Source organism: Elaeis guineensis, chromosome 5, assembly GCF_000442705.2.
Source record: "Elaeis guineensis isolate ETL-2024a chromosome 5, EG11, whole genome shotgun sequence".
Lineage (NCBI taxonomy): Eukaryota > Viridiplantae > Streptophyta > Magnoliopsida > Arecales > Arecaceae > Elaeis > Elaeis guineensis.
Window position 1 is genome coordinate 14,496,488 of NC_025997.2, and position 72,089 is coordinate 14,568,576.

The window sequence follows — 72,089 nt, forward strand, 5'->3', positions numbered from 1 at the left end:
AAGGATATTTATATCTAAAATATTCTACATCCGAGCTCAATCAAAGAATATTAATATACTAATCTTAAACTTAAGATGCTCAAAATTTTCAGACCATTACTATAACAAAATAATAAATCATCGAAGTTGTATTACAATATTTAATGAGCCTAAGGATCAACAACTTTATCCTTTCATTTGTTAATGACGGTCTCTTTTACGAAAGATAAATCTCCATTCATATCACTTATTGCATTAGTATTTTTAATTAGTTTTAATATAATTCAACTACTATACTTCTGCTCCCTACTCTGATATGAACCCATCAACTCCTTCAAGGCTACCAAATGAATTCTAACAAAAGATCCAACTTTCAATTTTTTTTTATAGATAGAACCAAAGCAAAGCTTTAAGTTTCTTTGTCTTTACTATTCTTTTAGCATATTACATCAAAATTAAATCTTGATCCACTTTCTATATTTGAAACTATTGCATAAGCTTTCACCACTCATTGAGAATTCAATATATCTAGAATTAATTTGGAGTAAGTTAACTCTAGATTTTCTGACAATTGGGACAATTCCAAACTATCCTTTCCTTATAAAATGACTAACCCAAACCTCCAACAAATTAGAAGGTCTCAAGTCAATACTATTGTAAGTAGAATCAATTTGGTTATCTCTTATGGATAGCTTCTTTCATCATGACTCTTGCATTAATAAATAAATCGATATGAAATATTATCACTTATTTATTAAAACTCATATAAGTCTTTCAAAAATTTGATAATAGCAAGATACCTTAGATCAACTCCAAAATCTAAACTTTGTCTTGAAATAATCAATGTACACCACTATCTACAACAGACTTAAGAAAGATTAAGTAATCCAATATAAAAGATGGTAATACAAATTATAAAGATTCTACTAATATGTGCATGTTATCCAATACAACAATAAACCAAATATATATATATATATATATTATATATATATATATATATATATATCTATAAATTTTATACATGATCCTCTTATAGGTTCAATGCTCGAAAAATATTTGTTTCTTGTATGATGTAATTCTTTCTTAAGCCATATCCTAAACAAATTTATTCTAATAAATAAAATTTTAATGATCAAATAATTATCATCAAAATTTGAAAAGCCATCATGATCTTCATCTATATCAAGTTTAGAACTTCGAAATCATCTAAATAATAATTGAACAAGTATACTCAATACAACAGATCAATATATCCTATTTTATTCTAAAGTCAACATCTCTCGTACTTAGGTCAAGTCTTATTTATTGAAATCCAAGACATAATTCATCCAATTCTTTAATACACATCGTATACCATTTCATGTAAAAATTTCATTATAATACCTGTGGATCTGAAATCCAGACTTTGAATTCTTTCTGCTACTTCTATCATGTTTCTTGTGATCATAACCTTTATACTTAGATCTTACTTAAGTCATAGTCTTTATTGATCATAATCTAAGCTCTGATATTATTTAGCCCCAGTCACTTATACTACGGTCTCAAGTAATCATAACTTAAGCTCTGATATCATTTCTATCACGTTTCAAATTCAAGGCATAATACGGTCATACTATTAAGGGGTGCAGCCCTCGATAATATGAAGCCTATCTATCATGATCAACTGAAATTATCATAAATAAAATATAATAAAAGATTCAATTCCATATCATCAAATAATTAAATCAAAATTAGTTCAAAACATTTAAATCTATAATCAAATGCAAAACCCTTATCTCATAATCCGTAAATAATTACTACAAGTCCATAATCTCCAACAAACTAGACTTCAGCTATAAAATCTTCAATTCGCTAGCGTAGATCCTCAAGTCTAAATCATCCTTCATTTTTAACCTAATTCATCTGTATAGAAAAAAAAAAAAATATAAGCTACACTAGCTCAGTAAGTAGAACCTACGCTTTCTTATCGGATCAAGCATAAATTTTTTCATAATAATATAATATTTAAAAAATAACAGATATTATAAAAATTAAGTATTTCATAAAGCATATAATAAAATAAGTCATAAATCAATCATGCATGCATAAATCATGAACATTTCATAAACATGATTCGTAATTCATTCTTATTAGATATTCATATCATATTTCAAAATATTGCCCGCTGACATTCGTGTTAAGATCACTATTATACCCATAATAGACCATATTTCTTAAGTGATAAAATTTTTATTTCGTGCACCAACTATATACCTGTTGGTAGGGCTATGTTTCATATGGATGCTAGTTCTGGATGTCAATCTTCCCATAAAGATTTCTTCATAGCTATCTAAGAGCCTTTGAAATTTTTATTTCTTTTTCTTAAAACATACATATACATGAGTGAAAAAATCATAAAATTTATGTTTCATAAACACACTATTTTCATAAAATATATTCATAAAATTAATAGTCATAATAAAATATATTTTTTATATCACATATGCTGATCCTTATTTTATGAAAAATATAATTTCATCAATAAAAGGCATACGTATGAAAAATATAAAAATTTAAAAATAAATAAGGAGCGTAAGATCTACTTACCTCGTTCGTCTTAGATCTTTAGACTTTATTAGAAGAATCGACTAATCCTATTAAAATATTAAAAATATAATTAATTTTTATTTGATAAATTTAATAGAATTAAATCATAAGAGAAAGAACTGTTGATCAGATGGTTGGTCCAATAGGCTGTCTGAGCATTGAGATAATTCAGGATTCTTTAATCGAGGGTCAGATCTAAACAACATAATAAAGAAATCATGAAGTATGAATTGGATCAAGATCAAAATCAATCAACAGAGTTTATCAATAATGGGTTTCAAAGATACTAGACATGTTTGGCATAGATTTGACATATGGCACAAATATCAAAGCAGTTTCAGATCATCTTGTGAAAGTGAATATGGATCCATAGAAGAGGAAGACATGACTTAACAGGAGTCCATAGATATTTTTAGAGAGAGAAAATGGGGAAGAGAGAGAAAATAGAAAGAAAAAATGAAGAAAGATTCTTTGTATTTCTCAAAAGAGGATTTTATGATTAACATCATCGAGGACCATGTTATGATAACTCCATAGGGGTTAACGGTGATCAGATCTATAAATATATGGTAAGAATCAGACTGGAATCGACAAACTGCATCGATATCAAAGTGAGTCTGAGTCTTTTTTTTCTTTTGAAATGATCATCTTAGATTCGTATTGGGTTTCAAAGATTAGATAGAGAGAGAAGGAGAGAGGAGAGAGAGAAACCATGGAGGAGAGAGAAGAGAGATAAGAGAGAAAAAGTATTTTTTTTCTTTTTCTTTTTTTTCCTTTTCTTTTCTTCTCTTCTTCTTATTTTCTTCTTCTTTTTCTTGGCCGAGCAGAGGAGGGATATGAGAGGTGGTTCTTGACCGAAAAACTGGTGACAGCCGATGGCGGCAGGTAGCCAATGGTGATGGGATAAGGGATGGCCAGTAGCAAGGATTGCCGGTGGGAAAAACATGGGAAAGCTCCAAAAATAGGAGATCCAAGGATTTTTTTTCTTTTTTTTCTTAATTTGGCTATTGGTCGTTCACCGACGGTCTCGATCTCATCATGGAGGATCATAAGGATGCTAAGGGTTATGCTCTAGGGATGTGGCACCGCAAGCAATGTGCCAGTGATCAGAAAATGGAAAAACACTCGATTAAAATAGAAAAAAAAAAAACTTTGCTTTTGGTGGCATTTTCGACGAGTCCGACAGTCGACGGTCGACGGTCGTGCATAATGGCATGGAAAGGAGGGGAAAGAAGAGAGAAAGGAGGGATGGAGCTTACCTCAGGCTCCGATGGTGTCTGCAGCTTTAATTTTCGATGAGTACGGGTCTAGAAATCTGACATGAATTGATAGAAATGGAGGGAAAAAGCTTAATGATTTCTAGTGGAGATTCATAGGAGGGGGGAAAGAATTTTATAGGATAGAAAGGAGGCTAAATCCTACCCAGATTTGACTTCCTCTCCGATGTGTTCGCATGAAAGAAGACTCCGAGCAGGAGTCTTCAACTTTTTTTTTAAATCTCTTTTGTTTCTTTTTTTGTTTCTTTATTTTTTTATTTTTTTTCATGCCCTAAGATTCGTGCAAAAGAGATTTTAGTGCTGGGTATCACAAGTGTAGACCTTCAAGCTGAGATCATCCATCGTTCCTAACTTTATTCATCTGGATAGAAAGAAAAAATGAAAAAGAAATGAGCCATAAGATTTGTGCAAAAGAAATTTTAGTGCTGGGTATCACAAGTGTAGACCTCCAAGCCGGGATCATCTATCATTCGTAACTTTATTCATCTTGGTAGAAAGAAAAAATGAAAAAGAAATGAGCCATACTAGTTCAGTAAATGAATCTTATACTATCTTACTGGATCAAGTATAAGTTTATACATGCATCAATAAATCATTTGGGGAAGATGATTATCATTAGAACATAAAATCTTCATAATAATAGTATATTATAAATTAATCATGCTCTTGCATATACATAAATCATATAATTTATATAAATATAATTTTCAATACATAGCATAAATAATTTTATAAATCATGTTAACTTTATAAATAAAGTTATAAATCATCTATCATTTTATCAAATCATAATTCTTAATAATTCTCTTAGACTAAATGCTAAGGTCACTATTATATCTATGACAAAATTGTCATCGATAAAATATCAACCACTATTAATTATTAGTAAGGTCGTGTACCAACTACTATTATCCATTGATAGGATCGTATGCTAACTACTATTATCCATTGGTAGGGTCATATGCTAATTACTATTAACTGCTGGTAAGGTCGTATGCCAACTACTATTAACTGCTGATAGTATCATACATAGCTATCTGAGAGTCTTTTATTATATTTCTTAAAATAAGCATTAATCTTAAATCATATTTATCGAATTATATTTTCTTAAATCATACATAAATAAAATACTAGATATATAATTTTATGGAGCTCATGGTCCATAAATAATTTTTGATAGTAAAACAATCATAAAATCGTTCTTTTGATAACAAAATATAAATTTTATAAATATAGAGTTCATATTTCATAAACAAGTCATTCATATTAAAATATTCATAAAATCATTATTTTTTGTTAAATTATGAATTTCACAATATATTTGCTCGATTATTATTTTATAGAGTATAAAATAACTTTTTTTATAATTATTCAAAAATAAGTAAGAAGTGTCGATGTTACTTATATATCTTTTCCATCTTAGTCCTTCAAACTTTGCTATCCGAATTTATCAAATCTATTTAATATATTAAAAATATAATTAATTTTTATTCGATAAATTCAATCATAAGAAAAAGAGACTATAGATTGGATGGTTGGTTCAACAGCTATTTGGGCATTGGGATAAGTTAGGATCTCCTACCCAAAGGTTAGATCTAAGCAACTCAATCAAGAAATCATAAAGCATAGATTAAATCAAGAATAAAATCGATTAGTAGGGTTCCGACATCAAGTACATATTACTTAATCTATTTGAAGATGAGATTGAGTCTCCCTTCGATGAGGGTAAAGAACGTAAAGCAACCTGCCTATAGTCAGAAGAAAAGATAGGGGCGGTATCATCCCATTTAAGGAAAGTAAGGAAGCAGGTAGAGAAGACTTTAGAAAAAAAAATCAATCGGCCATATCGATTCTTAGGATGGGGTTGACATACGGCTTGGATATCAAAGTAATTTTAGATCTTTTTGAAAAGATTATTTCAAGTTCATATTAGGATTCGTGGATCAGATAGAGAGAGAAAGAGAGAGTAGAGAGAGAAATCCTAGAGAGAGATAAGAGAAAGCCTTTCTCTCACTTTTTCTTTCTTTTCTTTTCTTCTTTCTTTTCTTGTCCATGAGTGGTGGCTGGTGCTTCGACGGGGTACAGCAGCACAGCCAGATGGCGACCAGTGACGATGGAGCATAGGACGATCGGTGGCGAGAGTTGAATGATGAAAAAATCAAGAAAAAATTTAGAAAATAGAGGATCTATCCATTTTCATGATTTCTCTGATCATTAGCTGATCACCGATGGTCATGACCTATGGAGAAGTAGCGAATAGGTGAGGTGTCATGATCCAGAGGTGCGTCTCTGTGAGTGACGACGGCGGTGGTCGAAAAAAGGGGAAAAAGACTCAACCAAAATAGGAGAAAAATAGGGTTGGCCTTTGGATGGGTTTTTCGGTGAAACCAATAGCCGGTGGCTATGTGCAAGGGCATGGACAGAAGGAGAAAAGAAAGAAAGGAAGGATCGGTGCCTTATCTTAGCTCCGGCGGCATCTTGGCTTCGATATCCGATGAATATATGGGAAAGCCATCACTTCCTCTCAAAACATAAAGGGTGAAAAGTTCAAAAATAAGGTATGTAAACTTGGAGGATTTTGCAAGTGTGAAATCTCTGTGAGGTAACCTTTATCCATTATATAAAGATATGTTGTTCATGTGGCTGGATGGCCATGCATAATTATTTATTTATTTATAAAATTTTTGAACTAGATTTGGAAAAAGCTTAAACTAATACTTCTACCATGGGTTTGTGCTCAAAACCAGATTATCAAATCTCTCTTACTTTTATGGCTTTGTTAGTTTTATGCATCTCAACAATCATATAGTATCATGGAACTACACAAAATTAATTTTTTTAGATAATATTATGAAAGAGTGGCCACTTTGTGACCAAATATTTTTTATCATTAAATTTTTAATAATAAAAAATAATTATAATCAAATTTTCGTCACTAAAAATTTGAATCTTTATAGTGCACTTGGATGTAAAGCCTTCCAAAAGATGGTTGATATATCTTCTACCATGGGCTTGTGCTCTAAACCAGACCCTCGTACTTTTAAAACTTTGTTAATTATATCTGTCTCTACAATCATAAATTACTATGGAACTGCACAAAGTTCAATCTCTTTCGGCAATATTTTGAAAGAATATCAGCCTAGATAATTTGGAAATACCTGATGTGGTAGCTCTCAGAGACATGCAACCGTGATGGTCGGCCCTATGTACCGTGACGCACCTTCAACTGGGGATGGGTGCGGTGCATTGGACCATTATCTGTACAAAAAAAATTTATATTTTTATTATTAATTTTAAAATAATTTATAAAAATAATATTTTTTAAAAAATATTTATCAAAATACTGTCTAAAAAAATTGTCTTATAATAGAATATTTTAGGTACCAATTGGACCACTTCCACGTCATGTGGAAGGGTTGAGTCAACCAAGAGAAAACCATCTTTTGGAAGGATGATTTTATGAGTCGTCCTATCAAACGGAGACTCAAAAAGTCCTTTGATAGGCAACTCACAAAGTTGCCCAATCAAAGAATAACTTTATGTATTTTTTTTAAATTATATTAATATACATATAATATATAAGAATATATGATATAATTATAATATATTAAATGATTATTATATTTTATTATTGTGTATTATATAATTATAATATAATATCATGTATTTTATTATTATATTATTATCTATAATATTATATTATAAAATAATAAGATATTATATTATATTATTATATTATTATAATATTGTATAATATTATATTATATTATTATATATTATAATATATTATAATATTAATAGATAATATATTATAATATATTATACTCTATTATGATATTATTATAGTATTATTTCAATTTGTAATATAATATATGATATTATTTTACTGTTATACATTGTGATAATATAATAGATATGATATTATAGTATTATATTATATTAATATTTTATATTGATATAATATAATATATATTATACAATATAATTATATATAATAATATAGTATAATATATTATATTATTATATATTATATTATTATAATATATTAAAAATATTGGACAATCTCAAACTCCAACCATATAACCTGTATGAAGATCAATAATCAATTTTTTGTGCAACTAGCATAAATTGTAACGTGTGCTTTCAGATGAAAATAGTTTGTAACATTAATTTCAAAATAATGTAACCCAATAGTTGATTACAAAATTATTTTAACAAAAAAAATATACAAATATCATAACTATCGAGAGGTGTATATATCAAGATACTGGGACCTCCTGCACGTCCATCTCTCATAAATGCATGTCATCTCTGGCCGCTCGTGTGATGGCTCAGACGCGGTATCGATTGGTGGGGAGGGAGGTGGAGGCTCACTCATCCTCTGTAATAGAGATACATCATCTATGGGGAGGTCAAAGTCTGAGAAGATAGGGTATGAGGTGTATTGGGCATATGAAGAGGTACTCAGATCATCCGCCGATGGCACAGTCTGAAGTATCTATCTCTGAGATAACTCGTATAGTATCAACAAGACCATCCATAATATTGGTAAGTGCTTGATCTTTGCATCCAACAATGACTGAATGAAAATCGCTCCTTGCCTTATGGTATAGCGACGTGATCCTCTGAAACTATCAGTATGAAAAAATAAATAAATATTATTCATAAATATACTAATAACAACATAAAAAGCAAAATATACTACGACAATGTCCATTATGCCGCCCAAAGCATGGACCTTATCTCGAGCTGCTCACTCATCAATAGCGAGATGAATCGCCTAGTGATGCTCCTATACCACTGCAGATATGAATCATAATAATCCATTATGGAAAGCATGGGTGGATCAGCCACAATCAAATCCTCCCGCTGCTCCCATGCGTCAATATACTCTTGATGCTCTTGGACCCAATCGTAGCAATGCCGCCCTCGTTGATCCAAATGGTGGAGAGCATCACAAGTGTCGCATGGTGGAGGGACATCTTGATGCATGTTAAACTATCACATCACACGCTCCAGATAATAGATCTCCACAATGTCGAAGCAAATGAGAGGTGCGCATATCTTTCATACATGCTGATCTGATCGACATATCTCGAATAATGTAGTCAATATCTCTCGTGTGTAAGGCACCCACAGTATCTGATCATCGCATTGATGATCTAGCTGATCCCTATAATATATGACTGTATGCGGTATCAGATTGCTAGCACCAATCAGTCGAGTCCTCCACCTATCTAAAATAAAGCTATTATGTTATTATGTGAAAACATACGGTCATTTATCATATAAAATTAGTGCTATTGGTCACATATCTGGATCCTAGTGATCAGCCTGATCATACTGGATGCCACCAAATGGATCCTCAAAACTAGCATCATCCACATCTAATGGGACATGTCCTGCTACATCACCTCCCGCTGTCGGCTGGTGGGCTCCTACTCTGGGAAGCACCCGATCTGGCCGTCCGACATGTAAATGCTCCTGACCCAAAGCTGAAGCAACACCAATGGTCTTGCTATCTCACGTGCATCTGGTCTACTGGCCTTATAGAGCTCGCAATACAAGAAGACTAATATAGCGCTGCCCCAACTCCACTGCCCACATGCGTTGAGATCACGTAGCAGGGTTTAAATACAATAACTGCACGTGGGAAGCGGACTTATCGATGAACAGATAGCCACCAATAAGATAAAGAATAAATATGCATGAATGCCTCCATACGGTCTCATCATCTGCATCATCCGGTAAGTAGTGGAACATATCACGAAGCTAGTGAAATCTCAATGAAGATCTCGACAATATCGCCTCTAGCAATCTAATCCCAAGCAACTCCTCGCAGAGATCCGATCAAATGATCTGCATAGTATCGGTGATAGCAAGCCCATGCACTCATAATCTAAAGAAAACAGCAACGTCCTGCAACATGATTGTCGCCTCTCTGATGCGGAGGTGGAAAGTATAAGTCTCCTAACGCCATCACTCTACCATGGCTGTAATGAGGGCCCAATCAAGCTGTATGTTACAAATCCGGTTGGTTATTATACTTAATCACACAATACTCCCTAGACTTCAACTATCGTCTATTTAACTTCCATCTAATTTTATCTGTGAATATCCTACCGGCCTCTTTTCTTCGTGCTGCAATTGCACATCTGACACTGAACCACTTGGACAAACATTCGAAGGAAAAATGAGCAAAAGCGGAATGAGCAATGAGCGAGCCCCCTTCAACACCTTATTGAAGCTTTCAGATATTGGTATTCATTATTTCATACCTACATCCACCTGTGTCATGCACCAGTGCCCATTTACTTAAATCATCAAGTGGATATGTTTTCAGATATTGGAAGTAATTGAGTCATGTTCTCTCAGTATGTTGCATGCTTCGATCAAACTTTTAAGGTTGATTTTGTTTTGCAGTTTAATAGAAATAAGCTAGAAATGCAGCGTCATGGAATCGACCATTTAGGTTAGCTTCAATATGTCTAAGACATAATCTATGATATCCATATGGTGCTGCCATCCAACAAATTTATCTGAAACAGCAGCTAATATTTTTTTATGCCGATCTGAAATTATGCCAATCCCCATATAATCACATGTCACATAATAGCGCAAACATCATAAACACTATGACCAACTACTACGGCTCTTACCTTCATAAATGGCAAATACTAGAAGATAGATAGTCCCATTTTACATCTCTTCCTACAGCTATCATGAGAGTACCCTTATATCGATCGTATAGATGCATTGCATTGATACTAATCAGTGGGCAACAGAACTAGAAGCTCTGAATGCATGGACCAAATGCCCAAAAACTCAGTGGAACACCTCTGTGTTTGCTTCTGTTGTAGAAAATTTTGTAAAATCTACCATGGTTCCCTCGTTGGCACGATAAACTGCAGCTAGCCAAGGACCCAATGCATTATAGAACTCTGTCCAATCTCCAAACAGCTTGCCCATAATAACTTATTTAGCTATCCACATCTTTCTGTAAGATGTCTTGCACTGTCATGCATCATGTATATAAGCCTGATAGGCTAATGTGAATATGGATATCTCTGCTCTAACTGATCCTCTAATGATGTCGGCAATCATGCATGCATCAAGTTGTGGATGATCTCACATCACATCTGTATTCAAACATGTGTGTGGCCCTTTATATACCGTAATCTCCCATCGCTGCATCTTGGTCCGAAGAAATGCACGGAGATGCCAACTACAAGTATCAGACTATTTACACATGACGCTCCATTTAACTCTAATTGACTCGATGATTTTGAAAGGATGATGGGTGCGAATGGCATATTGTTTCACGATACGTTGGACTTGTTCTTTCGACCCAAATATCATTTTTTTTTAACTCTTCATTCCCACCAAAGAATGAATATTCTGGCAATGCTCCATGGGATGCAGCCTTATCATCGTCGGATGCATCAACTAGTCTGAATTCAGGAATAAGGGGTGCCTCATATAGTGGGATATCCTCTTCTATACTAGATTCTCCACTATCACTGCCATCAAACTCTGCATCATCATCTTCATCTTCATCATCAATAAGATTAGGATCATAACTAACAGCAGCTTTATTTTCAAATAAAATTGTCTCAACCATTGCAGTTCCCAATCCTCCTAGTCCGACATGTGTTGTATGTCACTGATTAAGTAATACAGGATCATAAGATTCATATTTCATGTGCTCCATGGTAGCTGCCACATAACTAAGATCGACATCCATATCATCAAATATGATGTCATATGAATATTGATATACGGACTTTATACCTACCATGTACTAAGGACTACTTACCAGTCACGGATGCTGCTGGTCCACCAATGTACATATAGGGGTGCCTCCGTACTGATATCCAGCTTCATCAACCATTAGAACTGTATCAGGTAGAGAACCACCCATCCCTGACTGTGCAAGTGGGGCAGATAAGCCTAAGACACACTAATATGCTATTCGCCACCGTCCGAAACTCCTACCACTGTTGGCTCAATAAAAATTTCAACCGCTCAAAAATCCTCCTTGATGGGATGCCCAAGATGATGTTCGTGTTCTAATTATTTTCAATAGATACAGCTAAATACTGTCCAATGATATGCATCAAAAATTTACATAATAGGAAAACTCCACAATGATTGGGGTTCCATCCGTGACCATATAGCAGACTCGCACAAGTTCTAGGTATGTTACGTTACAGTCCATCGTAATCATCCAGATCTTTCCACCATCGTAATATCACTATTAGTATTATGATTGATCCTCCCATCCCAATAGAAGATAACAGTGAGAAGACTTGGATCCATTTTGTTAAAATTATTGTGAGAAGTAACTGCATGAACATATAAATAGATGTTCACTAGAAGGAAGTACTTAATATTTCATGACTTACATAATAAATACATCCTATTGCTGTCTACTAGGTAAAGTTAAGTTCTATTTTATTCAAAAATTATATTAATTCTATAGATAATTATGATAATCAACCGATGCACAATAGGGGCTGAAAGAAATTTGACAGTATTTTTTCTTAGTTCTCCCTACACGACTGAAAATATGTGAGGAGAACTAAAAAAAATATTATCCGAAATTTTTTTCAGCCCCTATTGTGCATCGATTAATTACCATAATTATCTATAAAATTAATTATAATTCTTAAACTGTCCATATTAGACAATCAATTAACCAATATACATAATTCTTCCATTCATATAAAAAATATAACTGTACAGATATTTTAGAATATGTAATTAATTAAAAAATGGGTCTATGGTTCCATGTAATGTAAAATTTAAAAAAAAATAGGCTTAACTGGTTTGTAATCCAATACTTATGATGGTTGGGCCACGAATCTTATGGGATTTTGGGCCCGCCAAACAAACAATTTCAAGTAGAAAATTATTTTCATAATTTATTTATAAATAAATATTATATTTACGTCAAATTGCCTTCCTCATGTACAAATTACCTTCCATTATAAAAATATAAATAAAATTATAAAAATAAATTTATAATTCAAATAAAAAATAAATTAAAAAAATTAAAAAAAAAAAAAAATGACTCTTGAGTCTTTGGATGGGGATGGGACGGCACACCGAGGAATGCTGGTGGCAGTACATCGGGGAGGTACACTTGGGAGGAAGAGGGGGCGGGCCGAGAGAAGAGGAAGAGCCGAGGATCAAGCGAGGAGGGGCTGAGGTTCTCCGCCGAGAGAAGGGAGGGCCGTCGGAGAAGAGGAGGGGGATGGCTGCAAGGGACTGAGAAGGAAGGGTCGGGGTTCTCGCGCTGAGAGAAGAGAGGACCGTCGGAGAGGAGGGGGACGGCCGCAGGAGACTGACAGGGAGGGGCCGAGGTTCTCACGTTGAGAGGAGGGAGGGCTGCCGGAGAGGAGGAGGAGGACGGCTGCAGGAGACTGAGAGGGAGGGGCTGAGGTTCTCGCACCGAGAGGAGGGAGGGCCGTCGGAGAGGAGGAGGGAGGGGGGTTCGTCTGCATCGGGGATCGAGAAGGAGCGGCGGGGCTGTTTGCATCGGGGATCAGAGGGAGAGATCGTGCGAAGAGGAGGGGGACCGAGAGAGAGAGATCGTGCGGAGAGAAGGGACCGACTATTTTTTTCCTAAGTCATGGAGAGAGTGTATTTTTTTCGCCTAAGTCTCTTAAGAGTCGCCCTTGATGAAGGCAACTAATAGAGTTGCCCTTTAGAAAGGCGACTAATATAGTCGTCCTTTCATAAGGCGACTATAAAAGTTGCCCTTCCAAAGGGCGATTTTTCTTTGGCTGACTCACCTTTCCACATGGCATGGAAGGTGGTCCAGTTGGCACCTAAAGTCGTCGTATCATAGAGTGACTTTCTTTTGGATAGTATTTTAGTAAATATTTTCTAATAAATATTATTTTAATAAATTATTTTAAAATTAATAATAAATAAATAAAAATTTCTCTAAATAATGATGCCTAAAAACTATATCTCTAATTTGTATGCGTAGGTTTGTAGTTCGGCCTATATATATGTATATAACTAATTCCCTGCCCAGATAAAGTTGATGACTTTGCAAGCAGCAGTCATAGGTCGAAGGCCGTCCGAAGAACCATGATTTGCGCATGGAGGAAGGGTGGTGGATTCATATCAGCCTACCATTTAACATCTGGAAAAGCTTTGATCATGAAAGATAAGATTTTTTATAGAGAGAGGACATATAATGCTCTCAAACTAATCCTTTTGGATGGAGTCATCAAAACCTACCCAATTGACTTGTTAATCTTATCATTTCTCCTTTATTCAATCTCGCTTGCTTGTCACTCAGAGTTGCAAGCCTTACGACCTGATGAGTTGCGTATAACATGCCCTTTCCTCACACTGTATAACTACGAGCACATGCTATGATGTAATAACAAAGTATCATAGTTATTATTGTATTGGTGCCCACATGTACACTAGGATTCAGAGTATATCAACATTATATATTGAAGTCAATATTCCATTCTTTCTCAAAAAGAAGACCAAATAAAGTTAAGATCCCAATACAGTTAATCATTAGTTGCTCAAACTTTTTTCAGACGAAAAAAGTTTATGATGATCCTTGAGCATCTGGACAGCATTAGTCATTCAAATCAATTTTGTCGCTCTGTCATACATACCTTCAAAACCATCCATCATGTCATGGGCCAAACGTGCAACTTAAAGGGTTGCGTAAAGTCTGCATGTTGTGACATAGCCAGCTAGGCCGAAAGTACAAGGAACAAGCGAAGGAGACACCGTAAGCAACCGCCCTCTCTGACTGCATTATTATAATTTGTTCGTTCTTTTCTTTTGTCCGATTTGTTCCTTTCCGTTGGGTAAGCAATGAAGAAGCTTTGAGAGCCCAAATATATGAAGGCGAAGGGGTTAGTTGGGTTGAAGATGACCAGAAACCATGATATTTTCATCGTATCTTATGACATGAATGAAAAGAAAATTGATGTGAAATTAATTCCTTCTAATTTGGTTCTTATCTTTCTTGGGGTACTCTTCTTAAAATACAATCCAGTTCTGAGCATACTAGAGCAGTAATTTTATATAATGTCATTCTTTAATAGGATCAGATTATGATCATCATCATCATTATTCTTTTTATGAGTGGTTGGCAAGGAGAACGTGCATTACAGACAATTGAAAGAAATACCAACTACATAAGCATCTACAAGAATCGTAAGAGTAGGAAAGAACATAGGATCAATGGATGAGCTAGCAACGCTTGAAAGTAGAACTTCTGGCTGGTTAATTTCCCTTACAGGGAACGTTGCTGGCTCTGAACTCGGCTGGCGTCGAGGCCATTGCACTGTATTTCGAATGAGAGGATATGGGGTGGATATAGAGCTAGACACAAGTTGAACCAAGCACTTTATGTTAACTTTTTTGGGAAAAGAGTTACTGATTTAAAATCAGCAGTGAATATCTAAATTAAAAATTTAATCCAAAATTTATACATTTTGATGGCATCTAATCTAATTATCAAGTAGGTACCAAAACGAATGGTTTTAATAAATAATAATAGATATTTTGCTATGATTTGTGACCCAAATTTAATAAATTTTAATTTACTCATACTTAAAATGTGTATATATGATCCATAAAATGGATCTTCAATTTATATGCTCTACAATTTATTTTACCAAGCTAATACAACGTACCATTCATCATTGTACCGATTTGATATATAAGTTAAAGATATCAAAATATATGAATTTAAGTTCGGACATTTTTATAATATGAATCATGTTCAAAGATTTAACATTTCTACAACAACTCAGGACCACATCTAAAAAGATCAGTCAGAAGATATTATTTGGGTTCCTTGATCTTGTATAAATAGCCAAGATTTTCTCCATGAATAATGATGTGAGACTACATACACGTCCACACAAATTTTTCATACTCCTCCCACTTAAGTCCTGGTATCCTCGTCAAGCTAAGGTCAAATCCATACATCCATTCACAAACACCATGATCGGCCCATGATCAGCCTAATGAGTCTGTCTATAGTATCATCTAATCTATATGAATTATAAACTAGATCCACTGATATCATTTGTAATAGGTAAAAGTATTATTTGGATTCTTTAGTCCTATATAAATATTCAAAATCTTTTTATCGAATAATCAATGTAAGACTAAATACACATTCCTACGGATTCATATAATTTCAATTAGGATGACCTATAAATTAAAGATCAGATAGACCATTCTATTTTATTAAATGCCGTCTCACAAAAAAATTAGCAATCCATAGGCATAAGCAACATAACTAACACGAACCATTAGTGTCATCATTCGCAGGATGTTATTAGGCCTCTAGTGAACAATGTCATAGAAAGAAATGAATTTTGTCACCCAACTTCCACAATTTTTATTTATTTATTTCATGAACCTGTTTTTCTTCCTTCAAGAATATGCTTACCTAAGAGGCATAACAAAAACATTTTGAGGCCTTTGTCAGAGAGAGCTGAGATTAGCCACCTTTTGCAGTATGTGGGAGCTACAAGCCCAGGATACTCTACATATACGTTGGCCGATGCTTGAATTAGTATGCACTAGGGAGCAAAATGCTTAATATTAACGTAACATGGAGCCACCTGTACCATCGTACACTGGTCAGTGCCATTCTTGCAGATGTTGCGACTCGGTTATGTTGGCATTGTTTCATGTTGGGCTTTCCATGTCTGCTCGCCAATGTCATGCTGTTGTTGCATAAGTTGTTGCCAAAGGCACGTTTAAAAAAATTTTCAAAAGTAGGAGAAGCGCAGTGCTCTTTCCTATTTTTGGCTACGTTCCACAAAAAAGATCCTCGTAATATCAATCATCAGCAGCCTCATCACCATCACCACCTTAGTGGAGCATAAGAGCTGGAGTTCTCACTAAAAGGGACCCAAAGAGGGGAGTTTTATAGTATGAAACTTCTCTTAAGTTTAATCAAATCATGAACGCTTCAAAGTTCTAGCACCGACAGTGGAGCACAAGAACCGTACTTCCAAAACAGCATTAAAAATCTCCGAAACTAAGCAAATCGTGAGCACTTGCCGGTATTTTTCAACTCTTCAGAAACTTTGTCAAATGTCATGATTGAGGGTTGTTTCACATTGCAAAATATAATATCAAATTTAAACATTGGCATGGATCTATACTTGGAGATATTATTTCAAAAAAGAAAAAAACAGGGGCTAGTGATGTATAATTTGCCGTTCCACAATCATGTCATATCATATCAAAAGCTTGGATAAAAGCTAAAAATGGGGCAAACTACGCAGTAATCAACCAAGTTTGGTGGAAAGGAATTCATTTCAATAATGGCCCCCACCTTTTATTAAACTTGGGAACTCTCCATTTGAGATCATCCATGTTCTTTAACCATTTTCAACTGCTACAACTTAGGTTAATCAAATACGTTAAACACTGCTTATGGCAAGGACGGGAGAAAAAAACCCATCCTTGGTTTTTCATGTGGCAGTTCGGCATAGAGAGAGTTGCTTGTGGCACAAGAATTAAGGATCTTCATTCTTTTCTCTTCACATGCACTAATCATTTTGTGGAACGCAGAGGACAGAGGAACACACATGCCCAACTGAAGTGTTCCATCATTGTGTCAACCTCAACCATTGACTTGGAGTGAATTAGTGGGGCTTCGCACTCATTATGACCAGGATCTTATGATGGGTTAGACTTGGGAACCCTTACCGTGATGCAACTAACCGCACCACATGGCGAGATCTCTCAATTGTTAGGGCCCGTCTGGCAAGTCAGAAATGAGCCATGAGCCTAAAGTGCTAGAGGACCCAAGTTTGTCTGCAAGCCTGGGATTATCACCCAAACATGGTAGCCATTGAATTATGACGGAAGGCAACATGTGGACTCTCTCTCTGGTATTACCACTCAGATTGGGCAAGAACTCAAGCTTTTAAGATTAATCATATCGATGGACAAGTCTTATTCCAGACATAGAAGAGTTGAGCAATGTTCTTCCATCATGTTTAGAAGGTTTAATTCTTCTCGCATGCATTCCAACTTCCAGATAGGAAACACTTGTGAAGGCAAATCAGTAACACGTAAAATGTTTAATCCAAGCCCCTAATGAAGGGTGAGATAAAAAGAATGCTTCTTTACAACCCCAAATATCTTAGAATTTATCTCCTTTGCTTCTCTTTTATCATCAGTGAATGTGAATAAATCGGCAAACCCACCGCACAGTTTAACTAGTTTCATCCATTCATCATGAACAAAACTCCCTCCCCATCAATGAAAGTACTTGATGTTGGTGGATGAATGTCCAAACCTGTTAGAGACTGCACTTAGTGAGTTCCAATCTTCGGCTTGTCTCATTACGTATGCACAACACTAACAGACTTGCAATTCCCTTTCTCCATGGTTACTGGAGTACCAACACCAACAAGCTTACGAACTTGGTATAAAATTTGAACTCTGTGCCATACTACAACCCAGTGATCATCAGAAGGCTGCAGGCCAATGAAAAGACGTTATACAGCACAGATCCTCCACAATATTCAACCCAACGAGAATAACGCATCCCCGCCGTGCTTTTTGGCAACCATCCCTGCTGTGCTTGACAATAAGCATACCGTGAAACAAAAACTCAAGGCAAGAGAACTGAACTCATAACAAAAGGAAATGACCAGCCCAGGAAAGGGTCCGAGGAAAACATGCTTATCAAGGCGGATCCTCTCCACTCTTGGGGTTGTGCTGGAGAGACCCAATTGTACATCAATGTGAATTGCAGAAATACTGGAAATTGAGAGTAGGCCCTACTCAATCCCCAGCCTTTCAGCAGAATACAGATAGCGGGTGATTTACGACCGGGCGCCTCCATATTCTGAATGGAATCAGCTTAACAGGCCTCTGACAAGATGCCATACCGGTTTTAAAGTACAATAACAACTTGAGTGCCTGCTAATTCATCAAAACTTGACTCGCTGATCCTTTTTTTTTTTTTTTCCGGTAAACTGCATTTGATGCAATTGAAGGAATACGCAATATCACCATGAAACACAGTATTTGTAAGTAATGCATGAATAACGGGCCTCCACATTTGTTGTCTGAAAGATAGACATGGGAGTACAGCATGTGGCTTTAAGCACATGGTGAAAAATGTGCGTTGCGTTGTGATAGCATGAACACTTGTGGCTCATATACTTTTAACACAAACGACTTCAAAATTGATCCTCCCCCCTGATGAAAATGCATTTAAGATACCAACCTAACCTTTACAAGTACTCAACTGTTCACACAAGTAAAAACTAGGTACAGATTAGGCAATGCCTGCGAGTAGAAAATTAGACATCCATATATCAATGAAGTAGATGTCGCTAAAAACACACCAGTTTTATGATACAGATCATTCATAAAGATGTTTACCCAAATCCCAAGATCAATGAGGTTCTTGGGTCAATCCTAGAGATCTTGACAACTTCCATCTGCTTTTGCTCTAACCATTTCACATAGTGGATAAGGAAGCAGTCATGTCAGCAAGCATCCACACAGATTTTGAAAGTCAGTCAGCTGATATATTGCATGCAGATCATCTAAGAAGATAATTGCTCACCAAAGGTAGAGGCTCTGCTGCAAAGATATTGGTCATGCAGCTGCTGTGCTGACTATTAACATCCATGCCATTTCAGTGTAAGATGTCTCGTTCATTTAAATAGAATGAATAAGAACATGGAAACAGATAGAACTTGGCATCAGCTGTTTCTTCCCATTATACTCCTCACCCGTTGAAATACACGGACATATTCAAAGAAAAGATTTAGGTCCATACCCATTAAGCTATTCACGTTAGAACTTCCCCGAGCACATGTTCCTGGGTTCCCTCCAATAATGATGTCAAACCCGCCGAATTGATTTACAAAATCCTCAAGTCTCTGAATAGTCAGCTTCTCAATGCCTCCTAATTGCCTCAGTTCTCCAGATTGATCAGTGCTGTGCCACCACCTCCTCATGATTTTTCGGTTAATATCAGATGCTTCAACCGAAACAACGCATTTAAGGTGAATACCAAGCCGGTGCAAGGCAATTTCTGTACCTCCAATTCCACTGTAAACAGACAAGACCCTCAAGCCATCTGGAAACATACCCTTCAAGACAGAAAGATGATAGCCTAGTGTGTCAGTTTGAAAGCCATATTTGAGAGCTTTAAGTCTTTCAGCTGGCTCCAGACCCCAAATCCGAGTATGGTGCATTGGATAGCCTAAAATGCCCTCTACTTGGTCTGGTCTGATGGGGCTCAACTTGTGTTCGCCAACCCATATTAAGTTCAATGTTTTGCACTGATGAAGAATGTTTGTCTGCTGTTCTTTGGATAGCATTCCTTCCGAATCCCTCAGCATTTTCTCAAGCTGCTCACACATCTGATCAACACCAGTAGTGTCAGAATTGATGCAGCTTAACTGTTTCCTAGTATCCCATGATGGCCACCACCTTCTTGTATGTGGCAGTGCATCTTCAATTGTCATAGGTGGCTTGGGGAGGATGTGAAATCGGGGCCTGGTGGGAAGATTGTGAATGTATCCTTCCTTCCTGATAAAGGCTGAAAAAAATTGAGTATTTGCAAATTCTGGTTCAGTCAAATAAAGAAATTGTGATAATTTCCTCCATGTTTCCTGAGAGACATCCACAACATTTCCATAGAAGAAATAAGGTGGTCTTGGTAGGACAACATTCCCATAGTGATAAGGTGTCACCTCTTCTGGCATTTCCTCTTTAATCCAGTCTGCTTCTGCTGAGTCCCTTTGCCTATTGTATGAATTAGGCCTGGTCTGGCAGGTTGATTCCATCTTATCCAATCTTGTCTGCCTGTCGATACTGGTGGAAGCTGTTTTGTCATCTACCACCACATGTTTGGCCTTTTTTATTCTGACTTTTTCTTCATACTCGTAGAAATTAGCATGTGAACTTGATGCAATGTCTTCCCATGTGTCAGAAAAACAGCATTTTGAACAATCTTCTGTTGCACTACCGAGATAATCTGATTCTTTTTTTATGCTAATTCCATCATTTACTACATGCTGCATAAAATCAGACAAAAGACAGATCATGAGTGCAAAGGCACCTATGTGAAAGGACTAGTTTGACCCTATGCATTAACCAGATACGCTATGAAGTTGAGATCTTATAGCCTCAAGGGAGAAATGTGATAATATCATAATTTCTGATTACTCTATACAAAGTTTTAAATCCTATGGGATGAGGCTGTCCCGATTTTTTTATGGAATGGGACTCGCCGCTGCCCCGCCCCGTCCCGATACTTGGGACAGAGGATGACCCAAGATATCCCGATTGGGATATTGAGATGCTGGCGAGATGGCCTTACCCCGACACAGAGAATGGTATCCCATTCTGATGTCCCACAAGACGTCCCGCTGGAACCTGAATCCTTGATTCTATATATGATTGGTAGACAAGTTTTAGTGCATCTAAAAGGATTGTGTCAATCAAAGCAAACCTTCTACAGATCTCAAGCCATCATACATGTTATTCAAGCCAAATGGCAACTACGATGAATGATACTACATCACATCAGATCTTAAAGTCCTAGCCTAGAACTTATATTGGATTTGTTTTTTCATTTGTGTTTGGGTTTATCTAGAAAATTAGACTCCCTCATACATGAGTTGGACCCAATCCAGCCCACTCAAGCATATCCATGCAGACAGATAGAAATAGAGAGCCTTGGTCAAATTAAATGTTTTGTTTAGTGGATGAGCAATTAAGATCAGTTATGCCATTACTAGAGACTCTTTTTAAAAGTTTGAAAGTTTTATGACTGTGTACTATTTATTTTTAGTAGACACATAGACCATAGCCTTTCTATGACTCCCAAAAGCTCCAAAGTTTACGATAGCCAGCAACAAATGAAGTGCATCTCATAAACGGGCTTGCATTGATCAATTTCCACTACCATTTGGCATGTGAGAACACACATGATGGTTCCTTGCAGCATCTTGTTATGATTGGACACATGAATACAATGAGACTTTCTTTTAGTACCAGCAAACTAGAAGGCTAATGGACATACTTATTTCATTAGATACTCTATCTTGAGAAGTTGTTCAAGAAAGACAACAAAAAAGCAATATAATTTCAGAAATAAGACTCTAATCGGACGGCCCAATTCCCACCAACCTACTGCAACAATCTAGGACCTTGCCCAAAAAAGTTAGTTGATAGTACTATTTGAATTCCTTGGCCCCATATAAGTATCAAAGATTTTTCTAGTGCACAATCAACGAGGGACTAAATACACGCCAAAACAGAATCTCACATATCCACCCACACTCCCCCCCCCCCAAATAAATAATAATAATAATAATAAGCCCCGACATCCATGTCCTCCTAAAGATCCAAATCCAATCACAAACACCAAGATCAATTAGGTGTCAGCCCCAAAAAGATCTATGCTGCAATGTCCCCTAGTCACACATGGGCCATGGACTGGGTCTGCTCCATTACTACTTGCAACACCCCAAGATGTCACCTAAAAAGACTACCCTAAAGTATTACTAGGGTTCCTCGGTCCTGCAAATACCCAAGATCTTCTTAGCACACAACTGATGTGGGAGTAAACACATGTCAACACAAGCTCTCACACATACCATGGATGAGCAAAAGAGGCAGTGAAGGTGCATAAAAAGGTGAAAAAACAATGCTAGCACTAAATTTAAATAAGCATATGCTTGAGAAAATTTATGAGTGAGAAGTCTAACTACTGGCTACCATTTATGGCAAGTGAGTTGTCATGTCCATTATATTAAACAACAGATTCAGCTCAAACCCCACCATTAAAAATTCAAAAAAATTGTTCCATGCTTTGTAAGAAACATAACAATCCATATTCATTGCCTATTAACTCATTATGACAAGCATGTGTTGCTCATTTGTTGAATAAATTTGGCTTCAAAATAAATAAGTAGATAGATGGCAGATATGTCTTCAAGATAATAAATTGCAAGTTATTTTCAAAAAACTGAGACCACAAAATAAAGCCAATGAAGAAAAATAAGTTTCAAAAGTAATATGAATAAGGGTGATGACACCTCTTCTTTATCAACTCTATGAGCAATTCGGCTAGCAAAAATTGAGTCAGCAAGCTCCAACATGGAAACTTCTGGACCTGAAAAACAGCATAGGTTTATCAAAAGCTGAGTAAGGGGTTTCGCTTGTTGGAAGCTTTCAACATGTTGAATAAACCAGTAGCTTGTATGGAATTACACAAGATTGCTCATAATCTTGGTAATTGTAATTAGAATATACCAGAAAGTAACATGAATATGAAGCATAGGTAAAAGGATAATTAATCAAAAACTACAAGCTGATACAAAAGAAATAACAACAACAAAGTCTATACTAGCAGGTTTCATTAGTGAATTTAGTAAAAGTTGTGATATGCCTAATTTATTAGGGGAACATAACCATCAAGCCTTTGGTAATTTGGTTGCAAAAAAACATAGAACAGCCTGAAAATGACTAACAGGAATTTCCAATGTTACCGGAACAAGTATTACGAATATTAGTAAAAAAATGAATTGCTAATAAGATACAAATAATACAAATACGTACACATGCTCTAAATGAATTTCCTTCTCATAAAGGGATAATTGTGTGAAGATAAGTAGTAAGTCAGTCTATCAAAATGCTGAGGCTAGGAAGATCTGCATGTATGCTTGAGACGAGTTTCAAACCAGGTCAGCTTTATCACTATCAATAAAAGCTCAAGGACAAATAATGCACTCTCTTTAGTAAGCAACCAAGACACTCCAGAGGTTTTAAAGCCCTGCTGCCATTCTATATCCTGTGAACAGCTGCAATCTACTCGGCTCATTTTTTACTTCCACAATCCATCATGTCTGACCATATAGTAAATCAGGCTAGTCTATCAGAAGTCAAAAGCTCAAAAATGATCAGGGAGGTTTTGTACTTAAAGAAAAAAGGGGTAATTTATGAAGACATCTGAATGTAGCTATGAAAAAGTTGACTTTAACTAGGTTGAACTACAATTATGCAATGTCCAACATTATATCAGATTATACCACATCAAGACGCTATAGAATCCAATGTTTGCGCATAGACACTGCAAAGCTTACTAATATACAAGCTGGTACCTTTATGAACCTTCTATATCATGCTAAAAACCATGTCACACAATATGCATCATAAAACATGGTATTATACACATTTTAACATAGCCATGATTGTGTGAGTACATAATTCTGCAGCAACCCCACTTCAAAGAAGCCTTGAATCCATGTATGACGCTGAAGTCACAAAGTTCATCTGAAAGCTTTGACAATCATAAACACTCTTTAAAACATTGTGAAAATTACTCTTACCAAAATTATCAATAGCTGATGATACTTCATCTTCAGTGAAACCCATTTGAAGCAGATAGAGAGTCTTGTCCATCATCCCAAACAGGGCCTCAGTGGTATTTTCCTATGCATTTCACAAACCTATTAGATTCTGAAACATTCCCAACATTAGACTAATGCAGCTCGATGTCAAACAACTGGAAGATTGAAAACTTCGATAATTAATGCATAGCAGAATGAAACAATGCTACAAAGTAACCACTTGAGCATCCACCCTTGTGTTAGTTTATACCAACAGAAAGTTCATCCTATTACATCTCTGTCATGGAGGGCTCCCATAACCAAAGAACATATCGAAATTGAAGCAAAAGAAATTACCAAAAGTGAGTGACTCATTCCATGAAGCTTGCACGGACAGATTTGATATTAACTCTTCATATGCTAGAAATTTCTTATTACCAGTACCACCAATCAATTGGCTGAGAAGAAGCTATGCAGGCTAAGGGACTGTCAACAACAAGTGGAAGAATCTAAGGAGATAAAAATTAGGCTTTGATGTAATTTAATTGCTTGCTATCACGAATATGTATAGTGGCAGCAGTGGTCAATATTTAAGATTTAGGGGCTGTTTGGAAACTTTCTGCTGGATCCACAGGATCTGCTTTGGGGCAGTGAATGGAAGAGGGTGGGGCCTGATCCCCATGGGATCAAAAAAAAAAGAACCTCCCTCCTTCCTCCCGCCCTGAGATCTTATTGAATCCTTCCTCCTAGCTGATCCTGCTGGATCTGGCAGAAAGTTCCCAAACAGGCCCTCAGGAGGGGAAAAAAAAAGAAACGATATAAGAAACCAATGAACCTGTCCTGGGAGGAATGAAGTTGCAAAAGGTTTCAACCTAAGCAATAGGGTCCATAGCCCATAAAGCAAATACTATCAAAAAAGGAATGCATCATAGAGATAATGCAAGTAGAAATCAATATTTTTTCAGAGTTTTTTTTTTTCTCTGTGTGTGGGTAAGGGTTCTTTTTTTCTTTTTTTCCTTTTTTTTTTGGGCGGGCGGATTAAAGGGGGGCGGGGGTGTTGAAAGAAACCAAAAAAGTGAATTTCCTAAGCAAATCAGCAACCACCCAACTTACTTGACTCCAACAGCAATCCCTAAAAACTATTATCTGATTCTTATCTAAGATCTTCCAACCAGCCATTTACTGGACCGAACTAAAACTCCTATAAGAAACCAAAAGGAAAGCTTTAGATGGTGGTCATTATTCATTATATCATTGCATGAAAAGTGACTTTTAGTTGCAATAAGTCTTCTTACGATATTATAAATTGATCAAACATCAAAAAGACAAACAGTTGGCTTTCTTGCTGATGAGTATCCAAATTACATCTGATCACATCATTGTGGCCTAATTATGGGCCCGATGAATGCGGCTGCATCAAGTAGTTTATAAATACCATTTTAGCAGCAATTAACATATTGGAAGGATGCTACCTCATGAAACATAAGTCCACGTTTGTTCCAATATGTTTTAGAAAATCAGCATCTCACTTTGGAAGTTTAACATGCCAATTTTATCTCATTGCCATGAAGGGTGAAGGAGGGAGCCAAGATTGGTCCACCTCTTGCTTGAGCCCCACCTGAATATTTATTCGCAGGCTTCTGTCTGAGCCTAAGCCCAAAAATTCTGCCAGGTGCATGGCCCAAGCCTGAACTCAAGCATGACATGAAACCCAAATGGATTAGAACCAAGCCCACTTGGTTCAAAAAAATGGCTAAGTTACTGATCTTGGAACTTTTTGTCGAAATGTGAAAAAATAGTTTTATATTCACAGGTGAGGAAATCCTGAACACCAAGACCAATCTAAAAGAAAATACTAAAATCCCATCCATCCATCCATCCATCCATTCATGATATATACATACGTACATACATGCATATGCATAGACATATATACAAACAAAGATACACATATATACACTCATGCATGTATATAAGATCCAACAATTGACATGATCTACAATGAATTAAGTGCCTAGAAACCAAAATTCATGTCTTTTGGTGGTTTCTGACTCTCTAACATAATCATCAAGTAGGTGACAAAATCGATGGCCTTGATTTGGATAACCTATCCATGACTTTAAAGTTGTTGGCTTCTTTTACAAAGTAAATGTAAAGAGTGATGGATGTGCACATATACATGTATACCTTATATACATGCATTTATGCAAATTGACTGATGATGAATCGAAAAGGACCTGGAGAAGGTTTTGAAGGCCTTTAAGCCTTAGGAAAGAGAAATCAACAAAGGTGTCGCAAAGGCCAAAGCGGAGGGCCAGCATTACATCCTTGTATACCCTCCAATGTTCAAGCTTAGCAGCAATGAGTAGAATCAAAAGAGAGTTAAGCGAAGAGGACGACAACCAATTGAGAATTGAGGATTTGAGAATAACATGAGTTTGGGGAGATGATAGGATGGAATGAGATGTTAAGGCTTTGTTTGGTTTAATTCTAGCCATCCATTAAAAAAAAGGCTAATGGATGACTAGAAGTAAACCATCAGATATCTAGGCATATTTACATATAATTATACATGATGTATATTCTGTTTAAAATATTCAGCTCCAATCTACGCTTTGAGCTTGGCACACAATACAGGGGGTGTATCAAGTATCAATATGCCAAGGGTTGCGCACATGGTATGTCATACCAATCCACACCAATATGTGCCACGAATACAATACCGTATTGGTACCAAAGTAGTACACAATTGGGGGGTGTATCAAGTATCAATACATGGAACCAACCCTTGCACCAGGCGTACCAACACTATATTAAGATGGTACCAATATAGGGTCTAGTACCGAGATTGCAAACCTTAGCGCAAGCCTAACTAAAACCTTTTCGAGCAAAGTTCAACAGGCCCTAGACTAGCAACAGCCCATTTCCAGCCCTATTCACATGGCTCAGAGCATGAACCAAAAGTTTGAGAGATTTTGCTGTCAATACTCCACCTAATGTCAACCCTTAATTAGTATTGAGTTCCTAGAAAACTTAACTAGAAAAAGAACAGGGGGACCTTAGAAGGCGAGATGATAGGATGTTTAAGAAACAAAGTATTTCCAATTGTTAAGAAATGGAGCAAATGAAGATCCTTACAAGCATTATTAGACAATGAAAGACACACCTATCTGTTTTATTATGCAACAAGTCCTTTAACAATTTGATTGCTAAACATATATAACTTGAGCTGGGTTACAATAGCAATATTTGAGTCCAAAGTGGGCCACCTTAGTTGTGAAATATAAAGTTTTACAAGTAGGTTTTGGATTATGAACTAAAATAAGATATAAAACATAGAACATAAAATGAAAACTAACATCCAATTGCTCGTTATTTTGGATGTTTCTTATTTGTATAGCTCTTGTCTTTGGGCTAATCGGAGAATATGGGTGCCTCTTGGCTTCCCATAGATCATCCCAACACTTTTTCCCTTCATTCATTTTATCTCTCTGCTGGCATCATGGAAAATGTCAATTTCTTTTCTTTTCTTTTTTTTTTGGTTGCCAAAAGTGCCATCTGGATCATGGGATTTTAGAAGGTTTTTGGGGTGTTTTGGGTATGTGGGGGGGTGGTGGTGGGCAGGGTTGTTGTGGTGAGTGGGTGGGTCCTCCTCCTGGTTGTTGAAGCCCTTTTGCTGCTGTTTAGGTAGCCCACCCCGGTTTCATAAATATGCCATCCTTGGACACCTCAACGAATTCCTGTGGACACTCCCCAGCCTGAGGACAATCTCTCAAATACACACAGCACCTAGCATCCATCGTTTACGGCTCTAGTGGTGGTAAAATATACAGATTTCAGGGCAAAACAAATGGTTTGATCCAATTAATACTTAATTTGCAACAGAACCTGCAGGTTACGTCGATAAGTCTTTAAAGATATCCGCTATCTACTTCATGATGAACGATGTTGATCAACTCTTCACTTGTGCACCTGCTGGGCTGGGCCAGGTCAAAGACAAATATCAAGAAAATGCTAGCTCAAGCCTGACCCACCTTGGTGAGGATACCATTGGCCCAAGCAAGTCAAACATAACCCGAAAAGCTGAGGATGTCATGCTGTGCTGCTAAATAGAGGAAGATAGGAGGGTGGGAACAAATTAGAGCTAAAACCAAAGAAAATAGTTTTTAAATCATTAATTAGTTCATATGAATATCCATAATATATTATGTAAAGCATAAGCTGCATAACTAAAATGGACATTAAACTAAATGAAATAGAAGTAAGCATTCCAAGCAACAGTGGGGGGAAACCTCATTCTTCCCAACATCACCACTACATGAGGCATTCATTTCTTGTTGTCCTGGAAAACCTTCTGATTGGGCAGTAACTATGAAGTCCACAAGTTCTGTTAAAGGAGCATTTTCACCTGAAATGCAACAGAGGAACCAAATGATACAAGGAACAGGTAAATTATTCCATCACCACTCACCACCATTAGTTCATTCAGTAGATGGAGATGCAAGAATTAAAACTTCCAGTCATTGGAAACCCCATTTATCTTGGTTTTAAATATGACCAAAAACACACATGCAAATAGTCCATGAAAAGGAAATTTGACGACTGGACATACTTTTCTACAATTGATAACTGATATCATTAGCTACTGAAAGTAATCATTCTGAGACCAATTTTTTGATTGTATGAACATATAGATATACATATATCCAAGTATCGCATTAATATTTATTCATCAAAGTAAATACCATGCACCAAAAATATGCTCAAACCCAAGCGATAATAGAATGTAATTTCAATAATATCAATCATGACCATAGTAATAGTAAAAGTAATAGTAACAACCAAGGTTTCAAATCCCATAGGATGAACGTGTCCTAGTTTTGCCATAAATAGGATGCCACACCGTCCAGTCTTGTCCAATCCCTTCCCCACAACAATCCCGATCATACATCCCAGTAGATATTATCCGTTTCTCTTCCCTTCTTCTTTCCTTCTTTGTTTCATTCTTTCTTTTTTTTTCTCTTTCTTTTGTTCTTTTCTTTCTTTTCTTTCTTTCTTTCCTTCTTTTTTTTCTTTTCTTTTACCTTCCTTTATTTCCTTTCCTTTTGCTTTTTTTCTTTCTCCCTTCCTTTCTTTTTTTTCATTTTTCTTCTTTTTTCCTTTCACTTTTTCCTCTTCTTCATCTTTCCTTTCCTTTTTTTCCTCTTTCTTTTTCTCTCCCTGCATACATGGGTTGCGGAGTTCTGGCCCACCCCAATCCCATTTTCTCACAGCAACAAGACCAGATGGCTGGGATGCTCCCCAACCCACCATGAGGTAAAACCTTGGTAACAACAATAGTATAGTGATTTCATGTGTACAGCAGCTAAAAGACAACATTAGAGGCAGTACACTCAGATTTTCTTAATAAGCGAAGCCATTTTACCAATTAAAAATAGATGGTGCCAATGGCTAACCAAAAAGTTACTCTTGGCAAGCACACAAGTCATGAAAGTGACCTCCTAAGGTCTGCAGGTTCCTACTATAATTCCTGACAAGAAATAGCTTAAGCAAAATATCCATTCGCTTACCATAAATTATGCTTGGTAAGCTCATCCAGATTAGCATCTTATGATGTGCAGGTTCCTACTAACGAACCCCTAGTAAGAAATTAAGCATTGGAGAAGAGAAACAACCACATTCTAACAATACTGCTAAAACCTCAACATGAGAGCTAGAGAGCTCAAATAGAATAGCTCGAGTCAATTAATCAAGACAAGTAGAACAACTTCAAACTATGAACTATGAGGGAACCACCATGCAAGAAGATGCAAATGAACCACTATTGAATTTTGCTAATGGAAATTGATATATGAATTTGAAAAATATGCAAATGTTTATGGCAAATAAACCATAAGAAAAGCAAGCTATGGTTTAAGAATGCTGGTGAGACCATGCATTTCTGAGAAATTGACACCATTTTCTTGATTTTGCATCTTGGTAATGATAACAAGGGAAACAAAGGTATCATGAAATATGAAAAGATAGACAAAAGACAGTGTAGGAAGTGAAAAATTTGCTAAAACAAAATCATTAACCATAATGCACTTAAAGCCTTTCATGGGTTCACCACTTCACCTACAACTTTTCACTTGGACATTAAAGCAGATATCCAACAAATCAAAAATCCAGCTGACCAAATCATTTATCTATGTAAGTTTTCTATCATTGACAAAAGTAAGCAACATGCTGACTAGAAATACTGAAAAACATAAAAATCCGTCTTTAAGTAACACCTAAAACTTCCAAAAATATAAAACTTAGCACAATATGTATGAAAAGCAACAACTTTATATTCGAAATTAGTATCAGACAAAAAGTAATGTGCTCGTTCATCTACAGTGATGTCAGCTAAATATCTATGATCTACTAAAATGCAAATGCATACATAATTTGCAAGTTTACCTATGTATTCCCATCAAAGTTATAAGTATTAAGATGCATCTCTGTGTTCAAAAGGAAAAAACCAAAGCATGCACACAGGGCTACCTAGAATTGGCCAAAAGTAGTTTCTGATCTAAAATGAAGACCCAGATTTTTTTTAACCCTCAAAAAGAAAAATAAAATGAAATATATATCTAAGATGTAGAAACAAACTGGACCAATCAGTTGGTTGGTCTAGGTAATTCAAGCTATCCTTACAGATTAAACCCGGGTCCGGTCTAACCTAAAGGGACCAAGCCCAAATTTTTGAACTTCTGTCCGGTTGAGTCAAGTCAACTTCGATCAGATTGGATCAGGTCAGTCCAATATTCAAGATCTATATGCAACCTAATTGAAGGTTGGTTCTTTCTTTAGGTCCACCAATGGCTCCTGGATTTTGGAATCAACATGGTAGAGTCATCTGAATGTAGTTAAACCACTTGCAACCTGCAAGCAAATTTTAAGAATGAACACAACATGAGACTGGAGTACCCAAAGCACCCATTCTCAAATATGCCCATTGTTGGTATCAGAAATAAAGTTTATAAATTACAGATATTACAGATATAAGTAATATGAACTACCAAGTAATCTTAGTTGCAGTATCTAAGAAAGGATGCAGACAGCAGTTTCCCTTGCTTGTTGATTCATGTAATTCTGTACTATGTTTAAACGGAGTGCAAGAACAATATAAGCTTACCAATGCATCAACAATTCACTTTGATGCATGTACCACTCAACTCCACTTGTAAAAACATAAGTTCCACCTTTTCTCTTTTGCAAGTGCTCAAAGAACTTAGCAAATGTTTGATTTTATCTATCCAAGCATGTCAAAGGAAAATGTTGCATGCAATCAGCATTGATTCAAAAACAACTGAACAGTTGAAACAATCAACAAACATTTATAACTCCTTACCAAGCAGATATATAAAACAGATTTAAGAGAGAGAAAGCATCATTACCAAGTTGACTTATTGCCAAATCAACTTCTTCCTCGGAAAAATCCATGGCCAATAGATATGACTTCTTGTCCAAATCAACATTAGAAGGCACATTGAGCTCCTGTGAGACATGAGGCAAGATAAGGGTAAAGTAAATCTAGAATCAGAATACCTAACTAAAACAAACATGGCCCAATAGTAATTTAGTGAGATCAAAGTGAAACAGCCAACAAGTGAAAATGCACTGCAAATTCTGCACTTAAAGACCGAAGAAAAGGTTTAATACACAGAACATTTGTTATACTACAAAAGAAAACCCTTCCACTGCAAACATAATGTACTTCATAATCAAACAATAACACAGAATCTATGCTGAACCAGCTACACCGCCTTATTGTACATATATATTACCCTAGAGTCTATTTTATGTAGTTTGGATTACACTACTATCCAAATAGTTTTGCATTGTAAATTATCATAGCCTGACATCTATCCTTGATCACCATGCAGCCATGCACTATACGAAAAATGTCAGTTATCCAATTAAAACTGCATATAAACAAATAAACAGTAAAGCACAATTTCATCAGACTGAGAAATAGTAGATACAAATTAGCAGCTGAAAATTGTACAAGAATAAAATTGCTGAGATTCAAACAATCTGTGAATTTTAGATGATCTATGACATCAGATAATGGAGTAATTAAAAATGACCAAATACATGAGGAAAGAAATGGATATCTTAGGGTGACACAGTCCATTAAAAGAGGAATGATCTGATAAGCATTAATAGATATATGATAAGAAACTTTAAAGTCAAGGATCCAACTGTGATAAGGTTCTTGCTCAGAATAGCAAATATGAGGCAAGAGAGGCCAAGCTGAAAGAAATAGAGTGGCATGACAAAAGCATCTTTAGCTTCTCGATAATTCCAAAAGACAGTTGGCAGTAATTAACTCAGAGATAAAAATGAAGGTTTATCGAAGACACCAGCATGAGAAGCAATGACAGCAGCAGCAGAATGCCGTTGGCAGGACTTCTTCTAGTCTAGCTTAGCACAGGACTCAATTGGAAAAAATTTAATGACTTGTAGTAGCGACCGTGATCTACTTGCACTGCCTGAAGGATAGAGGGTGAGCCTTAGTGCAATGGTAAGGTTGCGTTCCATGGCATGGGTTCAAAACATAGAAAGAGCCTCTCCGCATGTGGGGGTAAGGCTGCATACATACCCTCTCCAGAACCTGTAGTGTTGAGAGCCAAATGTGTTGAGAGTCGCTCTTTTTGCATGCCTGGAAAATGTTCCAAAATTTGGACCACAAATGGACGAGTTAATCTTAGGATGGGAGCAAGCATAAAATTTTGGACCTCAATGATGGCATAGCTAAAAACAAATGTCTCTCTTCTGCAATAACATTAGCAAGAGATGATTAAATTGAAGAAGGTTCCCGATGGAAAAAGATAAACTCTGTTGCAGATGCGTCAGGAATCTTAGGGCAGATAGTTGTTGCCAATAATCCATCATCATCATTTGATAAACCTCCAAATACTATGCTATTTAGCTCTCACAATTAACTGAGACTACCATACACAGTGAGAATGAACAGAAAATGTAGCAAGATAACCCCATGTTGCTGAGAAACTGGTCAACAAAGCCACAGTCAAAGAGTAGGAATAAGATGATGAGGAATGAGAACCATAGCATGGTTGTCTTGGTTCCTATTGGGGGGGTGATATGTCATCCATGTCGAAGATATGTACCGGGGGGGGGGGCGCATAGAAGATAAATGAGTACAATCCTAGTGATAGATATGTCATCCCAGATCTATGGAAAAGCTACAGTGAGAAAAGTCATTCAGTACATAATAAAGCAACGAAGGATCTCCTCGATCCTCACTCCCTGACTGATCCTTTCAAATGAAGCTTCCTGATGGAAAATCCTGCCGATCTTGATTTCGCCACTGATTTCGCTTTGATCGCCGATCCTGACTTCGGCCACCAACCCTTGCTTTGGCCGCCAATCTTAACTTCAACCGCTAAACTTGATTTTAGCTGTCGATTTTAGCTTCGATCGTAGGTCCTTAGCCACTAGCATCAGGGCGACTCCTGAACATCGAAACACCAATCCAAGAAAGGTCTTGACCCCAGCATCGTCTTCGATCGAAGGATCCCCTGCCAATCTTCACCTCCATCCACATGCTGCATTCCCATCAACTATTGTTGGCTGCCAACCTTGGAAAGATCAATCCCCACACAATCCCATTAAGTCACATCACTCCACATTGGACCACGCCACTTCAACGGCTGGATGCGTGCCGGATGAGGTCACGTCAAATCATGCCACTCCACGTCGGCTATTTTAATGCAGTCGTATTGGAAGTTCGTGATCTGAATCTGTGGGTCGTCATGACCGTCCTAAAGGACGGACTACTGAAAATGGTCTATGATCCTCATTGGAGAAGATTTACCCCCGCGACTTCGCTGAAATGTTAGCTCGAGCAGAGAAGTACGCGTGCACGGACAAAGCTTTTGAGAATGAGCCCCCGGCAGGTGCGAATGCCAAAGAAAAAAAGAAGAAGAAATTAAGGAGTCTCTACCAAAGGACCACGAAAAGATTCAGCAGTGTTCTCGATCTCCACCCAAGCATCCGAGGTCCCGAACCCCCTTTGGATGTATTATCAATAATGTATTATTTATCTCTCAATAAAATGATCCTTTTTCATGGCACTGCCACTCTCCTCTCAATTTTTGACAAAGGCCTCGACAGTCGAGAAGCGAGGGATAACCCAAAGAAGACCCTCGAAGGCCCTTCGTTCTTCAACAAGTAAAGGCTACAAAGACCTCAGCTGATCGAGAAACGAAGGCTAATACAAAGAGAACCTTCGGGGGGCTAATCTAAAAGGACCCCCAGTACCTGTCGATCCAACCTATATGGGCCAAAGACCCAGACGACTAAAAAGCAAGGGCTAACCCATTGAGGACCCTCAAAAATTCCTCGCTCTTCTACAAGTGAAGTGTCAGAAGATCTTAATCGCACGAGAAGCGAAGGCTAATCCGAAGAGGACCTTCGGAGGACTAACCTAAAAAGATCCTCAAGGCCCACCAACTCAAGCTACGCGAAAGCTACGCGAAGAACGAAGACTAATCTATAAGGACCTCCCTTCAAGGCTTACCGATCCCAATAGTATGGATCGAAGGTCTAAGAGGCTAAGGGGTAACCATCAGAACCCTCACAAACCTCACATATCTCAACTAGCCATGCTTAGGGGCTTCGATCCTTGGCCATCTCCAATAAGAAGTCAAAAAATATAAAAGTTTAGGTCATACAAGCAAATGAGCCCAAGAAAAGAAAAAGGACAGGTGAAATGAAAGATTTCGATTTAAAAATATTTCATTAATAAATTTATTTAATTACAGAAGTGAAGTCGCGAAAGACAAGTGACCAAAAAAATAAAAATATAATAAAAAATAAAATAAACATATATCAACTACATAGGAGATCCATCTTCGGCTGATGGAGCTTAGCACATTACGAACCTGGAGTGTCCTCGATGATCAGGCATTCAAAAGTGGTGTCGCCAACATCAGGTATCTCGAGAAGGTCGACATCCACATTGGAGAAGAGTTGGGCGGCTTGAATTTTGCATTCCCTGAAACCAACTTCAAAGGCCGCGATAGACGCCTTCCTGATTCGGAGGGTCACCTCAAGTTGAGCAGCAGCAAGCAAAGACTCTTTGCACTTGATCTTACCTTCGATGAACCTCCCCACTGCCACCCTATTCGCCAACCTGATCCGGAGATCCGCCATCTCCAATCTCTCTTTATTTATGACTTGAAGGAGGTCGTCATTAGCCTTCCGAAATGAAGCGAGTTCACTCAAAAGCTCGACGACTATTGACCTCTCCTTATTGATCACCCGACTGAGATCGTCGATCATCCCTTGAGCCGAATGAAGCTCACCTTGAAGTCGACTTATCTTAGCAGCCGAATCCCACCTGGCTTCTTCGGTGATTATGGACGATGCGATAAAGTATTTCCGCTTGGAGACCTTGTCCTGAGCATCCCGAAGCTCCTCTCAACAAAGAACGACCTTCGCGGCCGCACCTCATCTAGCTTCACTCGCCACCCGGACGAGCTTGTCACGATGCTCTTCGATCAAATGGTGCTTCTCCACAAGATGCTTCTTACGAGTTTGCTTGGAGAACGCCCTCAAGCGATTTATTTCTACCAAAGCCTTCTCACATTCCTCCATTTTCGAAAATTTCCGTTCTGCATCAGTTGTCTTCTTTTTAGCCTTCCTAATTACCTTTTCGAGGGCTTTGACTCGAGACCGAATTGGCAGAACTGTCATTACAGGCGAAGGATCATAGCAATATTTACATCGACCAAACTGAGACAAACACATCACAATAATTATAAGTCAAAGGAGGTAGAAAATTGCTTTTTTATTAATGTAAAGATGTTCATTACATCGATAGAAAAACAAAAAAAAAGGGTACAAAACTCAAATGTTAATAACCTCAGCCCAAAGATCGGCGAAAGAACTTGAGGCAACTTCAGCAGGCCCCGACGGTGAGAAAACTTCGACAGCAATGGATGTTGGCGCATCCCCTAGCACTGGACCAAACCTTGGCCATTCTCCAACTGCAGTAAGGTCAGGAGCCGAATCTTCTACAGCTCCTAATTCTTCTTTATCTAGAAAGGCCAAAGTCCAAATCTAGGAAGCACGCCAGTATCTTGCTGCGGCGATCGTCTTGACCGACAGCATAAGCATCTTGGTCGAACTCCCCCTTGACCTAGGAGAATTCCTCCGACTCCCGAAAGGCTTCGACTGTCAGACGCCCGACCTCAGCGATCTAGCTCTTCGTCTTCTTCTCGACCTCTGCGGCCTTGGCCTGGACTTCCCGCCATCTTGACTTCTCCAAGGTCAAGTCAGTCTCGACCTTCGTCTTGGCAGCTTCAGCCTTGTCCAGCACCTCTTTCAGGAGCTTGGCTTCAGCCTCGACTAACTTAATCCTCGACCGAACATCAACCTCTGCAGCTTCCGCCTTCTTCTGAGCTTCGATGGTCTCTGACTCGATGATCCTCAGCGAGTTGATGAAAGTGACGATGTGATGGTCCAGCTATACCAAGAAAAAAAAAAGTCAACTATCAAAAAAAAAGGAGAAAAGAGAAAAAAAAAAGACTCACTCGAATGAAGGAGATCACGGCCTCCCTCTATCGTCTCCCGATGCTCTGCTGCCCAATCCTATCCAGATCGATGTCAAGGAGCATCCCTTCGGTCACGCGGCGAGCAGTCTTCCAATCCTCAAGGGTCGCATATGCGAAAAACGAGGATGCACCCTCCCTCCATCCAATAGATGCTTCAACGAAGTCCGGACTTGACTGATCAACTCGAACAGAGGTCCCCTCGGCCCGAGAGTTAGAGAGAGCTGCTGGCATCGGAGGACAAGATTGGATCGGGAGAGCCGATATAGCTCCCACCTGAGTGGAAGAAGCCGAAGGGAGCACCTCTCTCTAACCAGCATTGAAGTGCCTTTGCTTCTTCTGGGCTCCGACAGCAGCTGATGAGGATGCCTTCCTCTTCTTTTACGCATTCTTCCTCAACACCTCAAGCTCTTTGGACCTCATATCTGCAACAAACCAAAATAAGTCAAAAGAAAATAAAGAGATAGTTAAGAAAAACCAACAGAAAAAAAAGGGAAACCGAAATATCGACAGGGGAGCAAGGAAACCCACCAGCAACTGTATGGGAGACAAGGACAATTGACCAAGGGAAGTTACCGAAGGTCACCGACAACCCAAGAAAATTGAAGGAGACGACCAGAGGGAGAGCTTTTCAAAAAGCTTGAAGGAAGTCGAAAACTTGATCAGGAGGAGAAAAAAAACTCTGAAAGCATAAGAGAAGATAGGAAGAAAATATGGCCCCCTTTTATAAGTGCAACAAGACCAGTATGGCCCAGATATCGAATCTCCCTAGCCGTCGGATGGTTGACAATTGGCGCACCCCCATTGACCAACAAAAACCGACAGACGGCTCATATATGGGCTATGCCCAAAATGAAGCGCACCATCCTTCGAGTCCCATAAAACCGCCCCATTTTGCTCGGTCATGATTAACCCTTGACATGACCCTTCTTTTTCTTCGAAAAGGCGCAGACGCATCATTTCAACTAAGACGGGCGTATCTTCAGCAACCGTGTATCAATATACTCCCTTCGTCCAAAACCCTCCATGATCTAAACTCGAAAGTAGGGAGCATATATTGGAGGGTGATATGTCACCTATGCCAAAGACACATGCCAAAGGGGATCCGTGACGAAGTATGCAAGGTTGTCATCACATTATCGATTGGAGATAAATGAGTACAATCCCAGTGATAGATATGTCATTCTAGAACTACGAAAAAGCTATGTTGAGTAATTTAGTACATAATGAAGCAATGAAGAATCTCACTTCGAATCTCATCGATCTTTGCTCTTTGACTGATCCTTTCAAATCAAGCTTCCTAATGGAAAACCTTGCCAATCTCGCTTTGGCCGTCGATCCTGACTTGAGCCGCCGATCCTTACTTTGGCCACCGATCTTAACTTCGACTGCTAAGCTTGATTTTGACTGCTGATTTTAGCTTCAATCATAGATCCTCAGTTACTGACATTAGGACGACTCCTGAACATCAAACACCAATCCTGAAAAGATCTTGGCCCCAGCATCATCTTCGATCAAAGGACCCCCTGCCGATCTTTGCCTCCAACCACAGGCTGCATTCCCTTCAACTATTGCTGCCTGCCAGGTTTAGAAAGGTCAACTCCTACAGTCCCATCAAGTCACATCACTCCACGTTGAACCACGCCACTCCAACGACTGATTACATGCCGAATGAGGTCACATCAAATCACGCTATGCCTAAGAGCAACTGATTGCATGTCAGATAAGGTGATGTCCGCCACCAAAGTCCAAACCGGACAGCATTAGTATGAACAAAAAGGCCAAAATGATCTCCCATCACTTTTCCCCCTATGGCTATCGCCTCCCTATAAATAGAGGTAAAAAAAGGACCCTTCAGGTACGCACAATCGCGCTCGCTCTCCTCTGGCACTTCTTCTAATCTATTCCAGCTTCCTGACTTGGCCGTCGGAGGGTCCCTACCGGAGCCAACTCCGATCAGGACTTGTTTTGCAAGTCTCGCCGCACTTGCGTTTCCCGACCGACTCCAGCCACTCCAATCAGAGCCAGGAATCTGCAGCAACAGTTCCCATATAAGAAGGATTTAAGTAGTTTGACGTTAATGCGGCACTACATATTAAGAATCTTTAAAGATGTAACTTCAAAGTGATGGACCAGGTATGACAATTAGATGGTCATTAAAGCTTAATATCAAAGCCTCCTAGTAAATTAGTCATAGAACAGACTTAAAAGAAGAGAAGAACAATAAACTGACCTGGAACTACCATCAGATACCGAATTGCAATAGCGCAAAAAGCATTGCTACAAAAAAATAGCTTACTTGGTCCAAAAAAGACCAGAAACAACGAACAATGACCAAGTACAACAAGACCAGCTCAAAAATCAAACAGAATCAAACATCAAGCATAATCAAACTTAGAAGAAATCAAGCATAATCAAACATTCAAGAATTCTAGCATAATCAAATCATTCACAAGTTGAATCCAACATACACAGACAGTCCCACAAGAATTCTAGGCTCTGTAAAGACAAATCAAGATTAGATGCTCAAAGTATCCAATGCATAAGAGTAAGGTGGCTTTCCTCTTCGAGTTTGAGAGATATTGCAGCCAAATGAAAGAGAACAAGCTTAGTGTCCTCAGGCTGTGTAGCATCTTAACTGTCATAGTGGGGAAGACAAGACAGAAATTAAGATGAAAAAACCATTCGCACCGGGAAGGAAACCAACAAGAGAAACAAAAAACAGCAAGATCTGATGTCAATTTGCCATTAACATCAGCAGGATGTTCCAAAATCAAACAAAATCACTTGAAATATCACCTTTAGAAAATCTCAGACATCAAGCATAATCAAATGATTTACAAGTTGAATCCAACCTATAGGAACAGTCCCACAAAAGGTCTCGACTCTGCCAGGATAAATCAAGGCTAGAAGCTCCAAGTATCCAATGTATAAGAGTAAAATTTATATTGTTGTATCTACCTACGTGGCCTTCAGGTTGTGGGAAAGAAGAACGAGGATCTAATCACCAGAACCACAGATGCTCTAGCTAATCTTAACCACCACCAGATGTGAAAAGATGATTCAAGGCAAAAAGTGTGCAATTGCGTGACTCCATATATGCATGCACATATATATATGTGTGTGCGCACACATGCATGCATGCACATACATAGATCAAGAAAGACATAAAAATAAATATCACATACATACCATATATGCATTGCATACATACATGTTGCGTTTGTATGCATTACATATATGTATGAATATGCATATGTATAAAGAAGAAGCAATACACAAAAACAAACAAAGTATGTATCTTTATATACATGTGCATAATGGTGCACAATGTACAGGTGGTTTGAGCATTAAGCTGGTTAATATAGCAAAATATTGTAAATAGTATATGCAGCCAGTACATAGTACTAATAAAATATAATCACAAACACCTGAAACATTGTTTTTAAGTGTTGAAACAACTCTTCAATATAAAAGGAAAAACCATGCAACTTGAGAGATAAAAGTATAATGCACAACAGTCATTGATGGCAAATTGCTTTATACAGAAAGAAGATAACCATATTTAATAGCCCATTTTCTATAAACTACAATGCAAAACAGTTGTTTACGTTAAATTGCTTTATACAGAAAGGAGATAACCATATTTGATAGCCCATTTTCTGTTTCTAGGTTTTATAAATTGCTTTGCATTGGAAAAGATGACTGTATTCAATAGTCTCTTGTTTTGTTTATAAGTTTGTTCATCGCATGTCATACACCACAGCATCAATATATTATTAACTTGAGTGGACAAACTAATGCCAGATGAAAAGTACTTGTTTTTCCTTTTTGGTGAGAATAAGTACTTGGTCTTCAATAAGACAATCTAGTAAAATAATTTGTTTTTCAGTAAGGAAATGGAAGAAAAATCAGCAGACTGCAGAAAATAATGGATGCTAGATGACTGCCGAAACTACAGTAATGATTCTTTTTTCCTCTCAATTCGAAAAATGAAGCTCAACCATTCAAGCATGACCAGCCTTTTTCTCATTACGAAAGTATTAAGCTTGGAAATTTTGAAGGACTCGTTTAAACTAAGAATCCGCTAGAAGATTATGCATGCAAGTTTCTTATCAAGGGATTTGTAATTAACACCCCTATAATCTAATCTCACACAATATCTAAAGATCAGGTACATCATGCAATGTTCACTCAAATAGTATGAACATGCCACAACTTCCCAAAATGCCCAGAAAATGCACTCTAGGAGAAGTAATTTGTACCAGTACACAACAGAGTACTTTCTACAGAAAGATCTAGTCATTGAGGTAGAAGGCTTCGATTGTTATACAAACCGCAATGTAAAAAATGTAACTCTAATGACAAGCACATATACATATATTACCAGAACATAGTTTTACTAGAATGAACAAAAGATAGCAAGCAAGGATATCCAAAGGTGAAAACACAATATAAGGCCATAAGAATAATAATCTCAAGATGAAGGCACAGCATAGTATTTCTGTTGTGTGCAGTGTCTAGGACTAGCAGTATCCTAGTCAGCACATGTTCCCTGATTCAAGTTCACAATACATTCAGACAAGAAATAAGAACTTAAGGATCACCTGATTTTCCTCGCTATCATCTGTGGTGAACTCAAGAGGTGAACCTTCTTCATCATCAAAACTGGAGAACCCATCCAGAGAACTTGATGCATCGGGACTTGACTTCTGAAGGGCCTAATTGATTCCAAAGAATTACCAAAACTTTAATCCAACTTAAACTTTTCAGTCCCAAAAGAATTGATACTCAGAATATCAATGAAAAACGATGGAAAGCATACTAATAAAAGACACTATATCATCAAATTACACATACTAATAAAAGACACTATATCATCATTACACAAATAGATAAATGCAAACCAACCAATGTTACACACAGACATACTTTGAATTTATTATGTATCCCTGTCGCAAATGCATGGTTGTAAGAAAACAAACAAAATGTAAGACAGCAGAAAGAAGAGAGAAGGAAAAAATATAATGGGACAGAAGATGTATAGAGAGAAAAGGTTCGATAATTTCTTTTCTGATTTCCAACTTGGCATCAAACACCATCAAAATTTGTTTTTCTACAGCTTCATAAACCATTTGTAATGTTATAACAAATTAACAAAGTATGACAACAGTTCTAGCTCCCCCCCAAAAAAAAAATAAAAAAGAAACATCCTGCATCTTTTACGTTACACGAGAATCATTATATCATAAATGGAATTATCATTAGAGTCATAGCCATTATTATCTAGAAATAGCAGATGCCCCACAGCCAAATGTGCTCCAATAATGTTTGGCCTTGTCAGTGTGCATGATTATATGGTAGATGAAACAAACCTTCTTCTTTTTATTCTTATTCATCATATACCATGTAAACAGTATACTTGACATTATAGACACCATGACGCCTCTGTATCATGTGCATGTCTCAATCAGGTGATCATATCCCTCACTGGATTTCATGTCATATGATTCACTCAGCCCCTGTATCGCAGTTCAAAAGAACCTGCAGAGCATTGCAAAAATCTGAAACTAGTATTGTTGTGAAAATTTATCTGTTAGTGCTTTCCATTCATTATCCTGACCTACGCCTTCTGATGCTACTATCTTTTTCTTTGGGACAAAAATAAAGCAAACCTCATTATGTATTCCTTTTCCTAGCAGAAGTCGAAAGAATTACTTCTTGAAATCTCATCAAACAGTCATTTCATCTACATATGTTAAGTTGCTTTCAACCCTTCCCCCTACCCTCCTCAATGCTAGCCATTTTGCCAATTAGCTTTGCTTTGCAAGCATGCCAGATCTCATATGTGTGGGACCCATGTTATAGACAACCAACTCAAATCACTAGAGAATGCGCTATAATGTCTTGCTGTACATCTCATGCCAGTACAGAACATAACCTTTCAATCTGTAGATCGTAGAATCAATTTTGCATCACTTCAATTCATACTGAGGTTGTGCTGGCTTCTTATCTACTCTCAAAGGATTGCCTCGTACCTTTCCTCCCCAAAAATCCAGCGAAATCCAAATTTGATATGCCTGCGCTTTGCTTTCGCTTGTAAACAGTTATGAAGAAATGCCAGATTCAACAACTTAGTTTTGCAAAGATATTTCAGTCCAAAAAATAAAAATAAAAAGAAACAGCCAAGTAATTGGATTTGATCCTTGGGTTGCTTTTCCTCAGTTTCTATCAACATTAATTGCCTATATCTTTTTCTTTCTGAAAATCCATTTTGCACTTTGCTTTGATTCTTTTGCTTTGTGTACGACTTATAAACATCTTTAAATTTAAGAAAAAGGGTGAAAAACTTCTTCCAATGCCAAATCCAACAACTCGGTTTGGAAAAGACGTCAACCGGAGAGACATCAAACAGCCAACTTCATTTCCAGAGACCAAGACTGGTAGCAATGGATGTATGCTTTTCAGTGTCTTCAGTGGAAATATTCAAAATATATACAAAGCCTGTAACCTGCGCCTAAAAATTAAGTGAGAAGGGAAGAAACAATTAGATAAAAGCAAGGGTTGAAGTATCAGAACTGATATCCATATTAGGTACACTTCAGATATAATACATTAGGCATTGTATGGTACCGTACAGACATGCAGAACGCATCTTGGTGCCAACACACTAAAGTGGAGGTGAAATACAATGTGTTGGTAGGTTACCAACACAGTGGGCATGTCAGTACCAGGATGGATTCAGTACAGCTGGAATGGACAGCTTCAGGCTGGTACTCAGATCCTGTGCCTAGAAATTAAGTGAAAAAGAAAGAAATGATTGGGCCATATCAAGGGTTGAAGTATCAGAACTGATAGCCATATTACTGTGTTACAGATACAGTACAGTAGGTATCTTATCATACTGTTCAGACACATAATACGCATCTTGGTGCCAGCACACTGAAATAGAGGCGAAATACAATGTGTTGGTAAGGTACCAGCACAATGAGTGCATCTGTACCAGGATGTACATGCTGGTACTTAGATGCTTGGACCGTATGACCCTTGCAGCATAAATAAAATTTATTGTAATAACCTGCGACTATATATATATAACTAGGATATTAGTGAAGGCCATTAAACAGTGCATAATCTTTCATAAGTATCAATAATTGCTAAAATTTTGAAACAAGGTACTGAAAAATTAGAACTCGTAGTTACAAGTAGTAAACTTTATCTCCACCTTAGAAAAGTGGAGTACATTATTTCGGAATAATCACTTACAGAATGTTTAAGAAGAGCCTCGAGTAGCAAATCAGCACGATCTTCACCTGCATGTGTAAAGAAACAGCATATCCCATATCTCAAATGACAATAATGAACAAACTAGTGGTCTGTAGATGGGAACATTTCAAAAGAAACAATATATTATGAGTTTCCATAAAAAGCCTACCATTCTCCTCGATAACTTTGTCAACAAGAGTTGGCGAAAATCCCATTCCAATAAAATATGATTTTAAATGACCACTAGAAGAGCTGGGAACAGTTTCCTACAGTAAATTAAGGGAAAGAATAAGTGGTAATGCAAACAGGTATAGATACAATCTATTATAATTGGTAGTCTTTGACCTATAGTCAAAGCATGATCAACCTAAAGCCTAAAGACTAAACCTATGCAGATGAAATTGGCATATCATTGTTCGATAAGACATGGAAAAAAGAGCAAGTCGCACATATAGCTTGAAATTCTCTCCAACATGACCCCTTGTCCTTTGTTGACAACCAATTTAACGATATACCGTCTCTAGTTATGTCACATGATGTTTTTCTCATGTTATAATATTTAATTTGTGCGATTATTGGAGATAATGTTTAAGCTATTTGGTCTTAATTGTAGGGTTCAGAAAGTGATGGTATAGATGCACAGGCAGGGCAATTAGCGATCGCCAAATCCTCGAGAACTGCATAGTCATTTTCCCATATATCATGTTGCAACAATTTATAAACAGAATGATAAAACTGCCACTGTCGAGAAGGCAAAATACACCCCTCCCCACCCTCGTAAAAATACAAAAGAAAAAAAAAATTCCCTACTTTCTCTCATTGTTTGTGTTTATCCTCCAATTCTATTCATCTGAAATAATTCCCTTAAAGGAGAAAGTTTAAAACTATTTCTGCAGTGCTAAGAGTATATTTGTGAATGATCTATAAAGCCAGTCAGACTTTCAAGAGTTGATGCATAAAGCATAACATTAAGTTTTAAGTATGCCTATGTGGTGTCACTATCAGAGCAATCTTACAAGAAATTAGCACATTATATTTCAGCCCTGATCATTTCTTTTAACACATTTTCTGGACAAACCCATTCTGGAATTGCTTTCATTCTTTTCTCTGTGATGTTCATTAGAATGTGGTGTACAGCTTTTTCTATGAAGACCATCTTCACTCTAGATTCAAAATGCAGCCATAAAGAGAAGAGTATAGGTAATGTCCCCATGGTACGGAGATGTTCATGTGTACCTGATTACCTCATTCCTTATCTCATCCAGTCCTGAAAGTTAGATGGCACTCAATGTGCAGCTATCCAACAACTGAAGTGCAAGGCATTTATGCAGTGTCCAAACTAGAAAATTTCCTATTTGTAAAGTATTTTTGTCTAAGAAAATAATATAGGTAGCCTTTCAGGTACATTCTTTTGGAAATTATGAATGCTTTGCAATCACAAGCTATTTGCAGTGGTTAAAAGGTGATTTGTGATATGAAAGTTATCAAAAGCCTACAAAGTGGTTATACAATGAACAGGCACTCTAGCAGATGCCAAGGTGAATTTTATTTAAAATAAGGAAAAGTTAAGAAAATAACTTTGCATTTTTTTTAGGGTTTATTCTCAAGTATGACGTGTTAAATAGTTGAAGCATAATTATTTACTCTCTACCAAATGGAAAATAATCAAAATAAAGTTAAAATAACTAATCAAAAATTAATTGAACTTGCAGCTTGTGAATAATAACCAAACTAAGATGTTTCTGCGCCAGTGAACAATATAGGGCAGTTGCAACTTGCATGCTAACATGCTTAACACACCACCCATTATCCATCCAAACCTGTCCCATTTGGCTCTCCTAGTCAAAGGTAAGCTGTCCAAATGCAAACTAGATGGCCAAAGCGTATATGAGAGCCACCTAGCTTTTTGGACCATCGGTGGGGTGGCCAAGGGGCTGACAAAGCCTAGTTGACCAACTTCCCGTATCATGGTCATTAGCGCAGCCATCTAATCGTTAACATATTATGGATTTGTACAAGTCTGCATGCATGCATATTTCTGTGTGTTTGGGAAGGGGGAAAGGGGAGAGGTGGAAGCAGTCAAAAAATTTGTAGCCCAACCTTAGCCAAGACTTCTAGACCATTTGCCAAGAGCCATCCTTCTCTAATGTCAGAGTTATTCATGCCACACATAGGCTCATGATTTTCCAATAAGGCCCATTTCCTAGCAAACCTATCATCTACATCATGCAATTGCTGATATACATTTCCTTGTCTTCCTTTATATTTCACTTTCATTTACTCTCTCATACCATATCCGTCTTCTTCCTTGCTTTCTTCCGTCATTATGTCTCCATTCTCTTTTCAATGACACTCAAGATGAACACGATGTAATACCATAGTCAGTAGGAAGAAAGCGCAGCACCCTAGAAATGTGTGCCAAAACCCATAGGTAAACCTTTTCCTACTCAAGTGTCCTATTACTGATCATGTTCAACCTGGATGACCTAACATCATGCAAACCTTTAAACATTCTATTCTCCCCTTTCTAGCCCTTGCTAAAATCCTATGCTATCCCATCAAAGGCTATCTGAATGCCAGCTAGAACATTCATATCTTGTTTGATAACTTGTTTTTATTTTTATTTTTTGCTGCATATTTGATAATAATCCATGCTTATTGATGAGTAGATATAAGTTTGTTTCACTTGTTACATGAATATAGCACCAAAATTTAAAACTCAATTAAGATAATAAGTAGTTGCATCAGCCAACAACTTGCACCGCTTCTCTTGCTATTTTAACACTTCATGATTGTTAAGGGTTCAAAAATCAATAGGAGACTTCTCGAATTACTTAAATTATCCTTAGAAAAATGGAAACTTCTTTCTTAAATCTGTCAAAAAAGAAATGCAGTTTCAATTACATTTCAGAACATTCAGCTAATAGCATGTTTGGTTGCCCATAAGTGAGGGCTCTAAAGTAGCATTCTCCCAGAAGTGGGCACTTCGGGCTACTTGGTTGTCGAAAATGACCACTGAAGTGCAATTCAGCAGCTTCAGCTAGAAGTGGAATTTTACTCCACTCCCCAGTTCAGTGGGTTATAACTGGAAGCCCACTTGGCTGACTTTGGCAAGGTAGGACCCAGAGTTGCCTAAAGTTGGGCCACTTTGACTTCTTCCAGTTTTGCACAACCCCAAGCCCCCAAAACTAAAGAATACTACCAGATAAATGGGGTGAACACATGATATACAAAAATAAAGCTTGTTTCATGGTTATCCTCATCTACCCTAGCTGTAGCAGTTCTGTTTTTTCTTTCCATATTTCAGTGGTCGATTGAATCCACATTGAACACCTTCCGATCTTACAGGATTTAACAGAATACAGTTTTTTCCTTGATTAAATAATATACCAGTTTTAACAGTTGATGATAGTCAGCAAGATCCAATGAAGTATTCAAGACATATAGCATGTTTTCTAGCAGTAATAAGATATGACATTAGCATATAAGTTAACGTAGTTTGTTAAAAAGGAGGACTGCAACAGATTTCCAAAGAACATAAACACATCCAGAGATTAATAAGAAGACAGTAATGATCAAGGTTCCCAAAAAGGGAAAAGAGCAATAAATAAATTCATGGTGTAAAAATAATACCTCCTTTACTAAGTTTAGGCCAGAACAGGGCTTTGAACCTGAGGAACCAACCAAAGGCACAGTTTGACCCAAAATCTCAACATCTGAAGAATCCCCGCTGTCTGAGCATTCAACCTTAACCTATATCGATCAAAAAAGAGGCCGTAAGCAAAGAATTGCATTAAGTTATCACAAGAAAAAGGCGTTTTTGTCTGGGCCAATACCATTTTGTTGCAATTTCACCGCTCTAAAGATGAGACCTCCAATAGTTTCTGCCATCAAAAAAATATTAAAAACGAAGGAAACAGATATTTTCCAATATAAAGCACAGATTTATAAACCAACATTAATATTATCCCCCACTGATTTTACTTCACATAACTTGAACTAAGCAACAAAATCTTAACCTGCATATTACTTTATAAATTATAAAGATCGCCAACCAATGCAATAACTTTTTGAATACTTAAAGAAAAAAAAATCCAAGATAATATTAGAAAGGCTAGTCACCAGAGTAATCAAACGATATATGCAGCAAAAAAGAAAGAAAAAGAAAAGATCATAAAACAAATTCAAGAAAAGAAAATTTTCATAAATCCAAGAAAGGTACTAATATTAAAGGAAAAAGAAACGAGAGATGATTCTTTGGGATAAATAAGGCAAAAACGCCAACAAGAAAGAATATAAACCCTACATTGCTGCGAAACCTATCCCAAGATGAAAATAGGATTGCCGGATTTATTTCTTGACATGGAAAACAAGCAGCTAAACCCTAATCCAGGATTAACTCGCAAGCAACAAAAATCAACAAGACAGTCACAAACATACAAGAAAATTAAACAAGACAGACGGTAGAACGAGAGAAAGAGATCATTAAAACATACATAACATCGATGGAATCACAGGAGAGAACGAATACCGGCAATCAGTGCAGAGTGAGGGGGAGACGAGCGTCCAAGGAACCTCGGAATTCGCGCTTCGCTGCGTCGCGCAGATGGAGAAAGCGAGGCGTTTCTTGGGAGCACAAGAAAAGCATGTGAGCTCGAGACCGTTGATGGTAATTATGCGTTCACATAGAAAGAAGTCGGTGCCCATGTGTACCAAATTTCCTATAATACCCTCTTTCTTTACAGAATTGGCGACAGTGTTTAGATATAGAATTAATGAAAAAACCTTCTGTCGGGGGTAAGTTTGGAATTTAAGAAATTACAGCAAATTTTAAATAAAAAGGGCAGTTTCGGTAGTTCACTTGTATAAATGACTGCAATACGAGAGCTATTCTGGCGGACGCAGAACTGGACCAGGTTTTGGGACTGTACATTTTGGAGCCATAAATTTTAGCTTACTCTGTTTTCGAGCGAGAGAAGAGTTTTTTTTTTTTTAATATCTTTTTGCTCTTATTTAGATTGTTTTCTTTCCCTTCTTTTTGTCTCTATTTCACACTTTTGATTTGTGCACCTGATGCTACCCTCCACCAGGGCATATTGTTGCGTGGATTCCACTCGTCACGTGTTTATCTCAGTGATGGCCCATCATAATACATCATGATGATTGGTGGCATATGCTAACATGGCTGTGTATGCAATGCACACAATAATTTTTATTTCTCTGAAGTCCAAAGGTCACCGATGGATGGTGGATGGCAGCCTTGCACTACTACCACTAAAAAGTTTGGAGTAGTCATAGCAAGAGGTGCAACACAGATATCCATGAACCGAAGAGAGAGAGTAATTGGCAGCCAGCTCATGTAGGACACATGTCATGCATCTCAGACATCACTAATCCACATGTCAAGAGGCATGCAATAAAGAGCATCCTAATATAATATTATAATATTATTGAGTGCAAGATATGTGAGATTAGAATTTTCAATGCAATTATGAACTGAGACTTGTCATTGTGGTACCATTTTGCTCCTCAAATGATTATAATACTACAAGATGTTATACGTTCAAAATTTGAATCTAGGCAGTAAAATTTAGGGTTGGGTTACCTATTTCTTCAAAAAAAAATAAAAAAAAATTAGTGCAACTAAAATAGGAGAGAAAATAATAAAATCTCTATATTTTAGAGCTCCATAATATTTTTTACAGCATATTTCACTTTACGATAAATTAGAGCAACATCCCTTCTACTTTAACTCAATTTCCTTACACCTCTTGTATTTTAAAAAATGTCAAACTAATTCTTTCAGTTATCGATATATTTCGATATAGTCCAACTATTATTTCTATTAATAAAATTTTAAAAATAATAAAAAATCCATCTCCTTCCTCCTCCCTCCTCCTTCATGGCCAGTTTCTCTGTTTCTCCCACTTCCTTCTTTTTTTCTTTTTCTTCCTCTCCTTTCTTTTCATCCATTTTTCTTCTCCCCTTCCTCCTCTCTTTTCTCCTCCTCTCCTTTCTCCACTCATTCTCCTCCTCCCTTTTCTCCTTCTCTTTCTCTCCCATTCTTCTCTTTTCTTTCTTCTCGCCTTTTTTTCCATCTACTTCTTTTCCTTATCATTTTCCTCCAAACTATCTATAAACCATTCTCCTCCTCCCTTAGGTTTTGAGAGCTTAATTTTAGTAGAAGCATAAAATTTTATGGGGTTTGGGGAAGAAACTAAATGGATGGATTAGAAAAATTTTATTCCATGGGGAAAGAAATTAACAAACATCATGAATAAAAAGATAAACAGCAATCAAGAGGTTAAGGTGAGGAAAGACTGATGGACCACGGAGGAGAAAGGGAAGGAGAAAAGGAGAGGAGAATAGGTGGAAAAAGAAAAGGAGAAAAAAAGAGGAGAGAGAAAGAGAGGAAGGAGAGGAAGAGAAATAAATGAAAATAAAGGGAAGAAAGAGAAAGGAATGAAGAAGGAAGTGAGAGAAAGAGGGACATCGGCCATGGAGAAGGAGAGAGGAGGAAAAAGATGGATATTTTTATCATTTAAAAAATTTTATTAACAAGATAGACGGTTGGACTACATCAGAACATATCGATAACTAGAAAGGCTAGTTTAATATTTTTTAAAATATAGAGAGTATAAGTGAAATTGAACTAAAATAGAAGAGGTTTTCTGTAATTTATCTTGCACTTTATCTCTAATATCCATGCATTGCATTTGTTGGATAATAGTATATAAAAAATCTCTATTTCATAAAGTTGATGAATACAATATATCCTCCTATTTTTAGTTTATGTGATTGCCATTGCCTATTAGTAATTAATTGGATGGCAAAATCACAAAAGGAGGGGGCATAAAGTAATTGAATTACAAAAATAAACAAGAAATGCACATAGCCGACCACAATTGAAAAAAAAAGGGGCCAAATAACATTATTCATCATACAACAAAATTATGTGTTGGTTGTTATTTTGAAATTTAGACCAGTGATGTTAGTAGCTCACAAACCAGCATTTAGAACCTTTTACATTGAATATGAGAGAAGATGTCGATTTTTCACTGCTGCAATTGAGGTTTCCAAGATTTAATCATCTTGCTTATTGGTGGTCATGAGTTTACGTGCCATCAAACTTTTAGATGTTCCTGCATAGCCCATAAGTCAACATACATGTTGGATTATTAGTTGATTTGTTTTATCACCGGTATACAAAATTGTATGTAATTTTCTAAGAAAAAGGAATGTTAGATGGAACTCTGATTTCGTCAGTTATAAGTGTTCCAAAGAGATTTGGTGACAAGTGGCCTCATCTTAATACCTCCAATAAACGTTGCTAGTGTTCGTGTTGAATTTGATGGATGCTGTATGCCAATTAGATTAGGTTAGTGAGAATAGGATTATTTCTTTAAATAACACCTCCTAACAAAGATAAAAGAATATTACAAATAATAATACGACATGAGTCTGACTTTTTTTTTCTCTTTTTTTTGGATTTGATGGGTCACAAGTCTGTCACAGTCACAATTATTATTTTTTCCATGATGGAACCGTTCGAATCATTGTAATAAGGCAATTATTAACTCATCAAGCCAACGGCAGAACAATTACAAAATGCCGTACTCACGAATAAAAAGGCTATTTTCAAATGCACACCGAATAATCCATATGTAAATAACAATTTACTTATTAGCAAATAAAATAAAAATAATCATTTTTTTGGTACGATTAATACTACACTCTCAATTTGAAATCACAAATCAGAGTTCATAACAGTCACTACATATTTATGAAAAATTTTTTCATAAACATGAAGGACATCTTATCACGATATCATAAAATAATAATAAAATAAAATTTAAATAATTAATATTTAATTTTAATTAAATAATCAAATCAAATATTTTATAAAAATAATATTTATGATCTTATATCAAATTTTAATAAATTTTAATATAATAATAAAGTTCACCTTAATTCCTTCCAATAATGAATTCCAAGTCAAGCTCTTTTAAATCTGTAAAAATAGTAAAATATAGAATAATAGATTAGATATCCAGTAAATAATAATTATTTTAATTAAATAATTTATATAATAATATGAGTTATAAATATCAAAATATAATTTTCATTAACCAGTCACCAACGTAATCAAATTTATTTTCAAAACATAAATTTAGTAATGTCAATATCTTTCAAATATTCAAATATATAATCATATATTGAATTTTGAAACAATTATATTCAAAAATCTAAATCAAAATAAATCTACTCAACTCATCAGTCTTTAACTATGACCATATTTATATCCTGAAGTTGGATCGAAATACTATACTTGTATCCTGTGATTGGGTTGGAGTACTATACTTATATCCTATGACGGGGTCTGGACACCATACTTATTAGACATGGGCAATAGGTTGGGCCACCTATTACACGGTCTGATCTGACATGATTAAAGGGGGTCGGGCAGGACTGAGGGTTTGCGGCCCATGGCCCAGGCTTGACATGGCCCATAAGCGTCTGGACTGGCATAGCCCGCGGGCCTGGCACAACTTGACACGATCCAGGCCCAATCCAGGCACGGCATGGCCTGCGTGCTGGTCCGACCCACATGCTGGTTCGATTTTTTTTATTTAAAAAATATAATTTTTTTATAAATTAAAAAAGATTAAGGAGCAAAATTAAATATAAATATTAATTTTTTTTATAAAAATAAAAAATCATCTTGTAATGATGGGGTTTGGCATGGACCTCTATCGATATATTAATAGCAATCAAAATGGTACAAAGAAGGAGGGGGCTAAGCCTGACCTCCAGAATATAATGAGAGAGGAGAAGAAATAAAGGTGACTCATCTCAATAATTAAAAGATAAAAATTAAAAAAATATAAATATAAGAAATTAATAATTAAAAATCTTATTGTTCGTCATTCGTCGATATTATTTGTGTCATCATCATCGTCAGATGTTGCATCATATCCACCTTTAATCTTGAAGTTTCGCTTCGGCATCCAGTTAATCTTTGAAGCAGAGCAGTATTTCAATTATCTTGCCAGTCATCCTATTATTCTTTTCATCCAGAATATGTCGATTTGTACTAAAAATAGATTTTGATATTATTATGGATATCGACACAACTAAGATATCACATGCAATAGCGAACATTATAGAATTTTATTTTTAACACTTTTTTACCAAGTTAACACATCAAGATTCTCTATTTGATTTTCATCATATGCAGATGGAAGATCATTTCGTAAATAAAATTTAAGTTACTACTTAAAGATGAAGATGTAGATGCACTTAAAAAGTATGTGTATGTCTTTTATATGTAATAAATGAGAAAATAGATGATGAACGAGAAGTACTAGAAGAACAGATGGAGGTTTGTGAACGAGAAGCACTAGATTTTGAACTTTTTTATCATATAAAGCATAAATATTACAAAGAAGTTGGTTTACCTCAGCTTAGCAGGTTCGGGTCTTAATTCATATTTTCATAAAATACATCTAGTAAAATTAACACACCACTTAATTTAACATATGGATCAAATACAACACTAAGTTATGTATAGGACATATTCTGTTCCAATACTTATTCCATTTAGATTTCATTTCATAAATAATAGGCTCCAAAATATCATCATATCTATGTTGTAAAAATTTTTGGCTAATAAGATATACTTGTTGTAAAAATGAACAAGAGGTTGGATAATAAACATTAGAAAGAATATCAGTGGCATTATAAAAACTAACCAAAAATTCTTCTAAAATTTTATCTTTGTTTCAATCATTTTTATTAATATAAAATCTAATTCAGATCATTAATATATTACTTAATAATTTTTATATGATATGCATCATGTATCATAGTATATATTGAGTTTCAATAAGAAACTATATCAAATTTAAATTTTTTAAAATATCTATCATAATCTATAATATTTACTTAAATTCTTGAAGTCTTGATCTTGAAGCATGAATAAAAAAATATTTTTAATTTTTATAATAATATCTTAAATCATATCCATACCAGATTAAATAAAAAATTTAAAATATGATATGCACATCTAATATGCAATAAATTTTTATTTAAAATTATGCAATAAATCTTTCAATAATTTGATAGCAAAATTATTATTAGATACATTATCAAAAATAATTGACATAATTTTACCATTAATGCCATATGAACATGTAGTTTGGTAAATAGCGTTAGAAATTTATAGTTCAGAATGTGAAAAATCAAAATAAGAAAAGTATGAATACATTTATTTCATAGTCAATCATTATCAATATAATAAGCAGTAATAGTAATAAAATAATAACTACAATAAATACTATCCAAATATCAAAAGTTAATGATACTTTTGAATTTAGAATAGAAAAAATTTTAATTAAATTTTATTTTACTATAAAAAATAATCATAGCTACTCTTCTAAATGTGCGCCTACTAGTTCTTTTATAAGCAGGTTGTAGGGTTAATTGAACATACTCTTCAAAATTAAAAAACTCACAAAGCTAAAAGATAATTCATCCTTAATTATCTATTTTACCAGTACTTTCTTTTAATTTTTATAATTATATACAAAATTACCTACAAGATTATCTTCTTGTGTATTAAGGATACTTTGAAACGAGCATCACTCATCATATAGTTCTCTTGATATCTTTTCAAATGACCAGTTTCTTTACTACTAACACAACTATATAATTTGATATATTTTTTATATTTTATTTTAAAACTTCATCTACTATGACTCTTTTAAACTTATTTCATACAGCACTAATCTCTTACGAAAAAAAAGAGACAGAGCCTTGACCTTCGATATTGGTTTTAAAAAGAGCAGAACTGTAGTTTTTCTCTCTCATAAATCGAGGAATATCAAAATGATTCTCATCAAAAGATGCTATATCTAAATATGAGTTATGCAAATAATAAAAATTAATTAAAATATTAAATTAAAAAATTGAGTAGAGATAGGTGGAGAGCTGGAGATTTGTGAGCTTTCTCTTGTGCTCCTCAGGACCTCAACAAGGATCTCCAAGCTCCAAAGCTCCAATAGGTGGACTAATCCTCATCTTGTGTAGTACTTGAATACTTGTTAATTATTAATTATAAATATTGAATACTTGCTAAATATTGCTAGAAGAAAAATGAGTAGTAGAGAATGAGAGGAGAATTGATTTGGTGTGGTGAAAATAGAAGAAGAGGGGATATTTATAGGAATCCTAATATTTTTATTTTCTCAAATTACCCTTAAAATTAGCTATTATATGGCTGTTATGAGGGTTAAAATGGTAAAAAAAAAAATAGTAGTTATCCAAAGCAAAAAAACTAAAAAAAAAGAATTTGTTGTTATAGATCATGCTTGGCTTATAATAGTCTTAAATGGGCCGTGTCTGGCATGGCCTATAACGGCACTAAATGCAGCTGATAGGCGCACAATTTTATTTTTTTAAAAAAGTAGCCCAAACGGGCTGTGCAGGTACGATCCGTAACGGGCCTAAACGGGTCATGCCAAGCAGGATCAATTTGGGCTTTTTTTTTAAAAAATAAAAATAAAATAAAATTGTGCTGCCCATCAAGCCTGTGGGCTTAATTGGCCACAGGTCGTGCCTGGGATGGCCCGCCAGACCCCAGGCCTAGGACGTGCCAGCTAGGGTTCAGATAAATAGACTACGCCTGGCACAATCTGTTTAGACCCTGGCCGATGGGCCTGAGTCGGATCATGCTAGGTATGGCCCAATGCTTATATCTATATTTATATTCTGTGGTTGAATCAGAATACCACATTGTATCCTATGGTGAGGTCGAAATACCATACTTGTACCATATGGCCGGATCAAAATACATATTATATCCTATGGCTGGATCAAAATAGAATCATAAGTTCAAAGCATTAGTGCATAACCTCTAATTATAGGATTCAGAATATAGTCAGGTTGAGAGTCTAAAGCCGATGCATATCAAATTTTTTTTCATAGAATAATACATATTTCATAATAAATCAAAATATGTATACATAATTTCATATCAGTAAATGGTTACAGTAATAGTACAAGAAAATATGACTTTGAAAATTCATATCAAATTCTATTCAAAACATATTTCGTAAGATTAATAAATCACATGTAAATCTATAACAATTTGTCCAATATTCATAGTAATATGATACAAATGAAAAATCTAGAGAAAGTGAATCATTACTTACCTTACATACGAAGTCAATCAATAAGTCTAATTAATTTTTAAAATCTCTCTTAGAGTCTATTACCACTGTATCGAAAATCTATATATCTTATTGCGTAAGAGCATAGATTTTCCTTGGATTCGAGGTTTCAAATTACCATCTTTGTTTTATTTAGCTATTGGAGTAGACTGACTCTTAATTCTCTATGGCCACTTAGCTATTTTGTAATCTATTTTATCATATTTAAAGAAAACACTGATGATCCAATGGTATTCACTATCCACATGAGCTTTACCACACTTAGAACATCTAACACTGTTAGATGACCTAAAGTTGTCACTCGCTGACCTCTTATTTGAACTCCTAGTATTTTTATTACTTTATCGTCGAGAATCATTTGATCTATTTTTTTTTTATTTCTTTCTTTCTCAACACATTCTTTATTGATTTTCTTTTAATTATTAATATTTTATTTACCATATTTGTATAAGTAATTAATTCATATGGCACTACTTACTTTCTAACTTCTGTCCTCAGACTCATCTCAAATTTATGCACTCGATCATGCTCATCCTCAATCAACCTTGGAACAAACTTGGTAAGCTTGATAAATTTAGAACATATTTTACAACTGTCATACTTCTTTATTTTAGATAAATAAATTTCTATTATTTTTGAATCCTTACACTTCAAGAAAGATACTGATCATAAAATGTCCTTCGAAATCTCTCCTAAGTAAGTTGTTCTCCTTCTTGCTTATATTTATATTGCAATCTTTGCCACCAGTTGAACGTTTCACCTTATAACAGATAAGTTGCATATCAAATCTTTTCATCATCACGGCACTCTTGGACAGCAAACACTTTTTCATCTTCATAATCTAATTATCAGCTTCTAAAGGTTCGATAGTTCCTTGAAAGTTGGTAGAGATAATTTTTTAAATTTTATAATATTGCTTCATTGATCCTACTACTCTGTACGTTCTTATGGTGGTAGTGTTTGTTGTTGCACTGGTCATTGTTGCAGTAACTATTGCTACAACTATTATTGTAATTGCACTGAGCGATTAAGATTTGCATTATTCAGGATACGTTTGGTTCTGACTATTCTATCTAGGTGTTCCAATAGAATCAATGACTCTTTGCTAAGTGATGCTACCAACTTACTAAAGAGTACCACGATCATGACGATCATGTTAGTTCGATGTCTCTCTAACAGCAATCCAAGCAATCCTTTTTATCCGATGTGAATCCATCTTAATTTTCATGAACAACGAGCTTCTTAAAATTTTCTTTCAAACCTAGCATACTTTTATTAAACTTTAGTCTAATTATTTTCAGAATTAAAACTCTAAATCCTCATTGAGCTGGCTATGTGGTAGGACCCGACGTCCAATCAATTTAATCTAGAGCATCAAATTGATCAACTAAAAATTAAAGATGATACTAGGATGATAGGATACGATCGATAATGAAATCTCATGATACTCAATCTGATCAAGATAGGAATCAATAAACTATCTGACAATCAATAGTCAAGATCCCTTCATGAGGATCTATCAAGGCTATTAGAGGATCTTTCTAAAATCCAAAAAATTCTAGAAGAGAGACATAATCTTGAGAAAAATATTTTAAGAGAGAAACTTGTAGAGAAAGAAAATAAATTTTTTAGAGAGAGAAAGTATGGAGAAAAAATAGAAAAAGAGAGAAAGGAGAGAGGAGAGAGAAACTCTCTTCTCTTTTTTTTCCTCTCTCTTCTTTTCTCTTTTTCTTTTTCTTTCTTTTTTCTTTTTCTCTTCTTCTTCATTCTTCCTAACAGAATAGGAGACCCTACGGCCCCTATTTGCCTCTGGATCGTGACCACGATCGACGTGGCTAGGGTCGAGAGCGGTTTGGGCGATGGCAGTGCCGTCAGTACTTCCCTTCTCAATGATCAATGGTGATGAGCAGCACCAAAAGTTCAAAGAAGACTCAATGGAAAATAGGAAAATAAGTCAGTTTATCCTAAGAGAAATCTGACGATTGTCGGTTGGAATTGAGACTCTGATAGTTGGAAAAGCTAGGAAAAAGATCAACATAAATTTCTTAAGCTCTTATCTGGCTTTTCTAGCAACGCTTGGCTATGATTATTGACGAACTCTATTGGCAAAATCCAGCATGATTCTTTGAGCTCGATCTTTAATCTTCGAAGGAAAAGATGGGAACCTTTCTTCTCATTAAATAGAGCTCGAGGGAAGAAGTCCAACTTCTTCCGGACTTCGATTTCATCCGAAAATCAAAGAAGGCCTCAATCGGGGCTCATCTTCATCCCTATTTTTTCTCTTTTTTTATGCTTTAAGATTTGTGCAAATTTTTTCTTAGGCTGCTTTATGATTTGTGTAGTTGGATGGGGTATTACAATTAATAATTTTAAAAATACAAGAGAAGGTGATTAATAATTGCAAATACTTCTTAAGGTCTGTTTGTGTTGCTCCTTGAATTAAATTTGATGATTACAAACATTTAAGGGGGTTACTAAAGATTTTAGCTTGAAAATAATTTATTATTTATCAAGGACAAAATCATAATTTTATCAAGTCCTAACTCGAAAGTCTCAAGAGTAAGAATAAAAGATTTGTGATCTATTGGAGATTACTCTCCACCATCATTTGAAATTATAAAAGGCACTTAAAAGAGGAAATAAATAAGATTTTTCAAGTATTCATTTCAGTCCTAAGCAAAGAGCCCTCTTGAAGTTAAAGAAGCTTTCATTTCAAGTTCACCAACCCCTCAAGAGCTCATTCAAGTCTTCAACCATCTTGAGAGAAATCAGAAAAGCTTCCTTCTTATTATGTAAAATGCATTTAAAGTTTTATTTGCTCATTAAAGGAGTTAAATTTATATTTTCATGTGATTAACTCACATACTCTATTTTGTCTTGATCTTTAATTTTGGAAGGGTTCCAAAACTTGAAAAGACTGGTCCAAATCTTGAATCAGATTGTATTGGGTTGGCTTGTACCAAAAATAAGTATTCTAGCTTGAGATAGCTAGAGTCGGAGGTACCAACGTTATATTCTTGTTGAATATGATTTAGTGAATTTGAATTCCCAAGTAGGATCTTGGAGAGTGGATGTAGGTGCAAGGTTGGCACCGAACCATTATAAATCTTTTTGTTTGTGTTGTGCTTACTTGCTCTCTTTCTAAATTTTTTTATCTACTTACATTCTTGTATCTAATTTCTACACCTTGCTTAAATCACTCTCTACATATATCCTGATCATTGTTATTTAATCCTTATAGTTCTAAATTAACGTTAACTTTTTTAAAAACTCAATTCACTCCCCATCTTGGGTTGCATAGCTGGACAACAAGTGATATCAGAGCTCGATGCTCTAGCTCTACTTTGATTTAACTATCAAAGAGCTAAAGATCTATGACAACTCAAGTTGGTGCTTCACTAGTCGAGGGGTAGTCCACAAACCGACCTTCACTTTTCAATGGGTCAAACTATACCATTTGAAAAGCTCAAATAAAAATTTTTATTCAAATACTTGACTATGATATGTGGAGTTTCATAGTTAATGGATTACACACACCCACTAAATAATTGATGGTAAAGAATCAATCAAATTCGAAAGAGAATGGATGAAGTTGACAAGAAAATGGTCTAACTCAATGCTAAAGCCATGAATATTTTATATTGTACTTTAGATGCTAATAAGTTTAATCACATTTCAATATGCATGTCAGCTAAGAAAATATGGGATAGATTAGAAGTAACACATGAAGGCACTAATCAAGTTAAGGAATCAAAAATTAACATGCTTGTGCACAAATATGAACTCTTTAAAATGAAACACGATGAATCAATAACTGAAATATTTACTCACTTTATGGATATTATTAATGATCTAAAAAGTCTTGATAAGTCTTATTCTAATAGCGATCTTATGAAAAGATTCTTTGGTCTTTACCAAGGACTTAGAAGGCAAAAGTGACCGCAATCCAAGAAGCCAAAGATCTGAATATCTTACCCTTGGAGGAACTTCTAGGATCGCTAATGACACATGAGCTAAGCATGAAACAATATGAAGAAGAAGATTCATATGAGCAAGCCAACTTGTGTCTTATGGTACATGAAAATGAGGTAAACACTGAAACTCCTGATGACTTTACTTTTGAAGAACTTCAAGAAGCATTTTATGATCTAGTTGATGATCTAAAGAAGTTAGGAGTAAAGAACAAAGAATTAAAATCAAAGAATGAATCTTTACTAAAAGAAAATAAAATTATTTCAAATAAAAAATTGGTCTTGACATAAGAAAATCTAAATTTGAAAAATAAAATTGCTAAATTAAAATCTATGATAGAAAAGTTCACTCTTAGTTCAACTAAACTTCAAATGATACTTGATAATCAAAAGGCTATTTATGATAAAGTCGGTCTTGACTACAACCCTTTAAAGAAATAAAAATTTTTAAAAATATCTATGCAAACTCATCAAGCAACAAGTTTTCAAATATTGCTTGCTTTAAATGTGGTAAAGTAGGATACAAATCTTATACTTATTTCTTTAGCAAATCTGAAAATTCTAATGTGAAGAAAATATGGGTTCCAAAAGGAACCATTGTGACTAACCAAAGAAGACTAAGAAAACTTGGGTACCTAAAGTGAAAACTTGATTTTTGCATGTAGGTTGTCTTGCATCCCAAGGAACAAATCAAAAATGGTATTTGATAGTAGGTGCTCAAAATCTATGATCAGTGATGAATTCTAATTCATCACACTTGATACAAAAGATAGAGAGATGGTCACCTTTGGAGACAATAGCAAAAGAAAAATCATCGGTATAGATAACATTGGTATCACTCCCTCCAAGTATATTGAAAATATTTTATTAGTGGATGGTTTGAAACATAATTTATTGAGCATTAGTCAATTCTGTGATAAAGGGTATAAAATTATTTTTGAATCTTATTATGCATAGTAACTAGTCCCAATAATGAAGGCATTAAATTTGTTGGACATAGACATGGTAATATTTATATGGTAGATTTGAATGATCTTTCTAAGATAAACATGCAATGCCTAGTAGCTATGAATACCAAAATTAATGAGACTAGTTGGCTTTGACACCGTAGGCTTATACATATTAGCATGCATTCACTTTCAAAACTTATTAAAAAAGAATTGGTTACCAGTTTACCTAAATTGAATTTTGAAATGGATAGAATTTGTGATGTATATCAACTAGGTAAATAAACAAAAGTATCATTCAAATCTAAAAACATTATTTCAACTTCTAGACCATTAGAATTATTGCACATGGATTTATTTGGACCCACTAGAACTACTAATTTAGGTGAAAAACGATATGCCTTTGTAATTATTGATGATTTCTCTCATTTTACATAGATTTTTTTTTTAGCATATAAGGATAAAACTTTTCATATGTTCTCAAAATTTTATCAAAAAGTTACTAATAAAAAAGATTTTTTAATTCAACATATTCGAAGTGATCATGGAACCAAATTTGAAAATCAAGATTTTGAAAAATTTTATGATGAAAAAGGTATTGACCATAACTTTTCAGCATCTAGGATACTCCAACAAAATAGGATAGTAAAAAAAAAATAGGATCTTTGAAGAAATGATCCGTACCATGCTATGTGAAAGCAACCTCCCAAGATATTTTTAGGTGGAAGCAATTAATACGGTATGTTACATATTACATCGTGCTTTAATTAGACCAATACTAAAGAAAACACCTTATGAGCTTTAAAAAGGAAGAAAATCAAATATTGCATATTTATACATTTTTGGTTGCCGATGTTTTGTTTTAAACAATGATAAAAAAAGATTAGAAAAATTTGATGCAAAATTCGATAAAGCTATTTTTCTTGGTTATTCTTCTTCTAGCAAAGCTTTTAGAGTTTTTAACAAAAGAACTTTAGTAATAGAGGAGTCAATACATGTTGTTTTTGATGAGACTAATAATCTTTTCTCAAGAAAAAATGAAGATATTAATGATACAAATTCTCTTATAGAAGGAATGAACGAGCTCATCCTAAAAAACTCAACCATTCAAAATGATGAAGAATATGAAAATAAACAGGATGATGAAGGTAAAGAATAACAAGAACAACCTCAAAGTACAAATGATCTATCCAAAGAATGAAGGTAAGATCACAATCACCTTAAGAAACTAATCATTGGTGATCCTACACATTGAGTAAGAACTCATTCTTCACTTAGAGATGCATACAATCATTTTGCATTTATTTTTTATCTTGAACCTAAAACCATAGATGAAGCTGAAAAAGATTATAATTGGATAAATGCAATGCAAAAAAAAACTTAATCAATTTGAAAGAAATAATGTATGGACTTTAGTATTAAGACCTAAAAATTATCCAGTAATTAGTACAAAATAGATATATAGAAATAAACTGGATGAACATAAAAATATAATTAGGAATAAAGCAAGATTGATTGCAAAGAGTTATAATCAAGAAGAGAAAATTGATTTTGATGAGATCTTTGCACCTGCTGCTAAATTAGAAGCAATTAGGCTTTTACTTGCATATGCATGCTTTATGAATTTTAAATTATTCCAAATGGATGTCAAAAGTGCTTTTCTAAATGGTCATATTGTTGAAAAAAATTTTATTGAACAATCCTTCGATTTTAAAAATCATGCTTTTTCTAATTATATTTTTAAATTAAATAAAGCTCTATATGGTCTAAAGCAAGCACCTAGGGCTTGGTATGAAAGGTTAAGTAAATTCTTGCTTAAGAATGATTTTTCAAGAAAAAATGTAGATACAACATTTTTCATTAAAAGAAATTATGATGATATCCTAGTTATACAAATATACATTGATGACATTATTTTTGGGTCCACTAATGAAACTCTTTATCACGATTTTGTCAAGCTCATGCAGGGAGAGTTCGAGATGAGCATGATAGGAGAACTTATATTCTTCTTCAGACTCCAAATCAAACAAACAAAAGAAGAGATCTTGATAAGTGGTATATTTTTATATTTATTGAAGATATTTTTGATAATTTATGGTGCTAACATCTTCTTAAAAATCCTAATTTCATAAATTTATTAAATTTTTTTAAAAAATAAGTGATTTTGAAAAAAATATAAAATTAGATATATTTATAAAAAAAAGATGTTAATTTAATTGAATAATTTAAGTACCAAAATGAAGAAAAATTTTTAAAAAATTTAATACATATTTTTTCAATTTTTCAGATGAAAATCGAAGCAAAAATGGAGCTAAAATATCCTAAAAAATAAAAAAATAGCCTTCAGTATACGGTGGACCGATCGGTCGGTCCACAGAGCCAAGGCGCGGTCCACAGAAACCTTCATGCGGTCCACAGACGCGGCTCACAGTGAGAGAAGGATTCTGGGCGCGATCCAACAGCTAAAATTTATCCCGACCCAGATTTGACGGTCAGCATCCATTGTCGGTTTATAAAGAGAGGTTTTTGCATGATCCGATGGCCCAGAAGTGATCCATCATGCGATCGGATGACTAAGGAAGCTCCCGACTATGTTAAGAATTTAAATTGCATAATCTGACAGTCTGAACATTCATCAGAACCCAGATCCAACGGCTGACATTCGATCCGACTTTGATAAGGATTAAAATTATGGATTTTAATCAGATCTGGATGGTTCGAAGCTGATCCGACGGCCAGAAATATTCCTAGGAAGATTAATATGATTTCTAAGGATTTTAGGACTCTTTTTTCTATCAAAAAATTATAAAAAATTCATCTATAAATAAAAAATCTGAAAATAAGCTTTGGGAGAAGAAAAATTTAGTAGAAAGTGAAAAAAAATATAAAAAAAATAAAATAACTTTAAGGACTCAAGAAAAAGAAGGAAAGAAGTCGGTTCGCTCTATGGAGTATGACGGAAGATGGAGAGATCATCAACCATCTTTCCGATGAGGCTTGGCTGATCAACTTCAGATCTTTATAATAATTTTATTTTTATTTTATTTTATTATTCTTTTTAAATTTTTTGTACTTGAATTTTAATTTTAATTAATAAAAAATTTATTTTTCTATACTTTAAATTTTTATCTTTTATTTTTTGCACGTAGATGCTAGGATCTAATTAGTAGATCTTAGTACCAATTTATTTTTATATTTTTTAAATTTTTATTATTTATTTTTATTGTAAGTAGATATTAGGATTTAGTTAGTAGATCTTAGTACCTGATTTATTTTTTTACACTTTTAATTTTTATTTTTTGACTTAAATTGCTTTCTTTAAATTTTTTTTTTTTTATAAAATCATAAAATTTTAAATCAAAATCTTGCCTTCTTTATGGATTGACCCGACTCACTACTTTCTATATATTTTTAATTTTTATTGAAGTCAAAATTTGATTGATAATCACGGTGTCCTAACGAGAGCATCGCGATCGCAGCAAATTTTTGGCGCCATTGTCGGAGAAGGCACTAATTTTAATGTTTGATTTCTTTGATTTTCTTGTGACTATTGCTTACTAATTATTTTTATCTTTTTACAGAAAAAAATTCAAAAATTCAAAAAAAAAGAGAAATAGAAAGCTTCCAAATTGGTGAGATCAATCCTAACCCTAGCCTTAACTATTTTTTTAGTATTAATTATTATTTTTTTAATTAACCTAAAATTTATCTACATAAACTTAATAAAAATTGTATGACAAGAGTAGAAACTTAATTTTTAAGAGCATTCATCATTGTAGATTTATTTTTGGTGATCGCTGAAGACAAGATAAGCTTTCAAATTTTATTAGTTTCATGCATCTAATTTAGTTGTATAGAATCTCTTGTTTGAAATTGGTTGTGCATATTCATCTCAAATCAATTTAAGGGCAACATCCATAACAAGATAAGGAGAGAATTTCATCACCCTCTCTTGGCCCAAAAATAACCAACCAGCATCCCACATTAACCCTAACCTAACTAAAATCAAGTAGACATTGGCCCCTAGTATTAATCGAGTTCAGTTCTGAGTATTGTGGTCAAGTCAAGTGCAAAGTAAGTCCGAACTCACTCCTGAAACTGGTGTCTAAGGCAAAAGGTTATAAAGGCTCAGCCTAAATGAATTTGTGGTTATTTAATTGGTTCCGTTAGCTTATCTGGTCAATTCAATTGGTGTCTAAGGCAAGCAACGGGGGACCCCCACGATCCCACCTCTTATCTGACTAGTTGAAGAAAGTGAGAACAAACCCAATTTGTATCTAGACTAAGCCACTCTACATCAAACTGTTATATCTAAGAAATCCATAGGTGTCTAGGTTTAATTATTTGCTAACTTGATTGTAATTAACACTAAGCCACAACTAATTCTTCCCACCTTACGTATCTAGGTCTAGGGCTCTTTCTTTCTTCTCTCTCCTTTTTCTTTAAAAAAAAAAAGACAAAACAAAAATAAAACTTGAATCATACATTAGGGTTTGCACGTGTATATGCAAGGTAGAAGATCTCTCTATCTTGACCTAGCTAAATCCAATCCTGAGATTGAACGGTTGATTCATATTAAACCTGAAAATCAGATGATTGGAGATCTTAGAGAACCACTTAGGAAGATGAAGGAATATTTTATTCCTTCCACCTATAACCCATCGACTTGTATCCACTTACCTGATATCCCTGCAAGCCACTATGAGATCAAGTCGACCACAATCCAGAAACTTCCATCTTTCTATGGGAATACTAATGAAGATCCTTACAAGCATCTGGATGAGTTCTTAAAAATTTATTCCACGATAAAAATTCAAAATTTTACTGATGATGCACTTAGATTGACCTTATTCTCCTTCTCATTTAAAGACAAAGCCAAGTACTGGCTTGGCACAATAGGGAGATCCATCTAAACTTAGGCTGAAATGCAGCACGAGTTTCTTAAAAATTCTATCCCATAGGTCGAACCAACACCATGAGACGAGCCATCACTGGATTTGCTCAACTTCCAAGAGAACAAATTCATGAATCATGAGAGAGACTTAAGGTACTTCTTAAAAAATATCCATACCATGGTCTATCTAAGTGGCAAATTGTTCAAGCTTTTTATGAGGGTTTAGGTGACCAATACAGACAGATGGTAGATGCATCTTGTGGGGGTGCATTCATTAGTAAAAGTGAGGATGAAGCCTACACTTTATTTAAAACTTTGAGTAAAAATTCAATCAATTATGCTTCATTATCCTCCTACGAAAAATCAATCCCTCACCAAAAGCGGACAAAATTTTTTGAGATCAAGCAAACAGACTCTAGTCCTAAGGCCGATCTGAACCTAATAGCCCAAAGATTAGATAAAGTTGATCTTCTTGTCCAGAAATTTGATCAGTTCCTAGCATTAGGTTAACAATCTCCTGCACAATATACACCACCACCTAATTATCAAGAGATTTGTTCTATCTGTGCTAGCCCAGCCCATCATGTGAGCGAATGTCCCACGACTGCACAGTTTCTACCTTTCATTCAAGAATAAGTTCAAGTTGCCCAAGGTTACTCCAAACCTATCAATGATCCATTCTCTAACACATATAATTCAGGCTGAAGAAATTATCCTAATTTTTCTTGGAGATCTCAACAGACTCATGCTCAGACCTAAATTTTTCTTTTGCAAAACTTTCAGAGTAGGCCTCCAAACCAGAATTATACCTACAACAGAGATCAGCCCAGTCAATCTATCCAGCCACCATATCAAAATCAACCACCATACCTACCTTCTCAATAGACTAATCTAGCTGATGATAGATTAAACCAACTACAACAATTGATCATGACCCAACAACAATCTATCGCTAGGCTAGAAGCACAAATAGGACAATTAGCTGAGTCTACCATGAGGAGAGAACCAGATCAACTCCCAAGCCAACCAGTACCAAATCTTAGGAACAATCCATCCACTCATTAACCACCTGGACCTAGTCATCAATCCAATATTCCATCTAAGAATCCTCAATTTAAAAATACCAAAGCAATTACTGAACTTAGAAGTGGTAAGATTCTTAAGGATCCATACCAAGATCAGATGAGAGAAGCTAGTACTGATGCTACCTCAAATAAAAATTTAGAAGAAGAGATTAGAACTGAGACTAACCCGATAGAAGAACCAGAGCCAGAAATTGCTACTGATCTAAACAGAAAAGACAAAGAAAAGAAGAAAGCAGATGAGTCACCCAAGACATATAGACTAAAAGTCTCATTTTTTTCAGCCTTAGAAGCTGGTTCTTTCTGTAAAAAGCAAGGAACAAGCAACGAGAAACTGATGGAGTTGTTTAAACAAGTTCACATTAATCTATCCCTCCTCGATGCAATTCAACATGTCCCAGCCTACACTAAATTTCTTAAGGAACTTTGCACCCAAAAGCATGAGCCACGAACAATAAGGAGAATCATGTTATCTTAGGATGTTAGTGCTGTCTTGTTAAATCTATTACCTCAGAAAATAAAAGATCCCGGTGCTCCTTTGATTTCATGTGTTATAGGAGGCATCACCTTTGATCGAGCCTTGTTAGACTTAGGAGCTTGTGTCAACCTACTTCCAACCTCGGTCTATGAAAAATTTGAAATAGGAGAACTGAAACCCACGTCGGTTATTTTACAACTAGCCGATAGATCTGTCAAGACTCCACGTGGTCTGATTGAGGATGTTATAGTTAAAGTCAATACTTGCTATTTTTCAGTAGACTTCCTCATACTTGATATGGAACCATCTCAAGAGCTGAATCAAAATCCCATAATTTTAGGTCGCCCATTCCTAGCCACTGCCAATGCCAATATTAATTGTAAAACAGGAGCTATGGATATTTTTTTTGGAGATCAAAAGGTGAGAATCAATGTTTTTAATGCCTCGAAGTATGCTTAAAAAGAGAAAAGCTGTTCATTAATTGATCTAATAGATGAGATAGTTGAAACTGATTTCTCTTTAGATTTGAAAGAAGATGATACTCAGGATGAATTCAATGACAAAATTCAAGATCAGGAGGTGAATGCCTTACTTGATTCACCTCATTTAGCACAATCACTACCTTGGTCAATGAAAATTGAGCCTTTACCTAAGTTAAAATCTGAACCACTCAATCCAGACCCCACCACAACTTGAACTGAAACTTTTGCCTGAATCATTCAAGTATGCATTTTTAGGATCTAAGAAAATTTTGCCAATAATCATTGCCTCTGACCTAACCCACGAACAGGAAGACCAATTGTTAAATGTATTAAAAGCATATAGAGAGGCCATAGGTTGGACCGCTGCTGATTTAAAAGGTATTAGTCCATCAATATGCATGCACCATATTTACACAGAGGATAATGCCAAACCCATCCAAGAAATGCAAAGACGGCTCAACTCGAATATGCAAGATGTAGTCAAGAAGGAGGTAATTAAATGGTTAGATGCTAGTATCATTTATCCTATTTCTGACAGCCACTAGATGAGTCCCACTCAAGTCATTCAAAAGAAATCTAGACTCACAGTTGTCTGCACTGACCATGGAGAACCTGTACCAATGCGACTTTCTATTGGGTGGCGTGTCTGCATAGATTATAGAAAACTTAATGCAGCCACCCATAAGGATCATTTTCTCTTACCCTTTATTGACCAAATCTTAGAGAGACTAGCTGGGCAACAATATTTCTGCTTTTTAGATGGATACTCAGGATACAATCAAATAGCAATCTATCCAGAAGATCAAGAAAAGACCACCTTCACATATCCCTATGGAACCTTTGCTTTTCGTAGAATGCCTTTTGGATTATGTAATGCACCCGCAACTTTTCAAAGGTGCATGATGTCAATATTTTCAGACATGATAGGAGATTTTCTAGAGATATTCATGGATGATTTTTCAGTCTTTGGAGAATCTTTGGAAAGTTGCCTCACTAATTTAGAGAAAATGTTAAAACGATGCATTGAGGCCAATTTAGTTTTAAGTTGAAAGAAGAGCCATTTCATGGTTAAAGAGGGAATCGTATTAGGGTATATTGTTTCCAAGAGAGGGATTGAGGTTGATAGAGCAAAGGTTGAACTGATTTCTAAACTTCCTTCACCTACTTTTGTCAAACAAATTCGATCTTTCCTTGGTCATGTAGGATTTTACCGTCGTTTCATCAAAGACTTTTCTAAAACATCCGCCCTCTATGTAATTTGCTTGCTAAGGATGTCCCCTTTAACTTTGATGAAGAATGTCTTAAAACTTATGAATTTCTGAAAAAAACTGTGATCAAAGCTCCAATCATCCAACCACCAGACTGGTCACTACCTTTTGAGATCATATGCGATGCTTCTGATTTTGCCATAGGAGCTGTCTTGGGCCAAAGGATAAACAAATATCCTGTAGTGATTTACTATGCTAGTAGAACTCTGAATGAAGCTCAGATGAATTATACCACAACCAAGAAAGAGTTACTAGCTGTAGTATTTGTCTTGGAGAAGTTTCGATCATACCTGTTAGGATCAAAAATCATGATTTATTCAGATCACACGGCTTTGAGATATCTGCTCTCAAAGAAAGATGACAAACCACGATTGATTAGATGGATTTTATTGCTACAAGAGTTTGATATTGAAATTCGAGATAAGAAGGAATTTGAAAATATTGTAGCAGACCATCTATCAAGGATCTTAGTTAAAGATTGTGAACCTGCATCAATTGAAGAATCTTTTTCAGATGAACAACTTCTGATAGTTTCACATACAAAGGCCCCTTAGTTTGCAGATATTGTGAATTACTTAGCAGTTGGACAAATTCCTGATGGTTGATCTAAAAATGAAAAAGGATCGATTCTTTGCTCAAATCAAGTATTATCTTTGGAAAATCCTGAGCTTTTTCGAATTTGTGCTGATCAGATCATTCGCAGATGTGTTTCTGAGACTGAACAATTGAGTATCTTGAAATTTTGTCATACTCTTGCTTGTGGAGGATATTTTTCTGGATGAAAAACTGCGACCAAAGTATTACAAAGCAGATTTTACTGGCCCATATTGTTTAAGGATGCTTATAATTTTAGCTAGAAATATCTCAAATGTCAAGCGTTAAAAAATATTTCAAAGAAAAACATGATGCCTTTGAATCCCATCTTGGTAGTTGAAATTTTTGATATTTGAAAAATTGATTTTATGGGACCTTTTCCACCCTCCAATGGTTTTGAATATATTTTGGTGGCTGTCGACTATGTTTCTAAATGGATTGAGGCAATAGCAACACGAACCAATGATCATAAAGTAGTCATAAAATTTGTCCAAAAGAATATCTTTTCTAGGTTCGGATTTTCATATGCTATCATTAGCGATGGAGGTACCCACTTCACAAACCATCATTTTTGAACTTTGCTATGAAAGTATGGGATCACACATAAGATAGCTACACTATACCATCCGTAAACAAGTGGCCAAGTTGAAGTATCCAATAGGGAGATTAAGACATCCTGCAAAAGACTATTAGGCCTGATCGTAGAGATTGGTCAGATCGATTAGATGATGCATTATGGGCTTATAGGACAGCTTATAAAAATTCTATTGGTATGTCTCCCTACAGATTGATTTATGAAAAAGCATGTCATCTTCTGGTAGAACTTGAACACAAAGCATATTGGACAATTAAGCAATTAAAGATTTAAAACAAGCTGGTTTCAAATGCATGTTGCAATTGAGTGAATTGGATGAATTGAGACAAGAGGCTTATGAAAATTCATGAATTTATAAAGAAAAAATAAAAGCCTTTCATGACAAACATATTTTGAGAAAAACCTTTGAGCCAAATCAACAAGTCTGGTTATTTAATTCAAGACTAAAATTATTTTCAGAGAAATTAAGATCTAGATGGGATGGACCTTATATTGTAAATCAAGTATTCCCACATGGTGCAATCAAACTTTATGATCCTAAATCTTAAAATTTTTTTAAGATAAATGGTCAAAGATTAAAATCATACATAGAAGGGATGTCGTTAAATCAAAATATTGATCAAATAGCATTAACAGACCCACACTAAACTGAACAGCATGGTCTGGCTGAAGACGGTAAACTTAGCACTTTTGGGAGGCAACCCAGTTTTCAAATTTTCAATTTTTGCTTTTACCTTTACTTTCTTTTGCATTTTATTTAGGATAATCAAGTCTTACTTTGTGTCTTTTATAGGGATTTAAAAATAATCTTGGCTAAGTTGGAGGGAGAATCAGTTTTAAAAAGACTTATGAATCAAATGATATCTCTTCTTTTCTTTCTTTTTACATGCACCATTCATTTTTCTTACTTCATTGAGGACAATGTTGATTAAGTTGGAGGGGAGAATAAAAAAAAAATTATAAAGTCCTCAAGTAAGTTAGTATTTGATATTTAAGCATCTGATTACACTTAAGAATCAAGTTAAACCAAGTATTTTTAAAAGAAAATTGATGCACAGATCAGAGAGTTTGTGAGATATTGAGAGATCAAGTATTAAGAAAACTCAATAAAGAGTTAAGTTTAGAACTTAAATAATTTTTTTAGTATTTTTAAATCTTTCTACCAGCATCAAAGAAGAGTTTACTTCTTATAGACTTGTGTAAAGTAACTATACATTTCTTCATATATTTAAAAAAAAAAATTAAGTACTTCATGCTGAGTAACCGGGCCTCTTTGCCTAAGCAAGCATTGAGTTTCGCGTTACAAGGTATGAAGGGCAAAGAAACTTTGTTGTAAAGCTAATTTTAACTCGTAGCCTGTTTGATTCGAGCAAATAGATTCGAGGGGTATTTTATACCTAGTGTCCTAAAGCCATCTGGTTTGGAAGTCATTGACTGAAAACTCA

The 72,089-nt window shown here is 35.5% G+C and overlaps 1 protein-coding gene across 2 annotated transcripts; it reads right to left on the reverse strand.

The window, feature by feature from the left end:
* Positions 1–19,053: 19,053 nt before the first annotated feature.
* On the reverse strand, positions 19,054–48,759 carry LOC105044956 (probable inactive DNA (cytosine-5)-methyltransferase DRM3). 2 transcript variants are annotated; one of them, XM_010923066.4, is made up of 11 exons: positions 48,635–48,759; positions 47,940–47,987; positions 47,737–47,856; positions 44,273–44,369; positions 44,104–44,150; positions 41,445–41,558; positions 31,654–31,753; positions 28,522–28,637; positions 24,230–24,332; positions 22,937–23,013; positions 19,054–20,908 (listed from the first exon to the last, which is right to left on the reverse strand). In XM_010923066.4, exons 2-11 carry the CDS (start codon positions 47,940–47,942, stop codon positions 19,586–19,588), a joined length of 2,100 nt encoding a protein of 699 aa, XP_010921368.1. In that variant the 5' UTR covers positions 47,943–47,987; positions 48,635–48,759; the 3' UTR covers positions 19,054–19,585. The 2 variants fall into 2 exon arrangements, with proteins under 2 accessions (XP_010921368.1, XP_010921367.1); XM_010923065.3 differs by having other exon boundaries at positions 48,600–48,750.
* Between the last annotated feature and the right edge of the window lie 23,330 nt (positions 48,760–72,089).

What these genes read in the sequence shown, in the direction of transcription:
- LOC105044956 (XM_010923066.4), bottom strand. An exon ending in AGGCTCTTCTTAAACATTCT is followed by an intron (nt 41,559 to 44,103) that starts GTAAGTGATTAT and finishes GGAATCAATTAG; the next exon opens with GCCCTTCAGAAGTCAAGTCC. An exon ending in ATGATAGCGAGGAAAATCAG is followed by an intron (nt 31,754 to 41,444) that starts GTGATCCTTAAG and finishes CATGTCTCACAG; the next exon opens with GAGCTCAATGTGCCTTCTAA.